General features: G+C 38.8%; 1 protein-coding gene and 4 long non-coding RNA genes across 6 annotated transcripts; 2 read left to right on the top strand and 3 right to left on the bottom strand.

The window, feature by feature from the left end:
- The first annotated feature begins 7,550 nt into the window (after positions 1–7,550).
- LOC126594560 (uncharacterized) lies at positions 7,551–8,061 on the top strand. The gene is made up of 3 exons (XR_007613329.1): positions 7,551–7,624; positions 7,883–7,927; positions 8,014–8,061. It is a non-coding gene; the product is annotated as an uncharacterized LOC126594560 (long non-coding RNA).
- Positions 8,062–14,513: 6,452 nt separating this feature from the next.
- LOC126594558 (uncharacterized) lies at positions 14,514–16,415 on the bottom strand. The gene is made up of 3 exons (XR_007613327.1): positions 15,069–16,415; positions 14,874–14,937; positions 14,514–14,777 (listed from the first exon to the last, which is right to left on the bottom strand). It is a non-coding gene; the product is annotated as an uncharacterized LOC126594558 (long non-coding RNA).
- Positions 16,416–27,138: 10,723 nt separating this feature from the next.
- On the bottom strand, positions 27,139–27,749 carry LOC126594559 (uncharacterized). Its single transcript, XR_007613328.1, has 3 exons — positions 27,636–27,749; positions 27,356–27,513; positions 27,139–27,161 (listed from the first exon to the last, which is right to left on the bottom strand). It is a non-coding gene; the product is annotated as an uncharacterized LOC126594559 (long non-coding RNA).
- A 73-nt stretch (positions 27,750–27,822) lies between these two features.
- LOC126592223 (uncharacterized) lies at positions 27,823–32,134 on the bottom strand. The gene is made up of 4 exons (XM_050257947.1): positions 32,123–32,134; positions 29,407–29,564; positions 28,790–29,063; positions 27,823–27,920 (listed from the first exon to the last, which is right to left on the bottom strand). Exons 2-4 carry the CDS (start codon positions 29,557–29,559, stop codon positions 27,823–27,825), a joined length of 525 nt encoding a protein of 174 aa, XP_050113904.1. The 5' UTR covers positions 29,560–29,564; positions 32,123–32,134.
- Positions 32,135–67,978: 35,844 nt separating this feature from the next.
- LOC126591801 (uncharacterized) lies at positions 67,979–71,855 on the top strand. 2 transcript variants are annotated; one of them, XR_007612508.1, is made up of 3 exons: positions 69,115–70,037; positions 70,482–70,545; positions 70,620–71,855. It is a non-coding gene; the product is annotated as an uncharacterized LOC126591801 (long non-coding RNA). The 2 variants fall into 2 exon arrangements; XR_007612507.1 differs by having other exon boundaries at positions 67,979–70,037; positions 70,482–71,855.
- Positions 71,856–72,089: the final 234 nt, after the last annotated feature.

Raw genomic sequence — 72,089 nt, 5'->3', positions numbered from 1 at the left:
CTCTTCTTTGCTTGCCCGTGCAAAGAACCGTTTTCTGTTGATTTCTTTGTCTTCTCCGTGCCGCACCGATGTAAGAAAAACTTAATTCTCCTTGTCTTCTTCTTGAGTGGTGCTGCCACGGGGCAGCCATCGGGGTGGTGGGGCACGTCGTTAGGTAGGGGCTAGGAGTCGGCTTGGTATGGGCCAAGGAGAAGGTGTGGCATGGGCCATTTGCTTGTGCTGCTTGGCTTGACTGAAGCCAAGGACTGGATCAGCATAGGTCGAGGAAGTGGCGTGGCATGGGCCATGGTTTGGGCTGCCACGTTTGGGCTGCTTGCCAAAAATGAGGAAACTGTTTGAGTTTGATTTCTCAGTTGTCGTAGATGAAGTAGTCAAGGATGGAGCTGCCAAGATTAGAGCTGCTGAAAATGAAGTGTTGGATGAGCGAACTGTTAGGTGCAAAGTAGTTGCTGCCCCCTAACCATTTGTTGCTTAGTTGGTCTTTAAGCATTCGATCTTTTGAGCGATATGGCCTTCTCACACTGGAGAGCTTACCCAGATGGGTGTCAGGGAATTAGTTTACCCTTTCACATTGGAGAGCAATTAGTTTACCATCTCTTATTGGAGAGCTTACCTATATGGGTGTCGGGGAATTGGTTTACCCTCTCACACTGGAGAGCAATTAGTTTATCCTCTCACACTGGAGAGCAGACCCTTTTGGGTGTCGGGGAATTGGTTTACCCTCTCGCACTGAAGAGCAATTAATTTTTCCTCTAACACTGAAGAGCTTACCCATATGGGTGTCAGGGAATTGGTTTACCCTCTCACACTGGAGAGCAATTAGCTTATCCTATCGCACTAGAGAGCTTACCTATATAGGTGTTGGGGAATTGGTTTACCCTCTCGTACTTGAGAGCAATTAGTTTATCTTCTCGCACTGGAGAGCAGACCCAGATAGTTGTTGTAGACAGCAGTTGAGCCAGGCTTCTGAATATATTCTTGAATCTTCATTGAGAATAAAGAAGTGAATCAACTTTGCTGGTAGATAGAAACTACATAACAAACTGGATAATCCTCAGATTTCAAGGCCTTATTTGTTAAGCAGCTTGAGACTTCAAACTTATTTGGAGAAGCCTTAACTAGGTTCAGAGGCTGATGGAGACTTCCCTTGCTTGTGCAGGCCATATCGTTAACCTGTCAAGATACTCGTCACACCGGCCCTCATTTGTCAGCTTCTCAAGTTATTACTTTCACTTTAGGTAGCCGTTAGTAGTGTGACTAAATCCTTGATGGAATGCGCAATACTTTGTATGATCCAGCTAGGTAAGATCGCCTTTCATAGGTGGTGGCAATTCGAACCAAGGTTCGTTCTTGAGCTTGCGGAGAATTTGGCTGATTAGAATTATGAACTTGGTGATTGTTTTGGGCATTGAATCTTCGCTGGTGGGGGAACGTTCCATGCGCTTATTTTCTGAATAATTTTTGTTAGATTGCTTAGCCTAGTCCCATAGTGTGTTTTTTCACCAAAGCATATGAAGCTGCTAAGGTCAGTTATTCTCTCATGATCAGTTTTCTGAATAAAGGGTGTTTGGTATGAAGCCTATTTCTGAATGCTGCTGTTGCTATGTCCTCGTTGCAGCCAACAATCTTGGCCTTCTCCGTTTTGAACCTCTTAACATAGTTGCGATTTGTCTCCCAAGGGGCTTTTATGATCCTAAAGAAATGGTTAGATATCATTTTGATTGAGCGGTTAGACGAATACTCTTTAGTGAAAACTAAGGAAAGTTCGTTGAAACTTTAGATCGATTGTGGCGCTAGGGTGTGAAACTAGTCTTGCGCCTCACCTTGTAGAGCTATGGCAAAAATTTGCACATAAGCGTGTTATCGTTCCTGAAGATGATTATGGTACTGCAGTAATGCTTGAGATGTTGATCTAGATATTCGTCTCCCTTGTACGGAGTGAAGTGAGGCATAGTGAACCCGCGTGATGGATCTGTCCATGAATGGGGACATGCTTATGTTGGTCATGTCTCATCAAAGCGCATTGTCAGCAGCCACGTTGCGCTAGAAATTACGTAATCGTTCAATCAAGAGCCTGTTAACTTCTTCTTGAATTTACCTCTGTTGGGGGGCAGTGGAACTTTTGGCTACCTTCTGTTATGACTTATTGGTCTAGGTTGCTCTTCCTTATGTTCGATTCATCTATGTCATGGCTACGATGTATGTGGCAAGTTCCTGGCAAGCGAGCGGGTTGTTTGCAGGCTGCCAGTTGAACTTAAGCCAAATTGAGTGACTGTTTCTCTCCATTAGCCGTGCTGCCTACTCCAATGTGAGGTGGATAATGTTCTTTGCGAGCCTAATTGTGAATGAACACTTCGCCTAGGAGGTTGTCCATGTTGATAATCGGAGTGTGGCCTTGCACGTTCCTTTGCATGCTAAGATGAAAATATACGCTATCCCGATGAGTTAGGTGGGAGCGTAAACTGCTAGAATGCTCGGATTGTGGCTGGTTGAAGGGATGCCTGCTAGGACGTTACTAGAGAGGTTCGTCATCTACCCTTGTCGGAACACCTCATCTAGGGCACATTGCATCTCGATGTGTTGGAAAAGCTGATTCACCAAGGTTGTCTACTGTGCGAGGGCGCTTGTCAATTCTATGACTTGTCGAGACAAGTATGGTTCGCCATTCGGGTTGAAAGAGCTTGGACGGTATGCGTCTCCTTGAGTAGTGGAAGTGTAATGGACTCCGGGTGAGATATTTGAATTGGGAAATGTCAAATTTACAGATAAATGAGGTGAAAATGGCCCTGGTTCAATCGTCGGTTTAGAAATATGAATTCGAGATGGTTGAACCAGTCGGGATCGCTAAGTGAGCCAGGGGAACGAGTTGGGCCGCGGAAGTGGGTCGTGCCACGTGCAAGACGCATGGGCGCGGTGCGGCGCTCGGAGTGCATTAGATTTTGGTTGAGGGAATAGTCAACTCAACTTGGGCCTGTGACGTGTCTTGAGCAGTGGTTTGGGCCTGCTTGCGCTGGGCTTGGCTCGGCTACCTTACGGTGTAGGCTGCAAATTGGGCTGCCTGCTGGGCTACTTACGCAACTGCTGCCAGTGCATGGGCCTGAGCTAGCCCACTCCCCACTGCCACGAGGGTCCCTGTGGCTACCATGGTGGTGGTGCTCCATGGTGGCAAAGTTGAGCCTTGTGGGTCGTCGTGGTGAGGCTATATCGTAATCTCCATCACTTGATCCGGATCTTTGAACGTAGGAAGTTTCATTCATTGTGGTTTCCTAATTTCTTGTCATTGTATTTTTCTTTTATGTTTATTCAAAGAATTTATAAAAAATTCTAGGAAGTAGAACGTACGAAAAATCTACAAATGAACAAGAAATTAGAAACGTTGAATGTGAGAGCCTTCTTCGAGTGTGTGAATCAAACTCTCAATGAAAGCACCAATTTGTGGATGCAAATTTCCACCTTCTTCTTCTTGGACAAAATTGCACCTACAAAACAATTAACACCTTAGGTCAAGGCCAAGATCCTCATGCACCTACGATGAATGGGGGGCTTTGGCCGAAGAACCTCCGATGCCAAAGTTAGAATTTTGAGGGAAAAGTGTTTAGAGAATTTAGAGAATTTTGCAAGAGGATTCAACTTAGGTTTTTGAAGAAAATGAGATGGTATTTATAGGGGTGTGGCAGGCTCCTTTGGCAGAGATGGGAACCGACCACTTTAGTAGTTTTTTGGATGTAATTTACAATTAATTAGCTCATTAATATAATTTAGGAGAAATAATTTGGGAGTTGCCTTGTGACGGAGATTTGATGAGGATGGATGAAATAGGTTTTGAAGTTTCGGTATGCCTCGAGGGTAATTTTGTCTTTTTACCTTGATTGAGCCATGATTGTCAGTTGCTTGAGCGTAGAAGTTTCGGTATGCCTCGAGGGTAATTTTGTCTTTTTACCCTAGAATCCACGTGTCACCTCCATATTTTTCTCAATTATTTTTTGTTCCACAGTGCTAATTAGTTCATACCCAAAAAGGAGCAGAGAACAACTGTCCTAATCAATAACTCTCCACTCTGAGAACTTGAGACCTTGGACTAATATGCATTTATGAGATTTATTTTATTTTATTTTTTTATAGAATATTTAAAGGTGGTTTTAAACTTTAGTATAATTATAAAAGTATGGGTCTTTGATTCCACATAAATTGCTGTTTATACTTGTGATTTCAAGAGGGGAGCTTTTATATGTGGAGGTAACAAGGAGGGGTGGTTTTGAGAATGTTGGGTTGTCTATTTTATCTGCAGTTCTTCATTTCACTATATTAAAAATTATTAATTTTTCAATTTTTAAAATGAAAGATAAGAGAAAATCATATGTTGCTGAGAAGAAATGGAGGGAAATGGGAGGTGTTTTCATGTTTCTACCATTACGAATAGGTTCACTTTTTTAGGGTGGGTAATTTTGTGGTTAGAAAAATATGTGTTAGAAGTGTAAATTTGGGCTTAGAAATGGGTTTTCTGTTAAAATTTCATTTTTGTGATTTTGGGGGTTTTGTTTCAAGCAATCTCATCCTTTTAATCGGACTTTTTCCAAATTTTATTGGTGGGTTTTGGGTGCTTTTGAATTTGGTGAAATTTGTGATTTTTCAGTGCTTCTATGGTGTTTTGGAATGATTGGTAGTTTGGTGTGAAATGCAACTAATTATGTGGATCTTAATTTGTAGATATCTAAGAGTGACAAATGCAACTAATTATGTGGATCTTAATTTGATGATTCATTTCCTTCACTCGGTGTGTCAGGAAATGAGTTCAACCATGGATTCATATACATTGAAGTCCACATCAGATTCGCCTGCTCTCTTTCGATCATCGTTTATTTTTAGGTAATATCCTTGCCATTGGAGTTTTGTCCCTGGTATTAATTAGGGTTTTGTTCCTGATATTATTTGGGTTTGGTGTTAGTGGGGATGGCAATGTCGCGCTAAGTTAGCCGTTCCTGGCTCACCGGAAAACCCTTGGTTGGGCTTTATCAGGAGGGAACTCATAATGTAGTAGTTATTCCTCAATGCAAAGGTCCCAGTCCTAATTACTTTATATTTGATATTTAAAAAGGAAAACTAATGAAAAGGGTTTGAATGCTTTAAGTTTTAACTATAAGGACAAAATAAAGGGTAAAGTGAATAGTAGCAGGTTTGACTTTTTAGTGTAAAAATGTGTTTTTTCGTTAAAGTGAACAGCACCGTGGGCTTTTCATTAAAACTCCCTATTTTAAATCCTTGGATTAGTGTTAAATATTATGTTTTTAGTTTAATTTTGTAATGACTCGTCCCTAAATATTTCAGTTTTCACAATTTTAATATGTGAATTTACGAAAATACCCTTCAAGGCAAAACCGTTGACTTTGATTGACCACCTTGTCGTGTGTCATGTAAGATATGTTCCCTTGGTGTATCCTCATAGTACTTGTTGCTACAAACACATGGGCATAAACGGAACGTAATTTGGAGTTATAACGAATGAGTTATTAACGAACGAAGTCGAGGGCAAAATGGTCATTTGACCATAAATTTGGAAGGCTCCAGATTTTGTTGGAGCATCAATATGATGCCATGTGTGTGGCTGTGATGAAAGGAGAAAGGAGGGAAAGGAGAGAGATGAACGGAGGAGAAAAATGAGAAATGAGGGAAATGAGAGTGATGGACGGAGGAAAGAAAGGAGGGGATGATTGCCCAATCGGGGAGAGAGAGAGAAAAAAAAAGTAGGGAACCAATGAGATAAGAAAGAAAGGAGGGGAAAAGAGGGGAAAGAGAAGAATGGGATCCCTTGACCTGGTTTCTCCTTGCGACCCGACCCGATTTTCATACATAATTTCGGTGAAATTTCATCGATTTTTGCGACGATTCGCAACCACCCACCACCTGGAAACAACTTAGCATCAATTCCTCTTCCATTTCCACCTAAATACCACTTGGTTTAACCCCATATTCGTGAAGAACAAAACCCGTCGGTTTCATGGGTGCACGGCGGTGATCCGCCGTTCCTGCAACTATTTCTATTGATTACCACCTCCAATATACTCCCCCTAACTTCAGGAACAAAGACCAAGCAGTGGTTGAGGCGTTGGAGGTCGTTTTGAGGTCGAATCGAGCACTCATTTCTAGGGAATCTGGCAATTCTTGGCATTTTCAGGCCACTTTCTGACCAAATTGGACTTCGGCCCAGGTATGAAAGTTTTTCCTCTCATTAAGATCTACTTGTCTATGAAATTTGGTAATTTTTAGAGTTTGTCAAAAAATTGGGTTTCCATTCGCCGGAAACCGCCACATGCGGCAACGCGTGGCTCTCTGGGCAGCCACCCCATGGCAGCTTATGCGGTGATTCATGGGAGGAACCTGAGGTCCCTTCTTATGTTTTTCGACGTGCTGAATCTGAATTCGCTATCCGTTTTCCCAAATTCTATTGTTTAGGTATAGTTTTACTAAATGGTCTCAAATTGTGGTGAGGTGCATCGATGGAATGTGACTCCATCCTTGGTAGCTCGAGCATTTCTCGGGCAACAAAATATCTGTGAGTGGACCCCTTCTAAACTTATATGTTTTTTTATAAAATATTAACCTATTATGCATTTCATATTTCATGATTTGAATATGTTTTATAATATGCTTTATAAAATTCTATATTTTATGGTTTATGAAATATTTATAATTTATCGAAATTACATTTTACGAACGGATTTGAATTACTGGGATTTTCATATATGAATTTCTATGGATACGGATTTACAAATATGAGATTCCATGGATTTACGGATATGACTTACCATGTTTTTATGATATGAGATTTTTGAGGTATGTTTTTGGTACTTATCTAGTGGGCTATCATAAAGCACATCCACACAACACGGGTATAGATGTCTATGGCCATAGGACACAATTGAGGATGTTTATGTATATACCTCTTCTCCGGTGTAACCTAGAGTCGTACAGCTTCACTTTCGGGTGATGGACCATGGTTTCTTCACTGGCGTAACCCAGTGTCGTACAGCTTCACCTTTAGGTGATGGACAGGTACTGCCTTTGGGCGAATGAGGAGTTGATGATATGGATGATATATCCCCAGCCTCACTAGCTCAGGGCTAGTGTCAGTGTGTGATGTTATATTTCCTCTTCTCTAGCGTAACTCGGAGTCGTACAACTTCACCTTTTAGTGATGGACCATGACTTCTTCACTAGCATAACCCAGTGTTATACAGCTTCACATTCGTGTGATGGATAGGTACTGCCTTCGGGCGACTATGATACCCCTAGAGAGTACAGTATGATGAGATTTACGGATTTGCCTTTAGGCGGCAATAACACTGTTATTGAGCATGGTTTTACATTATACATGTTTTTACAAAAGTTTTCATTGCATGCTAGAGTTTTCAAAAAACTTACTATGTAGTACTATATATATGTTTTCAAAACAGGCGGTTAGTATGTTCATAAGTAAAATGGTTTTCTTATTATTAGTATTAATATAAACTTTGGTCCGTCCACTCACCTTTTCTGTTTTTGCACCCCCTTAGGAGTTAGGATCAAGGCACATGATCCTGGCGTCAAGACTCTACAACATAGATATCCTCGAGTCTCCTCAGTATAGGTATCATTCCCTCATTCGTATCTTTTACTAGTAATTCTTCCGTATTATTTTTAGTAGGTGTTTGCTCTGAGCACGTTCGTGCTTTGGCATAGTCGTTCCAATTACTTATTCTTTATTGCATGCATGTTTAAAATGGCTTCGTCACCCTCAAGTGCCGGCTAGCACATGCCTACCTTGGTACGTGGGGATATCAGGGTTGAGGCGTGTCAAATTTGTTTTGGCAGCTCATATTTGATATTTTCTTTTCTGTTTTGGCAGCTCATCGTCCAAGTATTAACGCTGTTGTGGAGGTGCTTAAACAAGGTCCAATTTCAGCTATTAAAACTGAATGTTACCAGTTTTTTCCGGTTTTGGAGTCTTCAATATTTACTTCTTTGTATAATGTTCAGGTATTACTGAACTACGAGTTGAGCCGTATGACGAAGATGAGGGGACTGGTGATTTACTATATGTGCAGGTGATTGACGTGATTCATAATAATGCAATTGCACATGGAAAACATGTTAGTAAGTTGTAATATTTTGGAATTCAATTAATGGTGGTGTGTTCAGATGGCTGTGACAACACACAATACTTCCCATACCGCTTTTGAAAGATATAAGAATGGTTAGTAGCTGAATTCATCAAAGTTATCTGAGTTTCTAGAAAGACCTTTTACGTCGTGATACTTCATTTCATCATTGTAAATATATTCTTTAAAAGAATTAAATTAAATAATGAGAACTAACTCAAGCAAATGTTCTAGATGTAAGCTAAAAGATCAATTTAACTTTTCTTCCCTGTCGATTTTAGTGCTTTTTCTTTTCTTATTACTTTTAGGAGTTAATTTTTGAGATATATTATGACTAACAAATTTATTTTTGCCTTTGTCATCTTTTTTGCTGAAGATTTCTTATGAACCTCGCGGAATCTTCTGTTTAGATGCTCCATCATTATCAGTTTGTCTGCTATTGCAGTTAGAGAAGCATTCCATAGAAGAAGGCGGCATTACACCTTCAGTTTAGTCTCGCAAAGAACCAGTATGTCCAAAAATATATGTAACTCGATTCTTAAAAACTGTATGGCATGACAAAATAAATTTACAAATTGCTAATTTTTCTGTTTTGTAACTCCGCCGTGTAAGTTTATCTTACATTGCCGGTCCCAAGCCCGGATAAAGGAGGAGGGGGAGGGCATCAGGTAGTCGACAGCCGGCACTCCATGATCACGTCGAATCCTTATGAAAATGAATCCAGAACGAAATCGCGCTAAAGCTAGGGCGTCACCCGTAAGTGGCGCGCTGTGTGGCCTGAGCACAGTGATAAGTGAGCAAGGGTCGCTGTATCTCCATCGGCACCCGGATACAGTGTTAAATGAGCAAGGGGGCTATAGAAACTTCTTTTCGAACGACTCCACTCAAAGTTGTTTGGGAGCATATGCTCCTATCAACTTTACACGGACACACAAAAGAAGTACCTTGATCCTATTAGACGGGGAAGGGTGAAGAAGCTAGGACAGAAGGGTAGAGTTCAAGAGAGCAAAATGCATTTAGGAACGTGGAATATAGGAACCTTGACGGGAAAATCTATGGAAGTAGTAGAAGTTATGGTGAGGAGAAGGATAAATATTATGTGCCTACAAGAAACTAAGTGGGTTGGTCGTAAGGCAAAGGATCTAGAAAACTCAGGGTTTAAACTATGGTATTCGGGCACAAATAGAACGAGAAACGGTGTTGGCATCATCGTGGACAAGACCTTGACACAAGATGTTGTAGATGTCAAGAGGGTAGGAGATAGAATCATGGCAATCAAGATTGTAATAGGACAAGAACTTATCAATGTGATTAGTGCGTACGCACCTCAAGTAGGGATGGATACGAGTTCGAAGGAGAAATTTTGGGAAGACCTTGGAGACTTGGTGCAAGGAATTGCTCAGACGGAGAAGTTATTTATAGGAGGAGATTTAAATGGACACGTGGGCAGGGAGACAGGCAACTATGAAGGTTTTCATGGTGGCCATGGTTTTGGGGAGAGAAACGAGGATGGGGAAGCTATCTTGGATTTTGCAATGGCATATGATCTCTTCTTAGCCAACACCTTCTTTAAGAAGAGAGAAGAACATGTGATCACCTACAAGAGTGGGTCGTCAAAAACACAAATAGATTTTCTTCTAATGAGGAAAGGGGATCGTATAACTTGTAAGGATTGCAAAGTTATACCAGGAGAGAGCGTGACTAATCAACATCGCTTGTTGGTGATGGATGTACATATCAAAAGAGTGAGAAAAAAGAACAAGACTTGGAAGTGCCCAAGGACTAGATGGTGGAATCTAAAAGAAGAAAAACAAGCCATTTTCAAAGATAAAGTAATCACCCAGTGTGTGTGGGATAGAGAGGGGGAAGCTAACCAAATGTGGGATTCCATGGCTAGTTGTATCCGAAAAGTAGCAAAAGAGGTATTAGGAGAGTCCAAGGGCTTTGCCCCACACCAAAAGGAATCTTGGTGGTGGAATGAGGAGGTACAAGCAAAGGTGAAGGCTAAGAAGGAATGTTGTAAAGCCTTATACAAGGATAGGACTGATGAAAATGGTGAAAGGTATAGAAAAGCGAAGCAAGAGGCGAAGAAAGCTGTGAGAGAAGCTAAGTTAGCGGCTTATGACGATATGTATAAGCGACTAGATACCAAAGAAGGAGAGTTGGATATCTATAAACTAGCTAGAGCAAGGGAAAAGAAGACAAAGGACCTAAACCAAGTGAGGTGCATCAAGGATGAGGATGGAAAGGTTCTTGCTACAGAGAACGCGGTTAAAGACAGATGGAAATGTTATTTTCATAATCTTTTCAATGAAGGACATGAAAGGAGTACTTCTTTAGGGGAGTTGAGTAACTCAGAAGAGTGTAGAAACTACTCTTTTTATCGTAGAATCCGGAAGGAAGAAGTGGGTGTAGCTTTGAAGAAGATGAAGCATAGAAAAGCAGTAGGCCCAGACGATATACCAATCGAAGTGTGGAAAGTTTTGGGAGAGACAGGTATAACATGGCTCACTGACCTTTTCAATAGGATTTTGAAAACGAAGAAGATGCCGAATGAGTGGCGAATGAGCACTTTGGTGCCTATCTACAAGAATAAGGGCGATGTACAAAATTGCATGAACTATAGGGGAATTAAGCTAATGAGTCATACAATGAAGCTCTGGGAGAGAGTCATTGAGCATAGATTGAGGCAAGAGACACGGGTTTTGGACAACCAATTCGGGTTCATGCCAGGGCGCTCAACCATGGAGGCAATCTATCTCTTACGAAGATTGATGGAAAGATATAGAGATGGGAAAAAGGATTTACACATGGTCTTTATAGATTTGGAAAAAGCGTATGATAGGGTCCCAAGAGACATTCTTTGGAGGATTTTAGAGAAGAAAGGAGTACGAGTAGCATATATCCAAGCTATACAGGATATGTATGAAGGAGCAAAGACTGCCGTAAGAACTCATGAAGGACAAACCGAAAGCTTTCCCATAACTGTAGGATTACATCAAGGCTCATCCTTAAGTCCTTACCTTTTTGCGTTGGTAATGGATGAGTTAACAGGACATATTCAAGGTGATATTCCTTGGTGTATGCTTTTCGCAGACGATATAGTGTTGATAGATGAAACTCAGGAAGGGGTAAATGCAAAGCTTAACCTTTGGAGAGAAGTGTTGGAATCTAAAGGTCTTCGCCTAAGCCGATCAAAGACAGAATATATGGAGTGCAAGTTCAGTGCAAATGGAGGCCAAAACGAGTTAGGGGTGAGGATCGGAGATCAAGAAATACCAAAGAGCGACCGTTTTCGTTACCTAGGATCTATCTTGCAAAAGAACGGAGAATTAGATGGAGATCTCAACCATAGAATACAAGCTGGATGGATGAAGTGGAAGAGTGCATCCGGCGTGTTGTGTGACCGCCGTATGCCACTGAAGCTCAAGGGAAAATTTTATAGGACGGCAATAAGGCCGGCGATGCTGTATGGCACAGAATGTTGGGCGATGAAGCATCAACACGTACACAAAATGGGTGTAGCGGAGATAAGGATGCTTCGTTGGATGTGTGGGCACACGAGAAAGGATAAGATTAGGAATGAGGATATCCGGGATAAAGTAGGAGTAGCCGAAATTGAAGGAAAGATGAGAGAAAATCGGTTACGGTGGTTTGGACATGTGCAAAGAAGGCCTACTGACGCTCCGATTAGAAGATGCGACTATGGGACAGAGGTTCAGGGCCGAAGGGGCAGAGGAAGACCTAGGAAAACTTTGGAAGAGACCCTAAGAAAAGACTTAGAGTACTTGAATCTAACGGAGGACATGACACAGGACAGAACACAATGGCGTTCTAAGATTCATATAGCCGATCCCACTCAGTGACTTGGATTTTCCAAGTCTCCAACCGAGAAGTTTTCCTCACTCGGGAAATTAAGGGAACACTACCTCAACCTATATGCTCCACTCACAAAGCTTCAACATACAAGCTTCAACAAAAGAAAATTCAAAGAACTTAGCGAAGAAGGCTTTGGTGTATTTAACACAATACGTTGAACTGAAGGAAAGCTTATTTATTGATATCCCCGATAAGTTACAAATATGTACATATACTTGAGTCAAAATAAACAAACAAGAGGGAGCCTTCACAAAGGTTGCTTAGGAGAAGTCTCAGCAGTCGGTAGAGCCCCAGAAAGAGAAGGCACCGGAGGGGGATCATTCGGAGCCTCAGTACTGGACAAAACCCTAGAAGGAGGAGGCATCAGAGGCTGATCATTTGGAGCTTCATTACGCGGTACAGCCCCAGAAGACGAAGGCAATAAATGCCTTTGGAACAAACCCACAAATCTCTGATGATCAAGTAAAACCTGACCATCAGATTCCTTCATCTGGTCAAGCTTCCTCTTCATGTTTGTAGCATAGTCATGTGCGAGCCGGTGCAACTGTTTATTCTTATGCTTGAGCCCTCTAATCTCCTGTTTGAGACTCATCACTTCAGTCGCCAATGATTCAACTTGGCGGGTTCGAGCAAATAGGCGTTGGGCCATATTAGACACAGAACCTGCACACTGAACACTGAGAGCCAGAGAATCCTTAACAGACAACTCATCAGACCGTTTGGAAAGAAGTCTGTTATCTTTGGGAGTGAGAAGGTTCCTGGCCACTACCGCAGCGGTCATATCATTCTTCATCACGGAATCCCTTACGGTAAGAGGACCAGTACGGGAGACGAAGGATGGGCGCCATATGTTGTCTGGAGAAGGCGGGGCTGCCTCTTCAACAAGGTTCAAGTCAAAACGACGGTCGGAGGGGCCAGACATTTTCAAAGGTGTTGAAGAGAGAAGAGGTCGGACAAATCAAGATCTTAGAAATGCAAGAATGGAGCTTCTACTGGTGGATATTCAAGTGTGCTTTGGAACTTAATGTCAACCCCTATAAAAATCTGCACTCGACGAAGCTTCAGAAATCGAAGAGGCGCCTGCTCAGAAATCGAAGAGGCGTTTTCTTTCTCAAAAGCTGGGCTGCTCAGAGACCACGAGGGTCGATCTCAGAAATCGAAGAGGTGTTTGCTTTCTCAAAAGCTGGGCTGCTCAAAGACCACAAAGGCCGATCTCAGAAATTGAAGAGGCTTGCTTTCTCAAAAGCTGGGCTGCTCAGAGACCACGAAGGCCGATTTCAGAAATCGAAGAGGCACCTACTTTTCCAGCCTTGTCAGCACCTGTCACACGCACACTCAGCTTTGCGAAAATTATGGGCATTCTGTCGAAGATTTCTGGCGAAGTAGAAAGCACATGAATCGTACTGTTCAATCACCCACTTCCCACACGCAACAGTAGCTCGTGGGTACCACAGATAACTTTGCCAAAGTTCTCTGACAAAGTTGAGACACGTGAAGCTTGCAGCTCCCACTACATCGCTCTGACCAAGAAGGGTAAAAGAATTGCAAAAAAACAACACTAACAAAGTTTAGACACATAAATTTTGAAGGTCTAGCTACCATATTATTACCCACAAGGGTAAAGGAACAGTACCACTGCTGGATAATTGGAAAGTCCCGGTGTGTCAACCTCTGTGCTTCGTGGCAAGGTAGACTAGCAAACATGCCCAACCTATACTCACATTCGAGAAAACACTCCTAACAAGATTGCTTGCTCCAAAATCGAAGAGGCACCGCCCTCCGAATCTCGAGAGCTAGACTCCCAACATGATTACTTTCTCAAAAATCGAAGAGAGGGTAAAGGAACAGTACCACTGCTGGATAATTGGAAAGTCCCTGTGTGTCAACCTTTGTGCTTCGTGGCAAGGTAGACTAGCAAACATGCCCAACCTTTACTCACATTCGAGAAAACACTCCCAACAAGATTGCTTGCTCCAAAATCGAAGAGGCACCGCCCTCCGAATCTCGAGAGCCAGACTCCCAACATGATTACTTTCTCAAAATCGAAAAGAGGGTAAAGGAACAGTACCACTGCTGGATAATTGGAAAGTCCCTATGTGTTAACCTCTGTGCTTCGTGGCAAGGTAGACTAGTAAACATGCCCAACCTTTACTCAGATTCGAGAAAACACTCCCAACAAGATTGCTTGCTCCAAAATCGAAGACGCACGGCCCTCCGAATCTCGAGAGCCAGACTCCCAACATGATTACTTTCTCAAAAATCGAAGAGACACCGCTCTCCGAATCTCGAGAGCCAGACCCCCAGTAGGATTGCTATCTCAAAAATCGAAGAGGCATCGTTCTCCGAATCTCGAGAGCCAGACCCCCGACAGGTCTGTAATCTTCACACGCAACATCAGCTTTCCAGATACCACAAACCACTTTTTGAAAGTGCTCTGACAGAGTTAAAACATGTGAAGCTGGCAGCTCCCACTACCGTGCTATAACCAAGCAGGGCATTATTACTTGATGTTAGGGAGACTCCTATATATGTCGACTTCCATCCCTAACGGACGGGCAGACCTGCAAAAATGCTCAACCCTTTCTCTTATCTGAGATGGCACTCCCAACAAAGCCTTTCGAAATATTCAGCTTTCTTTCCCCCCGATAATACCTCTGTAAACAAGCTATACTAGAGCAAGAATATCTCATATCATCAGGGTTAAAAGCAAGAGTATCCCATATCATGCTTTTTCCCTGTCTTTTCCTTTGGCCTTATTCTTACCTGCAAGACAAGGAGAAAGAGAGCAATCAGTCAGCACTTGGAATCAAGCTTCCAGCCAGGAACTGACTGCCTGGAACCCCTTACCTGATTACTTACCTGGCATTGCTCTCGAGTACTCATCTTCAACATCTTATGCTTCCAGGGAAGATACCGCATCTGCCTGAGGAACAGATAGGGCAAGTGAGAAGGATACAAGGAAGCATGTGGAGACAAGCGTAACAGCACACGTGCCGATACATCCATTACTCTATCAAAAGCAAAAGTATCCCATATCAGCAGGGTTGAACGTACTCTAGATTTGATGGACTTGTTTTGACCCTCAAATTCTTCAGTCGGCCTTATACTCTGGAGGAAACCAGAAAACCCTCCAGCCCAGTTCAAGAATAAGCCTGTGGAAAGTTACTTCTTCAAAAGCAAAAGTATCCCATATCATCTCTCCTCATTTTTCTTCTCTTTATCCTTCATGCTGCCTGCAAGATAGGGAGAATGTGAACAATCAGCCGGAGCTCTGATTGCTTACCTTGTCCGTCACCTCTTTCAGCAGATCCCCCAGCTCGGCGACTTGGGGGACTCCTACTACATGGTTTGTATCTCGCTTGACCAAGCATGAAACTACAAGTAAGCTTCAAGTGAAATTGATACATTACCTTGTGCATCTCCACCAGTTACAGATACCACCCCTGGATGGAGGAAGAGTACTTCCAGAGAAGATGCCACATCTACCTATGAGACAGATAAGGCAAGTCAAGACGATACCACACTCCAGTACTTAGAAGTTTCGTGGCTACGAGATCATTCTCCCACAATATTTCCTAATGTCATTTGTACTAAATCATTCACTTGTACTCACTAAAGGAGAGCTTGAACCTACGTACTTGTGTAAACCCTTCACAATTAATGAGAACTCCTCTATTCCGTGGACGTAGCCAATCTGGGTGAACCACGTACATCTTGTGTTTGCTTTCCTATCTCTATCCATTTATATACTTATCCACACTAATGACCGGAGCAATCTAGCGAAGATCACAAAAAGTGACCGTTTTTGCTACCTAGGATCTATCTTGCAAGAGAACGGAGAATTAGATGGAGATCTCAACCATAGAATACAAGCTGGATTGATGAAGTGTAAGAGTGCATCCGGCGTGTTGTGTGACCGTCGTAGGCCACTGAAGCTCAAGGGAAAATTTTATAGGACGGCAATAAGGCCAGCGATGTTGTATGGCACAGAATGTTGGGCGGTGAAGCATCAACGTACACAAAATGGGTGTAGCGGAGATGAGGATGCTTCGTGGGATGTATGGGCACACGAGAAAGGATAAGATTGGGAATTAGGATATCCGAGGTAAAGTAGGAGTAGCCAAAATTGAAGGAAATATGAGAGAAAATCGGTTCCGGTGGTTTGGACATGTGCAAAGAAGGCCTACTGACGCTCCGGTTCGAAAATGTGACTACGGGACAGAGGTTCGGGGCCGAAGGAGTAGAGGAAGACCTAGGAAAACTTTGGAAGAGACCCTAAGAAAAGACTTGAGTACTTGGATCTAACGGAGGACATGACACAAATGAGCGCAATGGCGTTCTAGGATTCATATAGCCGACCCCACTTAGTGGGAAAAGGCTTTGTTGTTGTTGTTGTTGTTGTTGTTGCTAATTTTTCTGTTTTGTATAAAATCTTTGTTCACTCTACCTGAACAGGTACACATGTTAAGTTTTCTTTCATCTTATCTTTGGCACAGAAAGCACCATCAAAATTTAAACTCTATTTTTTTTTTTTTCAGGCGGCTGTTGAGGAAAGGATTGTTGTTGGTGGATGAACCCCTTAGGTAATTATCTATTGCTTATTGAACTCCCCTAATCATGAGTTTTGACTCGGAAGAAGATTTTGATGATGATAGATACTAAATTGAATTTTGGCTCAAATTGTATTGAAAATTGCAGTTCGGAGCAATTTTTTCGAGGAAGAAGGAAGAATCCTAAACATATGTTTGAATTTAGTCAATTTCCACATGCTCCATTCAATAGATGAATTCAAGCACCTAAATTGAATAGATGCTTTTAATTCTTCTCTCATCTAAACCTTAGATTTTTCTGCAATTTTATTTCTATGTTGTTTATATCATTGTTGTTTGAATATATGGTTAAACTTATTTTATTAATTAGAAAATATTTTAGCGATAGTTTGATTGGTTAAGCTAAGATGTTTTTCATAGTATCGCATGAAGCTCGATAGGAAAGTAGCTCCATTATATGTATGCCTTGCAACTCCTTTTGTCTTTTCTATTGTCTGGTTGCTGCTGTTTTCTCATTGTGTAGGAAGCTTTATGGCGTTCAACGTGCCAAATCGTTATGCTGGCACCGTTCTGTTTTCGTATTTGTTGGATTAGAATGTACTCATTGTTTTAAGTGAGTATTAATTTTGACACCTGAATGATAAATCAAAGGGCGGGGAGGGAGAGTCCGAGAAGCTCTTAGTTTGGGTGTTTTAACATGTTGATGTTGTGTGTTTTACTGTTTTATTAGATTTGCTGCTTCAAATGCAGATAATCTATTTCTGATTCGGATTTCTGATTTGAAATTTTCATCATTATTCCATTGATTTAGTAATTAAATTTATGCCTTAATTTAGCATTTTCATCATGATGAGTATTAGGAATAGAGTAGGAAAGGTTGGTGATTTTATAGAGCACAATCATTAGGCTGCTTGGGTGCTTTGTGTTTATTGATTTAGGTATACGTTAAATGGATTTGATGTGATTCTGATTCTGGAATTGGGTGTGACTCGGTGCTTGATATATTCGTGCCGGATTTTTCTCCAGCAGTGGAATCTGACAAAGATTTCAAAAACTGGGAAATCATTTTGTTCTCCACTTGGTAATTGGTGGAGATGTCAAGTTATGTGGGTGTTCACATTACGGATCAATCGCTTCAAAGCCAGTTCACGCAGGTTGAGCTGTGTAGTCTAGAATCTAAAGTTTGTATAATTTGTTCCCTAGCCAATTGATGTTAAAAGTATAGGAGGTTTATCTGAATTTTGATATCGTGTGGTATTTGTGGAAACTCCGCCTGTGTAAGTTTATCTTACATTGCCGGTCCCAAGCCCGGATAAAGGAGGAGGGGGAGGGCGTCAGGTAGTCGACAACCGGCACTCCTAGTTTACGTCGAATCCTTATGAAAATGAATCCATAACGAAATCGCGCTAAAGCTAGGGCGTCACCCGTAAGTGGCGCGCTGTGTGGCCAGAGCACAGTGATAAGTGAGCAAGGGTCGCTGTATCTCCATCGGCACCCGGATGCAGTGTTAAATGAGCAAGGGGGCCATAGAAACTTCTTTTCAAACGACTCCACTCAAAGTTGTTTGGGAGCATATGCTCCTATCAACTTTACACATGACACACAAAAGAAGTACTTTGATCCTATTAGACAGGGGAGGTTGAAGAAGCTAGGACAGAAGGGTAGAGTTCAAGAGAGTAGAATGCGTTTAGGAACGTGGAATATAGGAACCCTAACGGGAAAATCTATGGAAGTAGTGAAAGTTATGGTGAGGAGAAGGATAAATATTATGTGCCTACAAGAAACTAAGTGGGTTGATCTTAAGGCAAAGGATCTAGAAAACTCAGGGTTTAAACTCTTGTATTCGGGCACAAATAGAACGAGAAACGGTGTTGGCATCATCGTGGACAAGACCTTGACACAAGATGTTGTAGATGTCAAGAGGGTAGGAGATAGAATCATGGCAATCAAGATTGTAATATGACAAGAACTCATCAATGTGATTAGTGCGTACGCACCTCAAGTAGGGTTGGATACGAGTTCGAAGGAGATATTTTGGGAAGACCTTGGAGACTTGGTGCAAGGAATTGCTCAGACGGACAAGTTATTTATAGGAGGAGATTTAAATGGACACGTGAGCAAGGAGACAGACAACTATGGAGGTTTTCATGGTGGCCATGATTTTGGGGAGAGAAACGAGGATGGGGAAGCTATCTTGGATTTTGCAATGGCATATGATCTCTTAGTCAACACCTTCTTTAAGAAGAGAGAAGAACATGTGATCACCTACAAGGGTGGATCGTCAAAAACACAAATAGATTTTCTTCTAATGAGGAAAGGGGATCGTATAACTTGTAAGGATTGCAAAGTTATACCGGGAGAGAGCTTGGCTAATCAACATCGCTTGTTGGTGATGGATGTACATATCAAAAGAGTGAGAAAAAAGAACAAGACTTGGAAGTGCCTAAGGACTAGATGGTGGAATCTAAAAGGAGAAAAACAACCATTTTCAAAGAGAAAGTAATCACCCAGTGTGTGTGGGATAGAGAGGGGGAAGCTAGCCAAATGTGAGATTCCATGGCTAGTTGTATCCGAAAAGTAGCAAAAGAGGTATTAGGAGAGTCCAAGGGCTTTGCTCCACACCAAAAGGAATCTTGGTGGTGGAATGAGGAGGTACAAACAAAGGTGAAGGCTAAGAAGGAATGTTGTAAAGCTTTATACAAGGATAGAACCGATGAAAATGGTGAAAGGTATAGAAGAGCGAAGCAAGAGGCGAAGAAAGTTGTGAGAGAAGCTAAGTTAGTGGCTTATGACGATATGTATAAGCGACTAGATACCAAAGAATGAGAGTTGGATATCTATAAACTAGCTAGAGCAAGGGAAAAGAAGACAAATGACCTAAACCAAGTGAGGTGCATCAAGGATGAGGATGGAAAGGTTCTTGTTACAGAGAACGCGGTCAAGTACAGATGGAGAGGTTATTTTCATAATCTTTTCAATGAAGGACATGAAAGGAGTACTTCTTTAGGGGAGTTGAGTAACTCAGAAGAGTGTAGAAACTACTCCTTTTATCGTCGAATCAGGAAGGAAGAAGTGGTTGTAGCTTTGAAGAAGATGAAGCATAGAAAAGCAGTGGGCCCAGATGATATACCGATCGAAGTGTGGAAAGTCTTAGGAAAGACAGGTATAGCATAGCTCACTGACCTTTTCAATAGGATTTTGAAAATGAAGAAGATGCCGAAAGAGCACTTTAGTGCCTATCTACAAGAATAAGGGCGACGTACAAAATTGCATGAACTATAAGGGTATTAAGCTAATAAGTCATACAATGAAGCTTTGGGAGAGAGTCATTGAGCATAGATTGAGGCAAGAGACACGGGTTTCGGATAACCAATTTGGGTTCATGCCAAGGCGCTCAACCATGGAGGCAATCTATCTCTTACAAAGATTGATGGAAAGATATAGAGAGGGGAAAAAGGATTTACACATGGTCTTTATAGATTTGGAAAAAGCGTATGATAGGGTCCCAAGAGACATTCTCTGGAGGATTTTGGAGAAGAAAGGAGTACGAGTAGCATATATCCAAGCTATAAAGGATATGAATTCAAGAGCGAACACAGCCGTAAGAACTCATGAATGACAAACCGAAAGCTTCCCCATAACTGTAGGATTACATCAAGGCTCATCCTTAAGTCCTTACCTTTTTGCGTTGGTAATGGATGAGTTAACAGGACATATTCATGATGATATTCCTTGGTGTATGCTTTTCGTAGACGATATAGTGTTGATATATGAAACTCAGGAAGGGGTAAATGTGAAGCTTAACCTTTGGAGGGAAGTGCTGAAATCTAAAGGTCTTCGCCTAAGCCGATCAAAGACAGAATATATGGAGTGCAAGTTCAGTGCAAATGAAGGCCAAAATGAGTTAGGGGTGAGGATCGGAGATCAAGAAATACCAAAGAGCGACTGTTTTCGCTACCTAGGATCTATCTTGCAAAAGAACGGAGAATTAGATGGAGATCTCAACCATAGAATACAAGCTGGATGGATGAAGTGGAAGAGTGCATCCGGCGTGTATGCCATTGAAGCTCAAGGGAAAATTTTATAGGACGGCAATAAGGCCGGCGATGCTGTATGGCACAGAATGTTGGGCGGTGAAGCATCAACACGTAAACAAAATGGGTGTAGCGGAGATGAAGATGCTTCGTTGGATGTGTGGGCACACGAGAAAGGATAAGATTAGGAATGAGGATATCCGAGGTAAAGTATGAGTAGCCGAAATTGTAGGAAAGCTAAGAGAAAATTGGTTACGGTGGTTTAGACATGTACAAAGAAGGCCTACTGACGTTCCGGTTAGAAGATGCGACTACGGGATAGAGGTTCAGGGCCGAAGGGGTAGAGGAAGACCTAGGAAAACTTTGGAAGAGACTCTAAGAAAAGACTTAGAGTACTTGGATCTAACGGAGGACATGACACAGGACCAAGCACAGTGGAGTTCTAAGATTCATATAGCTAACCCCACTCAGTGACTTGGATTTTTCAAGTCTCCAACCGAGAAGTTTTCCTCACTCGAGAAATTAAGGGAACGCTACCTCAACCTACATGCTTCACTCACAAAGCTTCAACATACAAGCTTCAACAAAAGAAAAATTCAAAGAACTTAGTGAAGAAGGCTTTGGTGTATTTAACACAATACGTTGAAATGAAGCAAATCTTATTTATTGATATCTCCGATAAGTTACAAATATGTACATATACATGAGTCAAAATAAACAAACACGAAGGGGCCTTCAAAAAGGTTACTTAGGAGAAGTCTCAGCAGTCGGTAGAGCCCCTGAAAGAGAAGGCACCGGAGGGTGATCACTCGGAGTCTCAGTATTGAACAGAACCCTAGAAGGAAGAGGCATCAGAGGCTGATCATTTGAAGCTTCATTACGCGGTACAGCCCCAGAAGACTAAGGCAATAAATGCCTTTGGAACAAACCCACAAACCTCTGATGATCGAGTAAAATCTGACCATCAGATTCCTTCATCTGGTCAAGCCTTCTCTTCATGTTTGTAGCATAGTCATGTGCGAGCCTGTGTAACTGTTTATTCTCATGCTTGAGCCCTCTAATCTCCTACTTGAGACTCATCACTTCAGCAGCCAATGATTCAACTTGGCGGGTTCGAGCAAATAGGCGTTGGGCCATATTCGACATAGAACCTGCACAGTGAACACTGAGAGCCAGAGAATCCTTAACAGTTAACTCATCAGACCGTTTGGAAAGAAGTATGTTATCTTTGGGAGTGAGAATGTTCCTGGCCACCACCGCAACGGTCATATCATTCTTCATCACAGAATCCCCAATGGTAAGAGGACCAGTAGGGGATAAGAAGGATGTGCGCCATATGTTGTCTGGAGAAGGTGTGGTTGCCTCTTCACCAAGGTTCAAGTCAAAACGACGATCGGAAGGGCTAGACATTTTCAAAGGTGTTGAAGAGAAAAGAGGTCTGACAAATCAAGATCTTAGAAGTGCAAGAAGGGAGCTTCTACTGGTAGAGATTCAAGTGTGCTTTGGAACTTAATGCCAGCCTCTATAAAAATCTGGACTCGACGGAGCTTCAGAAATCGAAGAGGCGCCTGCTCAGAAATCGAAGAGGCGTTTGCTTTCTCAAAAGCTGGACTGCTCAGAGACCACGAGGGTCGATCTCAGAGATCGAAGAGGCGTTTACTTTCTCAAAAGCTGGGCTGCTAAGAGACCATGAGGGCCGATCTCAGAGATCGAAGAGGCGTTTGCTTTCTCAAAAGCTGGGCTGCTCAAAGACCACGAAGGCCGATCTCAAAAATCGAAGAGGCGCATGCTTTCTCAAAAGCTGGGCTGCTCAGAGACCACAAGGGCCGATCTCAGAAATCGAAGAGGCACATGCTTTCTCAGCCTTGTCAGCACCTGTCACATGCACACTCAGCTTTGCAGAAATTATGGGCAATCTTTCGGAGATTTCTGGTGAAGTAGAAAGCACGTAAATCTTACCGTTCAATCATCCACTTTCCACACGCAACATCAGCTCATGGGTACCACAGATAACTTTGCCAAAGATCTCTGACAAAGTTTAGACACGTGAAGTTTGCAGCTCCTACTACATCGCTATGACCAAGAAAGGTAAAAGAATAGCAAAGAAACAGCACTAACAAAGTTTAGACACATAAATTTTAAAGGTTTACCTACCATATTATTACCCACAAGGGTAAAGGAACAGCACCACTGCTGGATAATTGGAAAGTCCCTGTGTGTCAACCTCTATGCTCCATGGCAAGGTAGACTAGCAAAAATGCCCAACCTTTACTCACATTCGAGAAAACACTCCCAACAAGATTGCTTGCTCCAAAATCGAAAAGGCACCACCCTCCGAATCTCGAGAACCAGACTCCCAACAGGATTACTTTATCAAAAATTGAAGAGACATTGCTCTCCGAATTTCAAGAGCCAAACTCCCAACAGGATTGCTTTCTCAAAAATCGAAGAGGCACCGTTCTCCGAATCTCGAGAGCCAAATCCCCGACAGGATCGCTTGTTCGAAAATCGAAGAGGCATCGCTTTCTCAACTTCGAGAGCCAGATCTCCTTGGATAAAGCTTGTCTGTAATCTTCACACACAACATCAGCTTTCCAGATACCACAAACCACTTTTTCAAAGTGCTATGACAGAGTTAAAACACGTGAAGCTGGCAGCTCCCACTACAGTGCTATAACCAAGAAGGGTAAAGGAATAACATTACTACTTGTTGTTAGGGAGACTCCTATATATGTTGACCTCCATCCTCAACGGACAGGCAGACCTGCAAAAATGCTCAACCCTTCCTCATATCTGATAAGGCACTCCCAACGAAGCCTCTCGAAATACTCAGCTTTCTTTCCCCCCGATAATACCTCTGCAAACAAGCTACACCAGAGCAAGAATATCCCATATCATCAGGGTTAAAAGCAAGAGTATCCCATATCATGCTTTTTCCCTGTCTTTTCCTTTGGCCTTGTTCTTACCTGCAAGACAAGGAGAAAGAGAGCAATCAGTCAGCACTTGGAATCAAGCTTCCAGTCAGGAACTGACTGCCTGGAACCCCTTACCTGATTACTTACCTGGCATTGCTCTCGAATACTCATCTTTAACATCTTATGCTTCCAGAGAAGATACCACATCTGCCCGAGGAACAGATAGGGCAAGTGAGAAGGATACAAGGAAGCATGTGGAGTCAAGCGTAACAGAACACGTGCCGATACTTCCACTACTTTGTCACCAGCAAAAGTATCCCATATCAGCAGGGTCGAACGTACTCTAGATTTGATGGACTTGTTTTGACCCTCAAATTCATCAGTCGGCCTTATACTCTAGAGGTAACCAGAAAACCCTCCAGCCCAGTTCAAGAATAAGCTAGTGGAAAGTTACTTCTTCAAAAGCAAAAGTATCTCATATCATCTATTCTCATTTTCTTCTCTTTATCCTTCATGCTGCCTGCAAGATAAGGAAAATGAGAACAATCAGCCGGAAGTCGAAATCAAACTTCTGATCTGGGACTGATTGCTTGGAGCTCTAATTGCTTACCTTGTCTGTCACCTCTTTCAGCAAATCCCTTAGCTCGGCGACTTGGGGGACTCCTACTACATGGTTTGTATCGTGCTTGACCAAGCCTAAAACTACAAGTAAGCTTCAAGTGAAATTGATACATTACCTTGTGCATCTCCACCAGTTAAAGATACCACCCCTGGACAGTGGAAGAGTACTTCCAGAGAAGATGCCCCATCTACCTATGAGACAGATAAGGCAAGTGAAGACGATACCACACTTCGGTACTTAGAAGTTTTGTGATTACTTAGCGGCTTGGATCTTGCAAGTCCCCAACCGAGTAGCTTCCCCTCCAACCAGGAGGCCAATCACAGAGCGACACGTGTCGACATCAGAAGCCAATCATAGCACGACACGTGTCAACATCGGAAGCCAATCACAACACAACACATGTCAATGTCAGAACAAGGCTAGAAACTCTCTTCTATGAAAGGAGATCATTCTCCCAAAATATTTTCTAATGCCATTTGTACTAAATCATTCAGTTTTGTACAGAAAGTGCTCTAAAAACTAAACCAACTTCTGTACACAAAAAATTAACAAATTCTAGTATACGAAGGTGCAAAAAGTATTGTCCAGTTTTGTACAGAAAGTGGTATTTACAAACCACCAAAGATATTAGACAAAGTTTAATACAGAGTAGGAAAAGATGCAAAATATATTGTAGCAAAGGAGGAAACATCTTGTTGCAGGAGCATTATCAGTGTTGACATTGAGAAACAAACCTGTACAAAGAAAAATAATGCAAGGCATTTAGACAGTGATTAAGTTCACAGCTAAGCAGTTTTGAAGCAAAGAATTTAGCAAAATGAAACCATACTGACCTAGTTAATTTTGGAGAGACTATCTATTTTTGTAGAAGCTAGAGGTGATTTTTTTTTTTAGCAATTTGATAGGCATTTCATCAAATTATTTCGGATCAACTTCTGAAATTTCTTCCGCTTCACTGTTTTAAATGACCATGACTCATGAGCACATTTTATTGGATAAAACATAAAAAGTGTTGTCCAACTATAATTCGTATCTCTTTACTCAAATTTTGTCTTTAAAAAAAAAAAAAGATTCTTGACAAGTATATATTAAGCAGAGCAAGATAGTCAGAAGATATGAATATTTGAACACATGGAAGTAAAATAAAAGTATCATATTTTATGATAATATGGAGTTTGAATCTATACCTCTGTTGATTGCTAGTAAAAAGAGCTTTCCTCACAGACTCCCTCTTTCGTTTATGTGATTCTCCGCTTGTTTCAGGTGGTGAGGTCGAATATGATACAGTAGTGGAAGATATTGTGGCTGCTCTTGGTAAGATATGTGGAGTTATTAGTTCTATAGCTGTATCATCAGATACATTGTAAACTAGCACATCACTTGAGTTGAAACTATTTTTTCTATTTCCGAATAGCAAGTGGAAAATCTTCTTTTGTCCAATCAGTCGCAAAAACTCATTTGGCAGTTGTTGTTGGTCAATCAATCTCTGATTCATGACCAAATCTTTGCAGGGCATACTAATCAGTAGATTTTATATTATATATTTTACCCTAATCTTAGTATATTTTGGTTAATATTTTGGAAAAATTTTGATACTCCGAATTGTATTTTCAATATAGGACTTTCGACTTCCTCTGGAGCAAAATAGGACCAAATGGACGAATTTTGGGGTAATTCTAGTTTGAGGACGTTCGTGAGTCACTTAGCTTGATCATATCAAAATTTGGTATTTTTCCACCAAGCGGTTATTTTCTGGCGATAAAATAAAGAAGCAGTGTGCAGTGCTGGAAAATGACGTTTTTGGACTTAAATTGTGTTTTTGGAGCCCAAGATGACATCGGATGGGTTCGTGGCCTTCTGGAAAAGTGTTCAGAATATTCCAAACATTAAATTCAGCTATATTGGGCCAGTTTTGGAGCAACTTATGGGTCCAAAACGTGACTGTTCAGATTTTAGGCGAATTTCACCATTTAATTTAGGGTTATGTTTCCTATTTTATTTAATTATTATTATTAGTTTCCTAGTGGGAAGAAAGGACCTGTTTTTAGGGTTTGTGAGGGGGTTTAGCAAATATATTGCTTGGCCGTCTACAGTTTTAAGATGACGCTTGATTTTATGCAACTTTGGAGACAGAGAGAATTACTAGGGTTTTGGAGATTTTCTACTTGAAGGTGTTTTCAATCATTTTCTTAAGAATATTTTCTATGATTTCAATTATAAATATGTGTAACTAATTTCTTTTGCTAGGGCGAAGCCTTGAGCCTTAGCATGAATATGTGATTTTTATTTAATTGCTTATGATTGATTGCATGCATACTTTGAATTGTTAATCACCGGGATAAAAACTATCTAATTGTCTTAATGCCTGATCACCATTTGGATCTTTAGAAAAGTAATTTGATGTAATTTTGGTCGGAAGGTTCCCTGAAATTGACGCTGGCTTCTTGTGATTAATAATTGTAATTTCACTTAGGATGAATATCACGTCTTAAGGATTGCATGGTTTTTCAAAGGATTTTCATAAAGCATAATGAGTCTTTCATGTTCATATTTGATCCGAACGTCCGGACGGGTTGCATGTTAGATATACGTTCTATGTTGGAGGTTCCAAGTAAAATATGAATTAGGAAAATCTAACCTTCAAAGTGGCATGTATAGATCATAAGTAATGGGTAAAAATTCATAGGATTGCTAGGTGATGGTGGAACCCTAGTGCTTTCTTAATTTTATTCTCCAAAAACTGTTTTCTTCTCTCTCTAGCTCTAATATTGCAGATTGTTTATTTTAATTCATTAATTTCGTTTTTATTTTATTAGGTTATAAAATCAATCACTTCAATTTCTACTTTACAATAATTAAATGAAATCTGATTAGTTTCGAATTATTTAATAGTCCCTGTGGAGACGACCTTGCGAGATCCGTTTATACTACAATAACCTTGTGATTCTTGCAAGTAAAATAGGAGATTTAAGCCCGTTCACATAATTTCATTAATGCTGCCTTCAAGAATCAAATTAACTTTGTACCTATATTTAAAAACTAAATTCCATGAGTTTTTTTATGGCTTATAACTCATTGTCAACAATCAGAGCAAAGAAGTTTAAAGAACAGAGGTTACAGATTTGAAGTCATTTTTTAGTTGGAAAGAAACAGCGTGGAATTGAAAATCGTAGAAAAAGTAAAAAAAGACAGAATAACAAACTTGCATATTGAATGTTACCATGGTGTTGGAATTTGGTTGGGGTGTTTCTGATAGATGAGTTGTCCGGTCGATGGGTCCTTATGCATTTGTTTGACACAGTTAGGGCAAGCATTGTGCCACCAATCATAACGTGTGTCAAAACGTTTGACAGATGCTTTACATAGGAATGTATCATTCTATCAAATGTTTTATGACACGTGTATCATAAAAGAGTAACAACAAAATTAGTTTTTGTTCAATATATAAAAATGCAGGTAAATGTTAAAAAAAGATAGAAAAGCATAAATCGTTTGTATACCTTATACAAATCAGGATCCAAAAAGGTTAGCTCATCTATTGTTACTCTTCTTGTTGTACACAGAATTTCAGCCTCATTTGCCTACCTTCAAGAAAGAGGCAGTATTTTTACAGGACTTTACAATTTGAGAACCTGCAAGTTTAAAAAGAAATTAAGAAATTTTGAAAAATCAACATGTTTAGAGGTTTTAAAAGTGCATTGACATTGATTTATATGAGTTAACCTCCGGGATGTCTGGGTCGATGAAAAAAAAAGAGGATCCAGTACTATTCAAGACGATGTTCTCTATTGATGGCAACAAATAATAACAGAATTGTAAAAAAAAATATTAGCAAATATCATAGATGAGTAAATGTTTTTACTTGGATGGTAGATGTTTAAATGTGAGGAAAAAATTGTAATGGATACATATAAAAATGTGGTAAAATAATTTGAACATGCAATGCTAGAAACGAAATACAAACTGTAACAAACAGGTTCTAACAGTGTATAAATTAGAAATAAAAAAGAAAAAAATAAGACATCAAAATTCTGTCATAAAGAGTAGCAATCAAATATAGTAAAATTCCATAATGATAAAAGAGTGGAACAGTTTATAGCAAGAAATGAAAGAACATATCCAAATAAAGATAGAAAAAGTGGGTTTTAGTTAAATGAGCTACCTAGGTAAATCTTGACTTTTAAACTTGTAAATACAACAATAATCGGCAAAGACAACTTCTTGATCGATAAAGAACAAAAGCTTCTGCAATATCTGCCCACAATGTATCAGACAATGCTTATTTTTTGTGCACAAAACAAATGAGAAACAAACACTAGATTTTCTTCCCAGCCTAACAGAGAAAATGATATTAACAAATTGGAATTGCAACAGTTAAAGAAAAGAACAACATGATATTCTGCGCTATTCTTTGATTAATCTGTTTTGATTCCAATTGCTGGACCGCAGTTATATGGCCAATCACATATTACAATTTAAAAAGTTAGTACAAAAATAATGTCAAAACTCATTTTAGTGAAAAAACAACATAAATGTTTTTAATTGATGGACATGTAGATACACACACACTCACACACACACACACACATATATATATATATATATATATATATATATATATATGTAGAGACAAATATACACGTATTGATGTTACCTGTAAGAATATTATCTCTGTTCAAATGGGGATAGAGCAGGTTGAAATCTAGTAGGAAAAACCGATGTCGAGGGATGGGTGGAAAGACGGTAGACAATTTTTTAAACACTATTGTACCAATAAATATAACCTGGGTTTCATGCGGCACCACTTTATACTTTCCTCTGATTTTGATCGTGCAAAAATTCATGTTTTCGTAACAACTACCAGCGTCAATCTTTGAGGCTACCAGTTCACAATCGATGTCTAACGCAGATGCTTCAACTGCATTGTTCTTCGTAATTGATTACATGCCGTATTAAGAAAAAAAAAACAAAAAAAATAATAATAACATAATTAAAAAACTTATGAGCAAGTAAATAAAAAAAAACATTATATTTTGGTACAGAGAGATTGAATGAGCACAGTGGGTAAATAAACTAACTGAAAATATGTCAACTATCACAACCAAGATTTACAAAACACTTTAGACATGTTAAAAAAAATCAAACTGTTGGAAAAAAAATATATAAAAAAAATATAAATTAACAAACTAACAAATGAAAAAAAAAAAAAAAAACTTATGACATAACTATATTAAAATACTTAATTTAAATTATGGGACAATGATGGCTTACCGTTTCATCAACCAAGATACAATGTAGTGTTACGTATTTGCGAACAGTTGCAGAAATGCTAGATTTCCATATCCTACAGACACAAATCTTTATTTTGTCCGCTTTAGTGTAAGGACGCAATTCTGCAATAGGGGTAACCTTAACTGTTTCCATTGAATCTGTTAAAAGCGAAATTAATTTTATTAAGATAAGAATCAGCATAACACAAATTTGTAAACAAATATAAAAGAAATGATTGATTTCTTTCATTCCTAATTAAAGAAATGGTTAACATAATTTTAACATAACTATTACAAAACTGATAACCACTACATAAACTCGACATTTCAAAAATAAAAAGGACTCAGAAAAGAAATAAGCCAACCAAAAGTAATTAAAGAACTAAATTTGACAAAAAAAAATACAGTTCATATTAGGATAGTAAGACAAATGATCACACATTAACAGATGACAAAGAATAACTATTATGAAACACTTAACACATTATGAAAGCAGTAAAGCAACAGTTGGAAAAAGCAAACTAAAGAGGAAACCAAATGATCAATTACTAAAAGTAGAACAAAATGTGAAGCACTTGTCCCAAAAGGGAAAAGCAGGGTTAAGGAGATATAATCAATTACTTTCCCACACTGCAAATGCATAAACCAGAAAGAAAAACACTTACTAAGTTAGTTTTAGTAAGTTAAGAAAGAAATAAAAGACAACTATGTCTGTCAGGTGGCATAGGTGTAAACTGTTTTTATTTTTTTTCCTTCCATAAATATAACTTTACATTAATGTGAAGCGGAAATAAACACAAATATGAAACAATCAGGTATCCATGGTACTCAGCTAAATTTCAAAGTATTGACAACAAATTTAATATTCTATAGCCACAAATGATCACCAGACATTTAACCAACTAATTAATAAAGCATTTGATGCACGGAAAAGAACTAACTTGACAACAAGCAATAATAATGCAAATCTATAGATAAGAAAGAAATCCAAAACGTTTGAACAGAATTGTAGAACAAAGCACATCGCATTGTGATCTTGAAGTGAACCCCCACTAACAATCTAATATTGCGAACTTATTTAAGTTCAAAAATAATATAAGATGTTAAACCTGAATTAACAAACTATACAACCTATATAAAAAAATAAAAAATAAAAAGTAATTTTAATTAAGTATACAAAATTGGAAAGCAGGATTTAATATGGAAAAAAAGATTCAAAACTGGAATGCAAGTATCTGTCCCAAAGGTATATTTGTCGTTGAAAGAGAAACCTAAATTGCTCACCCATATTATTATCAAATAGGGAACGTTTGATAAAAGCAGCAAAGCAATGATTCAAAAGGGAAGACTAAAAAAGAAACCACATATTACAAAGACACAAACATTACTTACCGAAAGCGGAACAAAACGTCAAACATGTGTGCAGGCAGTAAACTGTAGAGTCAAGGAGATAATAATAATTTTCCCACACTACAAACAAACAAATTAAAAACATAAACACTTAAGAAATCATGTTTAATAAGCTGAAAAGGAGAAAAAAGACTATACTTTTCTTAGATGTCATAGTTAGAAACTGCCTTTTCAATCCAGAAACCAAACTCATCCATTAGGAATGGACAGCTAGCCTGGGCTAATTAAAAGGCTCAACGAAAAACAGAACCAAAGACTTACCCATTAATGCATAAGTAAAGGATTAACATAAAAAATAAAACAGTGAATCATAAAAAGCAAGACTGCAAGTCACAATTCTAGAAGAGGAAAACATACTGCTCACAACTCAAGTAACGATATCAATATTGTTCTACTAAATTATAAGTTATATGATGAGCATTATTTTGATTAAGATATCTCACATGTCAAAAAGTGAAGAAATTCCAACAAAGGTGACAACCACATTATATAAAGAAGAAACCTAGACCTAGTTGAACACATATAATTCGTGAAAAATCACAGGTTTCATAAGGAAGATTTTGAAATATGCATCTCAAAACAAATACCATCTAATTATGCTGCTTCACAAACAATGTTGCCGATGAACTTATGCTTCTTCCTTATGCTGGATTCAAATGATATAAACTAAGAAAACCCCATATTAAAAATCAACAGCCAAATACTAAACATACCATCTAATTCACCAATTGCATCCTCTGCATGTCTACTGTGATCCAAGTGAACAAAAGCATAACCCGGTGGTCTCTGAGCAACCCACACGTTGCGAAATTAACAATACAAAAGATTAACAACCATCCTCCATAAAAATAACACCACTTTATGAATCTGTGGCTAAATAACTACAAACATTACAAAAGGTGTTGTTCTCTTCGCCGATAAACTGTGGGATTCATCAACATTCGTCAAACTCCTACTTCAATTTTACAAAAACAACATAGAAAAAACAAAAAACAAAGTTTGACAAAGGGGCAAAGGGGCACAACAACAACAAAGTTGCAACAGATTGAGGAAGAATGTTAAATCAAACCATTGGATAACATTTTCTCATGCACCCAAAAAAACCCACAAACTCAAAACCACAAAAATCAAGTCTAAAACATCGAATCATATACTTAGATGCACAAAAGATAAACTAACAAATTCAAAACGAAATAAAAATAATTAACAATAAGTAACCACACTATCCTTCGAATTAAAAGCACATAATTTCAAAACTCTTCACCTTAAACACAGATGTCTTCACAAGGTGCAAATAAAAACCTTACATTGATTTCGTATTTTCCAAGCAACCATAGGCTGCAGAATTGCACAAAACACCGACTGAAAGCAACAACATGAAAATTTTCGACGACCTAAAGCAGGAATTTTTTAGGCAAAAAGGATTTAAGTTGTGAGAACAATCGCAAAACAAAGATGGAAATGAGAGGAAACAAAACGGGTGAAAGCGACAGTGAAGCAAAGTTGAAAATGAGAGGAAACAAAATGGAACAAAATAAAACCCAAACAAAGTACCACGCGATGACCAACACGTGGGCCTGACAAAAATGTGCTGCAACTGTAGCAAAAACAAATACAACCACAAAAAAAATGAAACGAACTCCAATTCCGTCAAAGACAACCAAACAAAGGGCACTGGTGTAATTTTACTGTACAAAAAGCTCAACTTAATGGAACAACAACATCAAAACGAAGGACATTTTCATTCGCGCATTGTCCGTGAACAGTAGCACGGTTTTGGGGTTTTAGTATAGGTATAATATTGATTTTCAAGGATTTTTTTGTCTTTGCAGGGTTTTATCTGGCTGAGCAAATGCCTTTTCCATTGCTCTATGTGTATAATTTTCTTTGAAGCAAGGCAATATAACTATGACATTCAGAAAAAATGGTTGATGAGGCAACATTGTACCATCTTATTAGTTTGTTTTAGCCAAAATGGTCCTTGAGATTTGCATAACACATCACCTTGGTCCCTAAGATTGAAAATCAATAGAAATGGTCCCTAAGATTGTCCACCATCCATTGTTTTGGTCATTTCGTTAAAAACTCCCCTATGTGTCCTGGAGTTCTTGGCCGGAAGTTTGGGCAATTTTCAAAACTTCATAACTCAATCGTTTCTTAACCAAATTCGACCCATAATATATCAAAAAGAAGATAGGAAAGTGTAGAATAAGATTATACCTATTTAGAAGCCCCATGGTTGCCAGAGATGGTCGAAAAATAGCCTAAAAGGTGACTGATCCGTGGAAAAACTGGAAAACTAGCGAGAAATTGGGTAAATTTTAAACGTTCATAAATTCTTCAATACCCAACGAAATTGAGTGATTTAAAAACGAAAATCATATTTCTCGACGACCAAGACAGCCACTTTCGAGTTGTTTTCCTGCCAAACCAAGTGAGTTAGACTTCAAGTATGGTACCATTCTCTTATTCTCATCGAGAAGTATGATTTTCGTTTTTGAATCACTCGATTTCGTTGAGTATTGAAAAAGTTATGAATGTTTAAAGTTTACCCAGTTTCCAACAAGTTTTCTAGTTTTTCTGCGGACCAGTCACCTTTCAGGCTATTTTCCAGCCATCTCCGGCAACCATTAGGCTTCCAAATAGGTATAATCTTGTTCAAAACTTTCCTATCTCCATTTTGATATATTATGGGTCGAATTTGGTTAAGAAACAATTGAGTTACGAAGCTTTGAAACTTGCCCAAACTTCAGGCCAAGAGTTTCGGGACACTTAACCGAGTTTTTAATAGAAGGACCAAAATAATGGATGGTGGACAATCTCATGGACCATTTCTATTGATTTTCAATCTCAGGGACCAAAGTGATGTGTTATGCAAATCTCAAGGACAATTTTGGATAAAAAGCCTTATTAGTTTGATTCTAATTGAATAAATTTGTATAATGTAGAGTAGAAATCTCAAACTTCTTATATGAATGATGTTTGCGTGACATAGAGAAGGGGTTGACCTTTGAATTAGGGCTTTTGCTGGATCGGCAGGTAAAATTTGAAACTTCTTCTATGAATGTTTATTTCATGCCTTCGTGTTCCTTATGTGTGCTTTTCTCTGCAACATGTCCATGAAGATTTATTGGATGAGGGAAGTATGGGTATGGGTTTTTAGGGCCGGTTTCTAGGGAGGTGGTCTGGTGTCAGTGCCTTTGCAGGGTGCGGGCATGATATGGGGGGAGAGATGAGAGGGGGTTGGTTGCAGATAGTGGGGGAGTGATTTGGGAGAGATAGGGGAGGGGGTTGGTTGCAGAGAGGGTGAAGGCGGGTGCATGATTAGAGGGATAGAAAAGAGTTGATTGGGTACACTGTTTGAGGGTAGGGTTGAGAAAATGAGTGTGTTGGCTGCAGAGAGAGGGTAGGGTTGAGGGATTGTATCTTTCCTTCTCTGTCACCCCTCTTCTTCTTCCATTACCCTTTCCTTCCTTTTGGGATTGTGTTGGGTTTTTTTTTTTGTAGCCAGCGATTCTACATGTGGTGATTTAATTTGGTTTTATTTTCAGTTTCAGGAGACCCTGGTTTTTTGTTTTTTGGGGCTTTTGTTTGCAGCCTCCGAAGGCTTTTGTGCTCACGCCCTATGATAGTAGTGGTGAGCTTCCCTTTCAAAAATTCCTTCTCCAGTATTTAGGGATTATGAAGTGATTTCTCTGCTTAACTTGGGATTGGGGTTACTTTTTTCTTATAATAAAAATCTGTGTATGCCACCTGGAACCGGAAGCTTCCTTTTCAAAGATTCCTTCTTTTCAGTATTTAGGGATTATGAAGTGATTTCTTAGCTTAATTTGGGATTGGGGTTACTTTTTTCTTATAATAAAACTATGTGTATGCCACCTGGAACAGTAATTGGGTTTTGGGGTTTGTTGCAATGAAGGATTTAGGATTTTTCCCAATATAATTATGGTGTTTAGGTTTTTGAAACTTGGGGCTTTCTCGATGTAATTATGGTGTTTAGTGTTTATTAGTATTTTTGGGGTATTTTAATCTTCTCTTTTCAATAACCCAGATGAAGTTTTTAGTTAAATTTTGCTGATTTGATTTGTGATTTTTGTTGGGTACTGAAGAGAAAACATCACAGTGCAGAGGAAAATCAAGTTTTGTTTTGCAATTTGCACCACCAAAATATGTGTGACTTATTCATCTTTGTACGCTTGTCTGGGTAAAAATATATTGTGCCTCCTTTCATTTGTTTCTCTTTCTGCAATTTTTCACCAAACAAATAGATTATATGCAACTTTTTTTTCCAACATTTTTTCTTTCTTTTAATGATCGTGAGGTTTGTAGATTGAAGGTATAAAAGTATTGCTCTTTCGTAACATATACAATTACTAAGTCGTGTTACATTTTCTCTTCTATTTTTTTCATTAATTTGCTTTTGATTCATGTTTTAACGTGTATTGAATAAATTCCAAATTAACGATTGGTTTTTGCAACCACGTGAAGAGACTGACTATTCAACTTCGCAAGTTAATTCAAGGGCCTTAATCCGTATATAAGGTTATTCCATTTCTAATGCTTATTACTTGCGCTTCTAGCTTTCACCTTATTAAGAAAATTTTACTAATTGCAATTGTTAAATGTTATTAGGGTGAGAAATGGATCATCGATTTGAAATGAGCTTTTCATGTAAGCAATTTATCCACTCATTCACCTCAAATTCTTTTTCTTCATAGATGGTTTTGGTACCTGCTCTTTCATTTTTTTTCATAGGCATAGTTTTTTAATTCTTCTGCTTCTTCATCATACTTTGAACGTCATTCCGTTTTCAGCTTTGAGTTCTAGATGACAAGCTATACACAAGAATATTTAAGTTTTTTGTCCATATTCGGAATATCCCCAATTTTGAAATTTTAGGGATTTGATTAATTTTCGTTAGTCCAACTGGGTCGTTAATTTACACAGAAGTATGGCCTATTACAGAATGGCCACAAAGGTAATGATGTGATTCAATGACAAGCTATTAGTTGATAGGCCAATCTGGAAGTGTATTTGCTTAAAAGGATATTAATCATACATAGAAATATAGATTGTATGTTTTATACCGATTGTATCTACATTATAGTATTATACACTGCAAGTCTATTTGTATAAAAGTCATTCAACTGGTGATTCAAGTAGTATATTGCTTATTTATTTTGTTTGTATATATGTTTTAACAGATAAATCTTTAGTTTAGTATATATGATTTTCTCCAGCAAATTTTTTCATGATTCTGCATCTGTACAGAAAATAGTTGAGTTTTAGTTTGTTTGCTTCATGAGATCTTTCGACATAGCAATCTTTTGTACTCATTAAATTTTTTTGTTTTAGTCTCGGGTTCGAGACTTGGGAGCAGCCTCTCCATAAATGGGGGTAAGGCTAGCCGACATTCACCTCTCCTAGACCCTGCGTAAAGCGGGAGCCTTGTGCACTGGATACGACCTAGTTCATATGATGTGCTTTTAGGATCCTGAGGTTTTAAATATAAGAAAATATTTGACTTAAAATTTTATGTATGGATATGGTTTGATCTTCACAGCTAGATGTCATAAGCAGAGGCACACACAGAGAAGGAAGAGGTAGAAAAAAACAATTCAGATCTTTTCTTTACTGTTGAGTTAGGTTGGAGAACAGGCTTTTGTGGTTTCTAGAGTTGATTTTCTCTCTTTTATGCCAGACCGACAGACTTCTTTGCTCTTTTTCTTGCTCAGTTCAAACCAGCTCTCGCCTTTTCATGTTTTTCTCAACAATTGCTCAAGACTTTCAACTCTCAAACATCTCAGGTCACATGCATGGAATAATGATGGATTTTTCTTAAGGTGATTTTATTGTTTCCTCTTTTGAAATTTGTCTCTGTTAGATTGTTGTCTTTCAATTTAAATTTTACTCTTTTCCAACTTGCGTTTCATTGAAGAAATGATAGAGATTTTTTTTTTTAAGTCATTTTATTGTTTGTTTTCCTTTGAAGGATTGTTGTGATTCGGTTGGTATTGTTGAGCTATGCCCAAGTGTCAATGGGCACTGCTCATTTTTGTGAATGTGAAGCATACCATTGGTGATGCAATATGTCTAGCCAAGATAGAGATGGTCTTTTACTTATAAAGTTAAAGATGGATATAGATGGGTTGCTTGTCCGATTTGTGTTTTTTTTTTCACCTGTGTTGGTGTTGCCCACTGCTAATTGTTGCCAAGCTGCTTCATAGGTGTTTCACGCCATTTTATCATCGGATTTGATGCTTTTTTTTCCTTTTTCTGAATTGTGTGATTGGCATCTTCTGTTTGTGCCACCTTGCCTTTTCTTTTTTGTTTATTTCTTCCTCTCTTTGGTCCAAAAAATTTATGGACTGAGGATCCTTAATCTCTTGCTCAAAGTATTAAAAGCATGAGGCGTGGCAAGTGTCTGAGGGATAGCTCGGTCTAGGCGTGAGGCGAAGCCTCACGGGACCTAAATTTTTTAATATATACATTTAGCGTACACATATATTATATTAAAAAAAAAGATTATTAACCAATAATCACCTTGAACACACATATATATTATAAATATATATATATACACACATGTATATATATATACTTATATTATATATATATATATATATATATAATAAAGGATGAAAAACACAATTGTGGAGCCAAAAATAATCACAAGACGACACATGGATCTTTGGATAAAAAAGGATAAGAATACCCTTGAGGCACATCGGGATTCCTACGCGCGAGTAGCGGAGAATCATCTTTCAACCAAGTCAAAAGTGCCCAAAATAGGTAACAATTCAAAACCTATTTCATCCAACCACATCAAATCCTTTCTAAAAGGTAATTCCCAAACACATTCCTTTTAAATTATGTTAATTGGCTAATTAATGGGTTTATTGCCTAATTAACCCATTAATTGTCAATTAAACCATCCATTATATTCAAATAACCGCAAAATACATCCAATTCAACCCTAAAGCTAGTCAAAGGCCGGCCACACCCTTTGCTCTTCACCTTTTTTATTTTTTCCACTTTATTACCCAAATTAAGTTAGTCAATTAATCACATAACCCCCCATTTATTTCTTTCATGTTTAATTAGCCAATAAATTGGCTAATTAAACCAAAAGTTTCACAAAAAAAACCACATTATGGCCGGCCACTTTCTCTGCAAAGTGGACCGGCCTAGCCCTATAGGCTCTCATTTTCGCCAAACACTCATTCCAACACTTTGGCAAAAATCCCAAAAATCTCTAAACACTCTTTCTCTCTAAATTCTAACTTTGGCATCGAAGGTTCTTCGGCCAAAGCCCCCCCCATTCATCGTGGGCGCATAAGGTTCTTGGCCTTAACCTAAGGTGTTAATTGTTTTGTAGGTGCAAAACTGTCCAAGATCAAGGAGGAAGAAATTTGCATTCACAAATTGGTGCTTTCATTAAGAGTTGAAATTCATACTCGTAGAAGACTCTCGCATAAAAAGGTTTTTTCTCTATTTTCTAGTCCATTTGAATATTTTTCATACGTTCTTATTGTTAGAATTTTTTATTTGCAAAGGTTCTTTGATAAAACGTAGAAGAAAAATATAATGGCTAGAAATTTAGAAAATTCCACAAGTGAAAATTCTAATACTCAAGAAATGGGACCGCGGCGATCCACGAGGCTAAATGTGGTCATAGGCGAAGTGGTACCACCACTACGAGGTTCCACCATGGCCCAAGCCGTGTCATCCAAGCTTGCACGGGTTCGAGCTCAAGCCTCGCATTTGTATGCATCATGCGCTGAGCAGCTTGCTCCTTACGAGTAGCCCACTCCCGTGGCCCAACCTGCTCCCACCAAGTAGCTCACTCTTGCGCCCCAGCCTGCTCTCGTGGCCCAACCTGCTCTCGCAGCCCAGCCTGTTTCCGCCAAGCAGCCCACTCTCGTGGCCCAGCCCGCTCCCGACGAGCAGCCCACTACCGTGGTCCAGCCTGCTCCCGCCGAGCATCCCACTTTCGCGGCCCAGCCTGCTCTCATGGCCCAGTCTGCTCCCGTGGCTTTCCAAGCAGCCCAAGTCAACCAAAGACTATCTCAACTATCCGGACCTACCATCGAGCCAGAGGCATTCTCACCACATTTTTTCACGAATTTGTCATTTCCCAACTCAAATCTCGCGCCTGGAGTCTACCGCCCTTCCACTACCAAATGAGGCACATTCTTTCCAAGCTCTTCCAATCCAAATGGCGAACAACACTTGTCTCGACAAGTCATAAAGTTGACGAGCACCCTTGCATAAAAAACAACCTTGGTGAATCAACTTTTGCAACACACCAGGATCCAACGTGCCCCGGACGAGGTATCCCTAAGTAAGACAAAGGCAGATGAACCTTTCCAGCAGCGTCCCGGTAAGCAGCCATTTGACCAGCCACGAGCCGAGCGTTCGGGCAATGTACACTCCTGATTGGGCCCCCGAGATAGTGAATACTCCCGTCTTAGCGCGCAGATGAGCGTGCACTCTCAACTAGGCCCACAGATGAGCATACATTCACAGTTGGGGTCACACTCCGATGGTCAACACGAGCAACCTTCTAGGAAAAGTGTTCATTCGTGGCTAAGCTCGCAAAGAGCATCATCCACCTCACATCGGAGTAGGCAGCACAATGGATGGAGAGAAGCAGTTACTCAATCCAGCTCAAGTTCAACCACCAGCCTGTGAAGAACTCGCTCGCCTGCTAGGAATGCACCATATGCACTGTATTCGTGACATAGACCAGCCAACCACATGGAAGAGCAGCCTAGACTAGCAGGTCATGGCTAGGGGAGAGCTCCGCTACCCCAACAAAGGAAAATTCAGGAAGAAATAGAGAGATTCTTGACCAAGCAATTACACAATTTCCAATGCAACAAGGTCACTGACAAGGCATTACGACGGAACATGACCAACATAAACAGATCACCCTTCACGGACGAGATCGAGCAAGCAGAGCCTTCACGCGAGTTCAGCATGCCACATTTCACATCTTTCAAAGGGGATGAAAACCTGAAAAGTCACTTAAAGCACTACCGAAACGCAATGATTCTTTATCAAAACAACGATGTCCTCATGTGCAAGATATTTGCCACCACTCTACAAAGCGAGGCACAAGATTGGTTCTACACTCTGCCGTCACAATCCATCCGGAATTTCTATGAACTTTCTTTAGTTTTCACCAAAGAATATTTATCTTATCGCTCGATCAAAAAGAAGTCCGACCATTTGTTTGACATCAAGAAGAACCCACAGGAGTCACTTCATGACTATATGAGGAGATTCAAAGCAGAGAAGGCAAGGATAGTCGGAGGCAACGACTCGATAGCTAAAACAGCCTTCCAAAAAGGCTTTCCAGTAGACCACCCGCTATTCGAAAAATTGATTATGAAAGAAGATCTAACTCTGGCATACTCTTTTGCTTTGGCAGAGAAGCATGCACTTTGGGACAAGGCGCGCCAATGCACATTCAAGGACTTGAAGAAGTACCCGACATCACCTCCCTAGAAGCAGTGGAGGACTTATTCGCATGTTTGATGGTATCTAAAGTAGCAATAAGCTCTACCATCATGCGAGAAGAGCTGAGGGCCCGATTACCTGTATTCTATAGTTACCTGTATTCTACAGTTCAAAAGCTCTCATCGATGCTATTAAAAATTCAAAAGCTAACTTTGGCGATAGTTGTTGTAACCTAAAAGCTTAAGTTTTACCTTCAAACGCACGCAGTCATCATCATAACGCATTATTTCGCCGAATTGAAACCCACGACGATAACGGCGTAGACCCTGCTAGATGCAAAGTTTTCTAACAAACGCAACAACTCAGCCCAAAAGACATACCAAAGGCAGAAGAACACACTCAGAAGAAAATTTTGTCCTCGTCGCCCCAGAAGATCCTACGTAATAGCAACATGTACTGACAGTTGAGCACTACCTCCTGATGCACGTTACACGGCCATAACCGACCCTTGCTCCATTATTCAGCTCTAGAGTGGCCTAATACCGGAAGTTAAGCATCTCCTGCTACATGTAACATGGCCCCAATTCCACGGCTCCCTACCACACTTTCAAGCCTAGCCTTGACAACGCAACAGAGCGTCCTAACGACGCCTCGAATGCAGCCGAGCACACTTTAGCCACACATGCTCCCTTAATGGAGATTTCTGGAATTTGCATGTCGAAGGCGCATCCAACTACAAAGGCTCGTGAGCAGCCATGGTTCTTGCCACCCCAGACGGTTCAATGCTTAAGCAGGCAATCATTTTAAGCTTCAAAGCATCTAACAACGAAGCAGAGTACGAAGCCTCACTAGCAGGCCTTCGAATGACAAAAAAATTGGTGGGGAAAAAGCTTTCAATTTATTCTGATTCCCAACTAATCACCAGCCAGACTACTAGGGGCAAAGGCATGATGATCGTGGCAACCGACTATTTCACCAAATAGGTAGAAGCAAAGCCCATGATGATCACGATTCCAACGGACATAGTGTGCTTCATATGAAGGAGCATCATTTGCCAATTTGGCATCCCTTAATCCATCGTCACTGACAACGGTCCGCAATTCATGGGCAGAGATTTGGCGAAGTTCTTCCAAAAGTATGGCATCAAACAACACATGTCCATGCCAATATATCCGCAAGGCAATGAGCAAGCCGAAGCAGCCAACAAAATGATCTTCGACTGCCTCAAGAAATCCCTCACCAACAAGAAGGGAAAATGGCCAGACGAACTCCCCGGATGTCTATGGGCATATCGCACCACCAAAAGACGAGCCACCAGTGAGACTCATTTCTTTTTGGCATTTGGTTCAGAAGCGATCATTCCTCCCAATGTTATCATGCCAAGTATCAGCACTCAACTGTCAAAGCATTGAGTAGAACAGTAAGGAGATGGCCAAACTTAGATCTGGCAGAAGAGAAGCGCGAGCAGACCATCACCTGCATCGCAGCCTACCGGCAGCAGTTTCTCACCAGCTACAACAAAAGGGCCAGGATCCGGCAATTCCAACCTAGAGATCTAGTCCCAAGAAAAGCCTTCATCATTGCTCACGAAGAAGGCTCTAAAAAGACAGATCCCATATTGGAAGGTCCGTACAAGATCAACAGAGTAGGCAACAAAAGTAATTACACCATCGCCATTATGAAACGACAAAAAGATCGAAAAGCAGTGGAACGCCTACAATCTGAGGAAGTATCATGTCTGACCTCTTGCTACATCAAAGCTCAAAGATTCAGGCAGCTCGACGGGCACTGCCTCATAAGCTAAGGAATATCCAATTATTATGCAGTTTATACCTTACAGCTAAGTTCTTGTTCGTTTCACTCGTTTTTCAATAAGGAATTCAGAAGTAATCATAATTTGGCTCGGCTACATGCTTACAACAACTGATCACTTTTACACTTCAAAAGAAGACCGCGCCCTTCTTAGGGACTCATCACAAGAATTACGCCCCATGAAGGACCAACCATGCTCTCCAGTGCGAGAGGGTAAACCAATTCCCCGACACCTATATGGGCCAGCTCTCCAAGACGGGAGGATAAACTCTACACTCTGAATATCTAGACGTGGATGAGCCTGGCTGCCCTAGTATAACTAGATGCATGATGTCTTGCGCCGGGTTTCTTAAAAGTAGCCACAATGTCTTTTTCAAGACTTAGCTAACTAAATGATTTTGGGTCTCTTGGCCTAATCCGTGGGGAACCGGGCTCTAGAGACAGAGGGGGCACATTATGCAGTATGCCCTATAGACGGCTGCCCTGGAACCCTAAAGCTGCTACCGAGTGCACTAAGGTAGCCTAGGGATTCCGGAAGACTGCATACGGCTTGCCCTTCTAGCAGTAAAACCGCGCTAAACTTATACAAGCACACATTCTTGTGAAAGGTTAAACAAGCTAGCGCGTATATACGAAGTTTTATCCACTGCCGACATGTTACGCAGTCGATAAGCCTCACTTCTGCCAAGTGTGAAACAACCTACACCAAGTCTTAGTGTTGTGATACTTGCTACGCAACCTATGGAATTGGAGAAAATCAAGGTTAACAGCCTAGTGGTTACGCGGACTTGTCTGCTTCTGTAAGTAAGGCATCCAGCTGCCAACCTAATGGCTAACAACTTTGCAAAGTTCTACACCAACACCTACGGCTGCATAGGCTACGCCAGTTGTCTGCTTATAAAAAAAGTAGCATGCCTGCCACTAGTCTATCAAGTCTAAAGGTTAGGGCATGAACAAAAGAAGTGAAGGTGAAGAAAAGTGAAGAAAAACATGTTTATAAACAACTAGCAAAGGCCGAAGGAGTTCAAGCAATATAAGAGTTACAAGGAAAAACAAAAAAAAAATCCTAAAGGCTACTTAAAATACTACACTACAGCAGCTTGGACATCCCATGACTACTCGGTCGCCACACCTTCAGCAGCCATAACGCTTTTAGCAGTGGCATCATCCAGCGCTTCACCCCCCGCTGCCCCAGCCTAGGCACTAACGTCTCCAACTACATCACCAATGGAAGTTTCAAAAGTAAAAGAAGCAAATGTTCCGAAGAAATAGAGAAGGTCTCGAAACTTCAAACCCATCTTTCTCACCCTTCAGCTGCTCATTCTTCTCAAGCAGACTAACATAGATGCGCTGCAGCTCATCCACTCCCTTCAAAGTAACAAGCTCATAATCTAACCTTTTGATCTCCTCGGCTGAGGAATAAGCTTCAGCTACCATAATCTTCGCCACCTCCTTAACAGCCTTGCTATATATGCATCATAGCAAGCAGAGTAGTCCTTCTATATTGGGTCGTATGTTTCGCAAATGAACTTGGGCAAACAACTTTTCTACCATTATCAACAAACTTGGCATAAGAGTCCATGATTTCAAGCAGAACTAGTTTTAAAAGCACACAGATCTGAACAGCCTCCCCAGAAGCAGGCTTAGTGGATTTCTCACAACTGCCCACGTGAGCAGTATCTTCCTTCCTAGCAGGCGAATCAGTCTCAGCAGCAAAGGGTGTGGGCCTTGGCGTCACTTTAACAGCAGAGTCCACATTACCACTCTTCATAATAACAAGTCTCTCCAAATGTGAACCAGACTTGGCTCCCAACAAACATCCTAGTACAGACTTCGACACTGGGGGCATGATAAAACCTTTACGCTGAGCAATCTTATCAACAATTGTATTAGCCATTCTCAACATGGAAAGCGCCACATGCTCAGATCTAGCAGCCTCATTTTTCTTCCTATTGGAAGAAGTCATGCCAATCACAGGCCTCTCGACAGCAGACAGATCATTATGAGCATCAATGGAAAAGTCTTCAGTTTTCTCTTAACCAGCATCTCTTAAGCAGGCGGGGAAGATCTATTATTTCCACCTTCATTCATAGTAAGCTCTATGATAGTGATCAGACGAGCCAATGCATCCGCCTTGATCATCTTTACCTTATCTTTTGGGGGCAGCCTACCTTTCTCCCGACGAAGAGAACTAAGCAGCCAATGTCATTCACAGTACTTAGCAGAGGAGATCAACCCGGCATTCTAGCAGGCATGAGGCCTGCATGCCCAGCATTCCAGCAACCCATGAGGCCCACGACCTCCTCATTTCTTTCAGTCGCCAGCCTAGCCCGAGTAAGGTCCAAGAGCCCAAAGGACATGAGCTATGTGGCTCACCTAGCACTGCGCCCTAGCGCCACAATCCGGAGCCCTGATCGCACAAGTTGCCTTTGGCTTTAGCCAAGCCAAACAACCCAAGCAGTGGCCCCTGCCACGACCCCTCCTCTGCCTATGCAGAGCCGACTCCTGGCCCCTACCAGCCGACATGCCGCACCACCCCAACGGCTGCCCCGCGACAAGAGAAAATGAATTTTTCTTACATTGGTGCGGCACGGAGAAGATGAAGAAAGCAACGAAAGATGGTCCTTTGCACGGGAAAGATGTAGAAGATTGCTAGAGGAGGGGGAACAAATATCCTCTAAGCTTTCTCGCTTGTTGGGTAGAAAAAATCGCTCTCCAAAGTTGATTTAATAACCCACTTAAGGTGGACTTAAATAGGCTTTGAGAGAAATTTATTTCCCTTCCCTAGAACGATATAATTTCCTATTAAAGAGAGAATCAACATTAAAAAAGGAAACAATCCTACATTTCCGGAAGCAAGAAGATCTCTACACCTGCTGCTCTTTCCTGCGAGCAGTCCAACAGGTGTGGGGGCATTTGTGGAGTCAAAAATAATCACAAGACGACACATGGATCTTTGGATAATAAAGGACAAGAATACCCTTGAGGCACATCGGGATTCCTACGCGCAAGTAGAGAAGAATCATCTTTCAACCAAGTCAAAAGTGCCCAAAATAGGTAACAATTCAAAAACTATTTCATCCAACCACATCAAATCCTTTCTACAAGGTAATTCCCAAAAACATTCCTTTTAAATTATGTTAATTGCCTAATTAATGGGTTTATTGCCTAATTAACCCATTAATTGTCAATTAAACCATCCATTATATCCAAATAACCACAAAATACATCCAATTCAACCCGTAAGCTAGTCAAAGGCCAGCCACACCCTTTGCTCTTCACCTTTTTTATTTTTTCCACTTTATTACCCAAATTAAGTTAGTCAATTAATCCCATAACCCCCCATTTATTTCTTTCATGTTTAATTAGCCAATAAATTGGCTAATTAAACCAAAAGTTTCACACAAAAAAACCACATTATGGCCGGCCACTTTCTCTCCAAAGTGGACCGGCCTAGCCCTATAAATAGGCTCTCATTTTCGCCAAACACCCATTCCAACACTTTGGCAAAAATCCCAAAATTCTCTAAACATTCTTTCTCTCTAAATTCTAACTTTGGCATCGGAGGTTCTTCGGCTAAAGCCCCGCCCCCCCCAATTCATCGTGGGCGCGTGAGGCTCTTGGCCTTAACCTAAGGTGTTAATTATTTTGTAGGTGTAAAATTGTCCAAGATCAAGGAGGAAGAAATTTGCATCCACAACAATGAGCACACATATAACAATGCACACAGACAGTACACACATCCATTATATAAAAAAATAAAAATCAGAAAAAAAAAAGGTAGAGTGTGACAATGCACGCTTGGACGCCTTCCGCCCACTCCCTCAAAACAGAGGTGGCAACCCTCAAGCCCAGCCTCAAAGGCTGCTTAGGCGCGCCCTGAGGCGAGCCTTTTAAAACATTGCTCTTGCTTCGCAATAAATTTTATGTTTAGATTTTTACAACGATTAAGTCGATTTAAGTTCTGTGGGCCAATGTTTACACAATATGTTGTGTTTGTTTCTAGATTTTGTTTGTTTGGCTACCGTATCGGTTTTTGTCTTTTTTTGGTTAAATGGTTAGGTTCATTCCTGCACGAGAGAGGTGTGTGTTTTTGTCATCAAACTGGTAGAGAGGGGTCTTAATCAAATATTTTGCTGATGATGGAAAACCTTACAGCTCTTATCGAGACGGAAAAACAGCTGAAAGAAGAGAAGCGTCTCATAGAAAATGAGATTGCAGCACTGAAGCTGAAGGAGCAAGCAGAGCAAGGACTGAGCTGCCGACGAGGAACCGGATCAGCAGAGCACTTCCTCCGACTATAACACCAACAACAACAACAGCTGCAGCAGCTAGTGTTATTTTGTTTGCATCTATGGAACCATACATTTACTTCGTTCCACGCTTTTTTAGTAGTTGTTTTTTTTTATTTTTTCCAAGCCTAATAATCATAGCAAAGCTTTTTCAAAAAAAAAATTTTAATGTATTACGAAATGGATAATGGCATAAAAAATATATATATGTTGCGGGTCTCTTGACACACTATAATAGGTTTTCTTTTTGGCAAGTTTGTGTTTCTTATTCGCATTCATGATTATGTAATCATTTACATTTGCTTTTACATGATATCTCATAAATTGGATGTGAATATATTTATTGTATTTTAACTTTTTTTAGCCAAGCAAATGATTCGATTGATAACTTGAAGTTGATTTCTTTTATTTATGTCTATGTATTAAAGGGGCAACGAGGGTGGGGGTTGAAGCCGAATGCATGCATGGGACAGATTCCAAGGTTATTCAGTAAGTCATTGATTAAGTCAGATTAAGTCATTGATTAAGTCAGATTAAACTGCCTTCATTTCCTTTTGTGTCCATGGTCTAATTTTATTTGGATGATTTAATTCTATGTGATGATTTCTTCTGGGTTTTTTCCGTTTTGTATTTTAAATATGTTTAAGGTTGAAGGATTCAGCGATGGAATTTTGGATGCCCAAGAGAAGAAGCCTGGTATTATTTCTTCTTTATTTTCTTGTAATTTTGCTTCTTTCTTTTTGTTGTCAAATGTTTCAAAATTTCAACTCACATGTTCGTGTGCATTATTGATGTGTGTATTTTACCATTACTAGGCCATCATTATGTCATTTCAGTAATTGTCTCTTTATTTTTTTTTCGTATTATTTCTCACAAAACCTAATCATCATAGCAAAGCTTTTCCAAACAATTTTTTTTAATGCATTGCAAAATGAATGATGCAATAAAGAAATACGATGTGAGTATCTTTGCACGCTATAATAGTTTTCTTTTTGGCAAGTTTGTGTTTCTCATTCACATTCATGATTCCATTATCATTGACATTTGCTTCTGCATGATTTCTCATAAATTGGATATCATTATATTTATTGTATTTTAATTTTTTTAGCCAAGCAAATGATTTCATTGAACAACAGATGCATCAATTACATGCTACAAGTGTACGATGGCGAAGGCATTACAGTGCCTTCAAATGATTGCTTTCTTTTTTCTTTTCTTTTTTTTATTGTTTTTGACATATTAGATTAGATTTTAGATTTTATTATTGTTTATTTGATGAAGTTCTTGATTAAGTGCAATTACACGTGCGTTATTGTTTAAGACTAGCAACTGTAAAAGTATAGTGTGGCAGATTCTCTTATTTACGTATGAATTTGAACGGTTTATTGTATCATATAGGAAAGAAGAAAAGGGAATATGAGATGATATTGAAGAAAGCCTTGCAAAGCGTCTGCCTGCTTAATTCAGATGCCACAACTTCAGTTATTGTTTAGGTGAGGTGTTATGTTTGTATGAAAATCTGAGTCTCAAATATTTTAAGCGTTGTGTCGGCAACTTGAGATGGTTGTAAAGTAGTGCATGTAGCATTGATGCCCTTTACTTTACTTGCGTATTTGTTTCGTTCGAACTAAACTTGCAGTGTACATATTTATGCCAAAGATAAGTCAAGACTTTTGGAGCTTGATATTCTTTGTTAGAATTTCTGTTACAAAACTAGGGAAGGATCTTGTCCATTTATGCTTATGCTTCTATGTAGTAAGATTGGGGTGGTAAAATTTTCTAGGGTGTTTTCTGGGTTGTTTTTAAACTGCATTCATTTCTTGCAAGACTGCATTAAAAAGCATTTTTTCAGTCGCACATTATGGCAGCACTTCATTTTGATTTGTAAACAAACTATATGCTTTATTTTTGTCTTGGGTTATAGTATAACCTTTGACGATTGAATTTGTAAGATGGTTTAGCAATTTTTCACAAGCTTGCTATTCCTGCCAAATGCTTAATTACTGTCTTCTACTTTTTTTTGTTTTCCTTTTTCTATGTTTTTCCCGCATGGAGTGGGTTGATTACTTGAAACTATGAGTATAATATTAATGACACAATACGATCTGCAAATGAATATTTATCATACCATGCATATCCATGTATAGCAAGCAAAGTATCACTTCATTGGTTCTTAGGTATTGTACCGTCATTTTAGTTACTTTGTGTAGAAACTATTCATGCATGTTCCGACTAATACATTTAATTCCCGCAGCGAAGCGCGGACACATTTTCTAGTTACTTTAGTCTAAAGTAGGATTCTCAATTGCACTGTTCAACTGAATAGTTTTTGGGTCCGAATTTCAGTTTAATTACGGCCATGCTATTGCTATAAAGAACGGGCTTTGTGGGTTTGCACATTTTAGTTTTTTTATGAAATTGGTTCGAATGATGGGAATGCCCGTCCAGGGTTAACATTGCACGGTTAGGGGTAAAATTTGGGTGGGCATTGTTGTTTGCTTGGGTTTGGGACAAGTTAGGGTTGCATTCGGTGGGATCGACAACTCAATGTGGGATTTGGTGAGGGTAAGGCATGCTGCTTGCAGAGAGAAGGAGAAAGAGAGGGAAGGAGGGAGAAGGAGAGAGAGAGAGAGAGAGGGATTCAGTGAAGGGAAGGCATGCGGCTTGCAGAAAGGAAGAAGGGAGGGAGGGAGGAGAAGATGAAAATCAACTGCAGCAAGTTCATGGACAAGGTCGTAGCAATGAAGACCCCTCGGCAGCAGATTCAAGTCAATCTGGGTAAAGTCATAGCCTTCAACCCCATCAAAGCTTCCCTTTCATCCCCTTCTCCAGGTTATTTTTTTATTATTCAATTTCTCTCTATTTTTGGTGGTATTTTTTGCTCAGAAGAATCACATTTCTGATGACTTGTGGGAGAGAATGATTAGTTGGAGGTTTAAGCTTTTGATAAGATAGAAATTGAAACATTAATTTGTGTTTGTGTGTTTATCTCTATATATACAATTATACATATGTGTAATCATTTGCTGCTCTACTTATTCATCATATTTTTTATTTGGGTTTCTGAAGTTCTGGGACGGAGTTCGTCGCGGCCAAAGTTGATGCCTTACTTAAATTCCAAACTCTCCAAAGCTGCTTTCTTTATATATCATTAGAGTAGTGCTGAAATTTTGAGAAGGTATATATCACAGCCCGTCCCGAATTATTTTTATCGATAGCGTGAATTGACGAAATTGTCCTTAAGCGTTTGGTGATGGTGTGTGTAAATGGGCTAAGATTTTGGGATTTGGACCAATTCGTTAAGCCCCTAATATTTTGGGACCAAATAAAACTAAAGGACTTAATGATGCGAAAATTAACTTAACACATAAATTAAACCCTCTTGTTGACAATTGTAGTATGGATACGTAGGGATCGTTCTTAAACCGGGGATTATGAGGGATTGCTAAAACACTATAAACTGACTCCAATATATAAAAAGAGGCTAAAAACACTTAACCAGACTCAAAGAACTCAAAACAAACTCAAAAGACTCAAAACAAGTTAAAAACGCTCAAAACTGCCTAAAAACAATAATTAGGCAATTTCTGACTCTAACACACATTTTGGACGAATTTTGGTTTTATATTGATTCAAAACACTTAAAAACACAAACTAAATAGATTCTAACTAATTAGACACTCTAAAGTAAAGGGGGATTTGGTTTTGGACAAAAATAAAGTAAAATAAAGCAAGAACTAGAACTAGACAGATTGGCGTGAAATTGATTGAATTAGATGGATGATGGGCTAGCTAGAGGGTTCTTCTCCACACATGACACACTTGCATTCAAATTGATTTCCAATTGCTTCTTTCAATAAACCATGAAACTCAATACTCCACGTTCACTGTGACAGCACTTTTTTAACCTTCAAGTTCTCCTTAAGTTAATGAATTGGATGGGAAAGCACATACAACAATTCAAAACATTCCCTAAAAGTCCCCTACGTGAAAAGCACAATAAAGGTACAATCAAAGATCATTAAGCTTCATGAAAACTATAAGTATTGACGAGGCATTCGTAACTATGATGAGCAAAATACTCTTGCCAAGAATTCACTTAACGCGATCGTTTATAAGCGACCTCCACTACTTGTAAATATAAGTTTGTAATTATTAGGTGAAACTCCCTTATATTCATGAAAACTAAGTATGCACTCTTAATAAACATACAAGAATAAGTTATCAATCAAACGGTTAAGCAAATTGAATTCACAACTTATGAAATAACAACTGAAGGTAATCAATTCAATATGCAAGTATAATCACGGTTTTGAATAGCCCCCTAGCCAAGAAGGGCTTAGTTCCTCATAATCGCAAAACAAAGATAAACAAATTTATACATTGGAAACAAAAGAAAAGAAAACACCTAAAATGCTCCAATGATCCAAATTGGACAGCAAGCACATCCAGGGATTCTCCTTCTTCTTCTTTGCTGCTACACAAGGTGTGGTTGATGGTTTGAAGGGTTGTTTGTATGGAGGAATGGATGAGAACAGGTATGGTGGTATTTTGGATGGATAAAGGATGCGGCTAGGGTGTATGGAAGTGGGTGATGATGAATGGTCTTGATTCCCACAGCAAGGATGATTATTTAAGGCCTTTAGGGTAATTAAGGCTAGGAAATAGTTTAGGTAACTGGAATTAATTCAAAACTTAAAGGGAAATAGGAATTAAAGTCAAAATCCTAAGGAAAAGGTAAGGGAGGTGCGGCTGGGTTTAGGAAAGAAAGGGAAAGGTTTTTAATTGAAAAGGGAATGTGATTTATGGCAGAAAATAGGAAAGGGATGGCTCTCTTGCATGGCAAGGAAGAGGAAAGGGAGACAACCCACGGCAAGGCCTTGTATGGTTCAAGGATACTTTGGTTTGCGTCCTAAAATGCATAGGAAACCTTCAATGTTGCTGGAACTTAGAGACATTTAGGATTAGGAAAGGTCAAACCAAAATAGGAAACCTTGGCTTAACTTTCCTACTTCAAATAGGAATCCTCATTCTTCTAGGAATCCATCTTCAATTAGGAATCCTTCTTCAATTAGAAATCCTAGCATCTTTAGGTCTTCAATTTCGTCCATCTCTCTTGCTCCAAGCATATGATATTCCTTTCATGCCCAAAATTGCTCCAAAAAGCTCCAAAATGCACTTATTTGCCTCTTTAATCCTTTAGACCTACAAACACACGAAAATGGCTTAAAGTACTAATTTAACTAAGAAATAACAACATAATTGCATAAGAACAAGCTAACTAAGTCGCATAAATATGCTCCTATCAAATCCCCCCACACTTAGCTTTTGCTAGTTCTCGAGCAAAACAAAACAAAACAAAAGAAACAAAACATACAATCTAAACCTTCCGACATTTGCCTCAGGGATTTTCAATGAAACATGACATGTCAAAGATCACCACTCACATAGATTTAAGCAATCCTTACCCTCGAGCATACTTAATCATAGTCACCATTCACTAGCTCACATTTAATCAATTAAAACAACATTTTGAATGTAGTAACATGCCTTAGAGAATTCCCTCAATTCCTTACTAGATATGCACTCAATTTTCACTTAGATTTTCTAACTACACACCCTACACTAGGTGTATATGTGAGAAGATTAATGTAAACATGAAAACTAGTACTCACATATGTTTTTCAACAAAGAAACAATTTCTGGAATTATTAATGCATGTATATATATGATCTCATGAATAGAATGCTACTACTTAGAAGCGAGAACCAGTGATATCATATGCTCATATCAATTCCAAACTCCACATATTGAAACACACAACACTCAAGATGAAAGTCAAGGGTGGTAACGGGGTTAAAGGTGTTGGTTAACAAAGAAAGGTAAGGGAAAACGAACGTTCTTAAAGCAATAGTGAGCAAAGTAATGAGTTAGGCACTTAGAATTCACTTTAGAATGCAGAAATCTACTTTTAAACACAAGGGAAGATTCATGCAAAACCTTAGGGTCAAATTCAAACTTGTGCACCCTTTCTTCAACAACCAACACATGTGAGTTTGTTCTCACTTATTTAGAATTCTTTTTCTTTCTTTTCAACACACTTTTTCTTTTCTTTTTCTTTTTCTTTTTCTACAAAATTTTTTTCTTTCTTTCTTTTTATTGTCGTGCCCTATGGCACACAAAACACACACTTAGAAACATTCTTCCCCCACACTTGTTTTCTACAATAATGTCTCTCAAAAGGAATTCCTTATAAGTTATGCTCCACTATACTTCAAGATCAAGGTATGAATGGTCCTATTCTAGGCTAGGTAGAGATGATGTGGTTAACAAAGAAAATAGGCTAAACAAGGCTCAAAGGGATTTAAACCTACAAATCAAATGACAAAGGTGGTTTCGGCTATTTGGCTATGGTGGTGACTACTAAACAACTTCATCTTGAATATGTGTTATGCAAATCAATGTCATGCTTTGAATGAAACGGGCATGAGTTCTAGTATGCAGATCTATAATGATGAACGCATTCTAAGTAGCAACCAAGTAAAGAATAATGAGATCATGCAACGACTTAGAAAACAAGAATGCACAGATTAATAACTCTCCAAATAAACATTTAGGCTCAAGTCTCTCATGGATGTAGCGTTTGTTTGAGTTCCTTCCTTCAAGCATGTTACAAAAATTGATTTTATCCTTTGTGATTACATGTGAATTCATAAACTATAATTACAACCAAGCATAAACCAAAGAGCATATCAAACTTCCATCCATGTTTATAACTTTCTTTAACAGTCATGCACTTAAAAACCAAATCCTCATCATTGTGTTGGAAGGTACCCTAAGACACAAACAAACACACAAAAACAACTCTTTGTGGCTTTTTCAAAACAATTTTTCAAATGTTTATCAAATTTTCGGATTTTTACTTCAAAACACATCAAAACAGCTCAAAATGTACTAAAAACACTTAAAAACAGTGAGAAACAACATTGTAAGTGATAGGTGAATAAAACCCACGAAATTGCATAAAAACACTTGTTTACCCCCCACACTTAAATCAAAAATTGTCCTCAATGTTTCAAATATAAACTCACACAAAAACAAACAAACAAACAACAAACTAAACATGGAAAAATAAAACAGCAAGGGGGAAGAGTTTAGAAACGCAAATTTGGGTTTGGAATGAAAGTTCCATCTTATCCTTGTTGAATGCATGGGTTGCCTCCTAAGAAGCGCTTGCTTTAACGTATTGCAGCCGGACGAAGAATTCCATTCACTCCCCATTGGAGCCCACGGCCTGAAGAGTCTCCTCCACAACATGCTCAACAAAGCTCTCATAGTATGGCTTCAAACGATGCCCATTCACCTTGAATTCTTGCCCAGTTTTCAAGCTTTTGATTTGGACTGCACCATGAACAAAAACATTAGTAATAAAAATGGACAAACCCACTTGGAACGTAACTTACCAGGGAATAAATGAAGATGGGAGTTGAATAACAACACTTTCTGCCCTATTGAGAAAGTTTTGCCTCGAATCATCTTGTCATGGAATGTCGTGGTCTTCTCTTTGTAAATTCGAGCATTCTCATAAGCTTCATGCCTAATTTCTTCAAGTTCACTCAATTGAAGCTTCTGATGAATTCCAGCTTGGTCCACATTCAAATTGAAGGTCTTGATAGCCCAATGTGTCTTGTGCTCTAATTCCACAGGAAGATGGCATGGTTTACCATAAATGAGCCGAAAAAGAGACATACCAATGAGTGTTTTGTAAGCTGTACGATACGCCCATAGTGCATCATCCAAACGCAAGCTTCAATCTTTTCTATTTGGCCCAATGGTCTTTTCCAAAATCTATTTGATTTCTCTATTGGAAACCTCGGCTTGGCCATTGGTTTGGGGGTGATAAGGCGTGGAAACTTTATGCGTCACATTATATTTCTTAAACAGCGCCTCAATAGTACGATTGCAAAAATGAGACCCCCCATCACTTATGAGCACCCTAGGCATCCCAAATCTGGAAAAGATGTTAGATTTCACAAAATCTGCAACAACTTTAGAATCGTTAGTTCAGGTGGCTTTTGCTTCCACCCACTTCGAAACATAATCAACCGCAAGTAATATGTAAGTGAAACCAAAAGATGAAGGAAAAGGACCCATAAAATCGATACCCCAAACATCAAAAATTTCAACAAGAAGTATGGGAACCTGCGGCATTTGGTCCCTTTGGCCTATATTTCCTGTCCTTTGGCAACGATCACATGTTAAGCAAAAGGTTCTAGCATATTTAAACAAAGTAGGCCAATAAAATCCACACTCAAGAACCTTAAAAGTTGTTCTTTGGGTGCCAAAATGACCCCCACATGCATAGGTGTGACAGAAACTTAAAATGGAATGAAATTCGGATTCATGCACACACCTACGTAGAATCTGATCTAGGCAATATTTCCACAAGTATGGGTCATCCCAAACATAAAATCTAGCATCCTTTTTAAGTTTATCACGTTGGAACTTGTTAAGAGTGGTGGGAACTTGTTTAGACACCAAATAATTGACCAAATCAGCATACCAAGGCTCACTTACCTTAATGGACAGTAGTTGCTCATTTGGAAATGTTTCTGGAATGGGAATGGACTCCTCTTCATGCACCAATCTACTTAGGTGATCAGCCACCACATTGTCACTCCCTTTCTTGTCCTTAATTTCAATATCGAACTCTTGAAGTAGGAGCATCCAACGAATGAGTCTTGGTTTAGCTTCCTTCTTTGTGAACAAGTATTTCAAGGCTGCATGATTAGTGAAAATAATGACTTTAGTGCCAATTAAATAAGATCTAAACTTATCTAATGCAAGTACAACAGCCAAGAGTTCTTTTTCAATTGTGGAATAATTCAATTGAGCATCATTTAAGGTACGGAAAGCATAATAAATAACATGTGGCTGCTTGTTTTTCCTTTGTCCTAAAACAACTCCAATTGCATAATCCGATGCATCACATATGAGCTTAAAGGGAATGCTCCAATCTGGTGAAGTGATAATGGGTGCCGAAGTGAGCAAGGTCTTGAGATGTTTGAATGCTTCCTCACACGCCACATTGAAGTTGAAGGGTACATCTTTTTGGAGGAGACGGCAAAGAGGTTGTGCAAGCTTTGAAAAATCCTTGATAAATCGTCTATAGAAACCTGCATGTCCAAAAAAAGAACGAACCTCTCTAACCAAATTTGGAGAAGGTAAGTGACGTACAAGATCTACTTTTGATTTATCCACCTCAATTCCACATTCAGAGATTATATGGCCCAAAACTATACCTTGTTTAACCATGAAATGACATTTCTCCCAATTTAACACAAGGTTAGTTTCAATACATCTTTTCAAGATTAAAGTCAAATTGGCCAAACAATCATCAAATGAATCACCAAATACACTAAAGTCATCCATAAAGACTTCAATGATCTTTTCAACATAATCAGAGAAAATACTTACCATGCATCTTTGGAATGTGGCAAGTCCATTGCATAAACCAAATGGCATGCGACGGTAAGCAAATGTTCCAAAGTGACAAGTGAAAATGGCCTTTTCTTGATCGTTCGGGGCTATGACAATTTGATTGTAACCAGAATATCCATCAAGAAAACAATAAAATGAATGACCTGCTAACCTTTCGAGCATTTGATCAATGAATGGCAGTGGGAAATGGTCATTCCTTATTGTGGCATTGAGTTTCCTATAGTCTATGCAAACTCTCTAACCGGTTAGGATACGGGTGGGTACAAGTTCGTTCTCTTCATGGTTCACTACCGTGATGCCAAACTTCTTTAGAATGACTTGAATTGGTGAGACCCAATGGCTATCCGAGATTGGATAGATCACTTCACAATCAAGTAGCTTGATAATCTCCTTTTTCACAACTTCCATCATCGGAGGGTTAAGATGGCGTTGAGCCTCTCTAGTTGGATTGGCCCCCTCCTCAAGAAATATGCGATGCATGCAAGTGGTAAGGCTTATCCCCTTGATGTCGGCCAAGGTCCAACATATGGCAGATTTGAACTCTTTCAAGACACACACTAACTTCTCTTCTTCTTCTGCCGTGGGGGAGAAAGAGACAATGACGGGTAAGGTCTCTTGTTCCCCCAAGAAAACGTACTTCAAATGGCTTGGTAATGGTTTAAGCTCAAGGGTAGGTGTCTAAATTACTGAAGGAAGCATTTTATTAGTCGAAACGGGAATTTACTCGAAGTTAAGAGGCTTACCATCATGCTTTGGCAATGATTCAAGGGCAGCAACCATCTCAATGAATTCCTCATAAGGGGGCACGGCATGGAATTCTTCATATGGGCCGTGGGTTAGCATAGGTTTTACCCCTTTGTTGTTGAGTTTCATTCCACGTGTAATGACCGTTTCAAATGCATCATCATTCAATTCTTCAAGATATCCCTGCGCCAAAGAATCAATTATATAAATAGAAAAACAAGAATGATCATCACTAGGATATCTCATGGTTTCAGAAATATTGAAATCAATAACTTCCCCATCAAATTCCATTGTCAATGTTCCTTTAAACACATCGATCTTGGTGCGGGCAGTTTTCATGAATGGCCTTCCAAGGAGGATTGGCAACGTAGGAGAACGGTCCGAGTTTTCCATGTCAAGTACGTAGAAATCTGCAGGAAAAATTAATTGATTGACCTGCACCAAAACATCTTCCAAAACTCCTTTTGGATAGACGTTAGATCTATTAGCCAATTGAATAATCACACCATCATTTTTAACTCTCTTAGGTTTATAGATGCATAAACTGAGTAAGGCATGACATTAATAGATGCACCTAAGTTTAGCATAGCATTTTCAAAACGATTATTGCCAATAATACAAGGAATTGTAAAACTACCCGGCATTTAGGGGGCAATTTACGTTGTAAGATGGCTGAGACATTTTCACTTACCTTTACAACCTCCTTGTTCGAAATTCTCTTCCTAGTTGTGCAAAGTTCTTTCAAAAAATTGGCATACCTTGGCACTTGCTTGATTGTATCAATGAGTGGAATGTTGACTTGAACTTTCCTAAATGTCTCTAGAATGTCATTTTCAGCTTCCTCTTTCTTCATTTGCATGAACCTGCGAGGAAAAGGTACATTCAAAGGAATAACGTTAGTAGGAATTGAATTGGACACGTTCTTACCTTTATTAGACAAATTGGATGAGTTAGGAACACTTGGGGCTTGCGGCAAAGGTGGTTCCACCCTTGTCGTGGGTTGGGTGACTTCCTCCTCTTCCATTTGCAATCTTTCATCTTCCTTGTAACCTGATTTTGATTGTTGTGAACCTGCCCCGACTTCCTTGCCACTTCTTAAAATGATTGCTTTGGCCATTTCAAAACCTCTATTTGGATTTGCAATGGTGGAACTAGGAAGTTTTCCTTGGTCTTGAAACTGCCCTACAAACTCAGCAATCTGCCCAATTTGCTTCTCTAATTAATCCACCTTTTTGTCTTGGTTTTGCATTGCTTTGGTTTGATTTTCTTGCCCCTGAGACAAATTGGTGAGTAACTTAATAAGTGTATCATTATCCAAAGAAGTACCTGAAGTATTTTGGGGCAGATTGTTGTGGAACTTGTGTGGGTGCGTATGGCTTTGTGTAGAAGCCCGAGGGTTGCTGCCTAAAGCCTCCTTGTTGTTGGGTTTGTTGGGGCTCCCTCCACTTGAAATTTAGATGGTCTCTCCTACCTGGATTATATGTGTTAGAGTATGGATCATTCCTTGGTTGGTTTTGGCCTTGAAATCCAATAGCATTAGCGCTTTCCCATCCACCATTCTCAATTAATTAAGGGCACTTTTCAGAAGCATATCCTTGGATAGAACACACGCCACACACACTTGGTCCTTGTATCCTCATCCCTTCGGCCATCTGAGATACAATGGAAGTAAGATTAACTAATTGAGATTGAATATCGGATGTGGAACTTACCTCATTTACTTATGGTCGTGGGGTATCCCTTTGCCCAATGTCTTCGTATTGTTGTGCATTCAATGCACGGTTTGCAATTAGTGTCTTGGCAGCCATGGGTGTTTTGTCCACCAAAGCTCTTCCCGCTGAGGCATCTAGCATTTGGCATTCAATTGGTAGAAGCCATTCATAGAAATATTGAAGAAGAAACTCCTCCTTCATTTGGTGCTGTGGACATGAAGCAACAAGAGTTTTAAAACGTTCATAATAAGTTGGAAATGATTCACCTTGGTTTTGCTGAATGCCACTAATCCTTTTGCGTAGAAGAATGGCTCAAGAAGTTGGGAAAAACTTCTCCAAAAATGCCCGTTTCATACTCTCCCATGATGTGATAGTTCTGGGAGCTAGTTCATACAACCAATCTTTAGCCTTGTCCAAGAGAGAAAAGGGAAAAGCCTTCATCTTCAAAATACTCCCATCAATATTCCCGGGAGTCATACTCGAACAAACGACTTCAAACTCCTTCAAGTGTTTATTAGGATCTTCCATGGACAACCCATGGAACTTAGGAATATGGTGCAATAGGCTAGACTTTAATTCGAACTCGTCAATCTTATCTTAGGCAGCCCTTGGATATTGGATGCATAAGGGCATGGCATTGTCCAATCCTGGAGGGGAAAGCTCCTTGATTGTTCGATTGTCAGCTCCTATATCTTGGACTTCTTCAAAAATCCATGTCGTGGCCTCCTCTTGCTCTTCTACCTCTTCTTCTTCATGCACGGGGTCAGGGCTAGGTGGATTGGATTCTTGTTGAGTTATCTTCCTTCTCAAAGTCCGCTCAAAATCGTCGTCAAAGTCTAAGATGTGCTCACGAACCGGATGAGAACTCCGAGTCATAAACTAGTACCTAAAACAAGAAAACAAACAAGGTCAGTAACTAACATAAAAACACACGAAAATAAACAAAAAGAAATAACAAGGGATTAGCAAAGTTGCTAATCCCCGGCAACGGTGCCAAAATTTGATGCGAAAGTTAACTTAACACACAAATTAAACCCTCTTGTTGACAATTGTAGTATGCATAAGTAAGGATCGTTCTTAAACCGGGGATTAGGAGGGATTGCTAAAACACTCTAAATTGACTCAAATATATAAAAAAAATAAAAAAAAGGCTAAAAACAATTAACTAGACTCAAAGAACTCAAAACAAACTCAAAAGACTCAAAACAAGCTCAAAACGCTCAAAACTGCCTAAAAACAATAATTAGGCAGTTTCGGACTCTAACACACTTTTTGGACGAATTCTAGTTTTATATTGATTCAAAACACTTAAAAACACAAACTAAACAGATTCTAACTAATTAGACTCTCTAAAGTAAAGGGGGATTTGGTTTTGGACGAAAATAAAGTAAAATAAAGCAAGAACTAGAACTAGACAGATTTGCACGAAATTGATTGAATTAGATGGATGATGGGCTAGCTAGAGGGTTCTTCTCCACACATGACACACTTGCATTCAAATTGATTTCCAATTGCTTCTTTCAATAAACCATGAAACTCAATAATCCAAGTTAACTGTGACAACACTTTTTTAACCTTCAAGTTCTCCTTAAGTTAATGAATTGGATGGGAAAGCACATACAACAATTCAAAACATTCTCTAAAAGTCCTCTACATGAAAAGCACAATAAAGGTACAATCAAAGATCATTAAGCTTCATGAAAACTATAAGTATTGACGAGGCATTCATAACTATGATGAGCATGATACTCTTGCCAAGAATTCACTTAACGCGATCGTTTATAAGCGACCTCCACTACTTGTAAATATAAGTTTGTAACTATTAGGTGAGACTCTCTTATATTTTAGCTTCAAATACTTGCATGAAAACTAAGTGTGCACTCTTAATAAACATACAAGAATAAGTTATCAATCAAACGGTTAAGCAAATTGAATTCACAACTTATGAAATAACAACTGAAGGTAATCAATTCAATATGCAAGTATAATCATGGTTTTGAATAGCCCCCTAGCCAAGAAGGGCTTAGTTACTCATAATCGTAAAACAAAGATAAACAAATTTATACATTGGAAACAAAAGAAAAGAAAACACCTAAAACGCTGTAATGATCCAATTGGATAGCAAGCACATCCAGGGATTCTCCTTCTTCTTCTTTGCTGCGGCACAAGGTGTGGTTGATGGTTTGAAGGGTTGTTTGTATGGAGGAATGGATGGGAACAGGTATGGTGGTGTTTTGGATGGATAAAGGATACGGCTAGGGTGTATAGAAGTGGGTGATGATGAATGGTCCTGATTCCCATGGCAAGGATGATTATTTAAGGCCTTTAGGGTAATTAAGGCTAGGAAATAGTTTAGGTAACTGGAATTAATTCAAAACTTAAAGGGAAATAGGAATTAAAGTCAAAATCCTAAGGAAAAGGTAAGGGAGGTGCGGCTGGGTTTAGGAAAGAAAAGGAAAGGCTTTTAATTGAAAAGGGAATATGATTTATGGCAAAAAATAGGAAAGGGATGGCTCTCTTGCACGGCAAGGAAGAGGAAAGGGAGACAACCCACGGCAAGGCCTTATACGGTGCAAGGATACTTTGGTTTGTGTCCTAAAATGCATAGGAGACCTTCAATGTTGCTGGAACTTAGGGACATTTAGGATTAGGAAAGGTCAAACAAAAATAGGAAACCTTGGCTTAATTTTCCTACTTCAAATAGGAATCCTCATTCTTCTAGAAATCCATCTTCAATTAGGAATCCTTCTTCAATTAGGAATCCTAGCATCTTTAGGTCTTCAATTTCATCCATCTCTCTTGCTCCAAGCATATGATATTCCTTCCATGCCCAAAATTGCTCCAAAATGCTCCAAAATGCACTTCTTTGCTTCTTTAATCTTTTAGACTTACAAACACACGAAAATGGCTTAAAGTACTAATTTAACTAAGAAATAACAACATAATTGCATAAGAACAAGCTAACTAAGTCACATAAATATGCTCCTATCACTTAAGGTTTTGTGCTGGTTGGTGACCTAACTAGGACCCCACACACACACCACACGTGCATACTCAGACCTCTCTCTTTCCTTCATTTTGAATTTTCTGCAAAATCTGTACATTGTACGGACAAACCTTGGATCAAGCATTTTAGGCACGAATCGAAGGTTTGAAGGGTGGTTTTGAACTCCTAGCAAGCCCAGGAATCCAACCATACCCTTGGTTGAACTCAAAACCTTTGAAAACCAAAGAACAAAGGACCCCATATTTGATGTATTGTTCATGCACACGTAAATGTGGAGTTTTTGGAAGATTCTAAGGTTATAGGAAGCTTTAGATCACTCCCCCGAAGCTCGGAGAAAAAAAAAAAGAAGTGTTTTGGACGTTGGGAAGTCGAGATCGACGAGTTTCAAGTTTGGCCGGACTATCGAGACTTCTCCGACGAGATTTCATGAATTTCAAAGCTTGAAAGTGGTAAGTTTGTGTTGTACTCACTCTAAGCTTCTTTTTGAGACAAATTTCATGGATTTTGGTGCAAAAATGAGTGAGAAATAAGGTTTTTTCGAATTTCCAGTTTCCGGCAACGGGGACCGGCGATTCACTAGAGAAGAAAGGAGAATATTCCGTCGATATTGACGGAATATTCCTAACGGCAGCTAACAGCGTCAGGTTAGTTTTAACGGAATATTCTAATTTTTAGCGGAATATTCCCTAACGGCGGTTAAGGATTCCGTCAGGGTGGGCCGCGCGTGGGGACGCGTCTGGCCATGCCTTGGCCGGAGCGTGGGACGTCGGAAAAATTTTCTAAAAATATGGGGATGTTCCTGAGGTTGAGTAGGTCTCAGTGGTACATTCAAATACCCCATTTGAGCATTGTATGAGAAGTTATTATCTAGTTTTGGTTATGTGCTTTAAATAACATTTATTCAGTTATTTCGTATATAGGTGAGACCTATCCTGAGGACAAGCGCCATCAATCGAAGCTCAGGGGCTATGACCCTTCGACATATCAGTGAGTGGGCTTTTGGTTTTCAGTATATACTTATATACTTGATATTTTCCCAGAAAATGCGTTTAAATGAAAGTATGCCTTGAGATGCCATGCATATAAATTTATATTCTGTATATGAGTTGATACATGATGCATAATATATAATTGTGGTGTTGTGGATGCTCAGGTAAGCCCAGGTAAGCCCAGGTAAGTTTATGAATTGTGAATGTGAATAACGGTTGTGATTAATTGAGAAACATTGAGCTCATAAACCTGCACCTAGGGTGATTGTGATTTAACCAGAGATATGACACAGGCCTGTCTATAATGTCACATCCCACACCATATGCTCATATTTGATCCAATTTAGGTGCACAGTCTTGTCGTACAGACCATCATAAGTAGTTCCGACTCGTAGGTGACTAGCGATTTATCGCCCAACTATTATGAGAGCGTAGTATTAAGCATAATTATATTACACCCAATCTTATCGTACAGACATTTTCATTGGTTCCGACTTGTGTGCAGTGTAGTGCCGTATAGGTCATTGTAGTGACTCCGGCTAGATTAATTAATGAGCTATGAATTCAGCCGTACAGACTTCTACAGGGGTTTCGGCTAATATGTTAATTTCCATGAATGTATTCTCACCTGAGTTACTTATTCTGTTTATATCTTGGCATGACATACTTATGAATATGGTTATGTGAAGCATGATTTGAATTGAGATAATTTTATATATATATATATATATATATATATATATATATATATATATATATATATATTTATGCATATGTTATATTCTAATTCTAGGAAAATTATACATGTTTTACGGCGAGAGGTTAGAACTTTTGAGAAATAAAATGGTTTTGTAAAACATTTGTTTTTGCCCACTCACGTTTTTTGTTTTGCGCCCCTCCAGGTTTTAGGTAAGCTTGTTGTTGGTGGCATTGAGGATTTCGGCAGTTCTGACATAATAAAATATTTGTAGGACATCTTCTGGTACTGTATAACTAGTAATTGTCCTACAGGACTGTTGGAAATGTGCCCTAAAACCAATCATATGATGATACTTTACGGACATTTCACATGTTAAACTAATATAGTTTAATATCAAGGGCAAAGATTATTGTTTTAAGCCGTCTCATATAAATGTTTTATGCTTAAACGATAAGTCCAAGGAATATGTGATTGGGAGAATGCGATCTAAAGAAGTTAGATTCATGAGACCATTCTCTTTCGTATACATATCCTAAACGTTCCTGATCATAGGATTGCCAATTGGGCATTGACGGTCCGTTAAGATCAGTATGTGCTATGTCTTCTCTTAGTGAGAGTGACTGGTCTCGAGTCATTGGTGTGACTGACACCAAGACAAGTACGTAGGTGCTCAATAAGGAATGAGTTCACTGAACACGATCAACGAAGAGTTCTCATACTCATGTCACATGAGAACTCATGGTTGGGATAATGCAAAGTAGTCCTTTGACCTGAGGCATCATAGTTGTCTTGTGGTTAGGTCCTTGATCTTTGATTATGTCAAAGTCACTCCATTCACGGGTGTCCACGGCATAGTTGGGGTTAAGCCACTTAGCCATGGAGGTAAATGAATGCGCAACAAGAGATCTCTAACCTTCAAACCGTTTGAGGGAGAATACTCTATGATATGATTAAGAATCTCTGGCCAGAGTATGAATGAGATTTAGGAAGTCGTTCCAAATAACATTCAAGGTAATCATATAAGTAAAAGAATCACATTGGATAGTAGACATGAATAAACTATCAAACCAAACAATGTGGTCAAGAGTATTGTATTAGAGAAAGACCGTATTGCATTGTAATCCTAAACTGAATAGGTTATCCACCTCTTCTGATTAGCTTGGGTAGCCATGACATACTACTAGGTGTCACTCATGGTTTGTGGTAGCCCTAAAGGCGAGTAATCACTAAAGGGAGAATTAAAAGTAAGTTTCAATTCACAATCGATCGTTAAGAGTAACAATCGCCCACTGCCTCGCTAAAAGGAACCTAATGGATCGTACACCGTGTAAGGTAGAGATTGAAGAAACAACGGAGATGAGTAAGGATAATTAAATGGTTTAATTATTTATGGCTAGGATTAATTAATATGTTAATTAATCAAACAAATAAGTTCGTTAAAGATCTCGGGATAGTTTTGGACCTCAAGGCCCAATGGGCTTCGAATGTCAAAGCCCATTGACTTAAGTTGTATGACAACTTAATGAATAAAGATTCACAAAGGCCCAAAAGCCCAAATCCCTTATATGGCCGGCCATATGATGAAAGAAAGGATTTTGGTTCTTTAGGTCACTTAAATGAAGGGACTATATAAAGAACTTTATAGCCAAAATTCATTCAAGGTTTTTGGGGAAAGGATGAGAACACAAGCTCTCTTTTCTCTCTAAAGAGGCCGGCCACCCTAGAGGAAAATAGCTAGCAATCTTACTTCCTCTAGGTCACTCATTTCTTCTTAAAATCTTACCTTGGTGTGGAGACTTAGAGGTTCTCAACTTTGAGAACTTGGAGAAACCAATTCTTCCATCCAAATCCATGGAGCTAAGAAGCAAGGAATGAAGGCCCTATCTCTTGGGTGATTATCCTTTGCTTATGCAAAGAGGAATCAACAAAAGGTATAAATTTCTCAACTCACTTTGTTCTTGAGTTGAGTCTTGGTTCACCAATCTACTAGGCTTTGAATTTCATGGGTAATGTTTTGTTTTGAGTGCATATAAGCATGATTCCGCCTTTTAATTGTTAATTGCATGCTATAGATATTGCTCAAATGAACATGTTTTTCACAAAATATCCTTCAAGGACTGCACTAGACTTTCTATGCTCTGATTAGGAGCATTTACACTTGTATCTTACTCCTAACACTTCTTGCTTATTAGTGCACATTAGTAGCTTTTGGTTTTTATTTATTCGTACATCTCTTATCTTTATTGTTCTGCACTGTGCACATGGCTACATCACCTTCACGTGACGGCCAGCATGCCTCGATCTCGATCAGGGTGTGTCAGTATATTTAGAAACAATTATTGAGTTTTACCAATAATTTTGCTCAAATTTTTTTTCTTGATTTTCTTATGAAATTTAGGTTTTTGAGTAATGGGTTAGGAATTAATTCTTAATCAATGATAGGTATTGAAGTTGAGTTGCAAATAGTGTTGAAAGTATTAGATGATCTTAGTTGCATGAGATTATTGTGTTTCGAATCCACCAAATTCATGTCAAATATAGTGATGATTCTTTGTGTACCTAAATATCTTTAATGGAGGATGAAATTGGTTTTTGGTATTACAATTAATTCGTGTTTCTTTTTATTGAATTGTATAACAATTGATGAAATTTGAAATAATTGATGAAATCACTATGACGAATTGCGATACATGCTCGGAAATTGCATAATTTATAAAACTTAAAAGAAGATGGTGATAGTTTGCAGTGAAATCGAATTGATGTACTTTTGAACTTTCCTTTTTCATTTACCAATCGTAATCGAATTGATGTAATATTGATCTTTCATATTATGAATTGATTCTGTATAGCCTTTCGTAGTGATCAAATATGATGGTAATGTTTATACCAAGTACGACCGATGTTTGCCAAGACACATCAAATTGTCTTGACAAAGACGCATCTCGGCAATGTTGAAATTTTGATTTTTTTGAATTACGACTAAAAGAAAAACCTTCAACTATTTTCATCATGTAATTTATGTTTTTGCAGTTTGTTTAGGAGCAAGGTCGGTTGTCGAAGCACAGTTTTTTTACTAACACAAACAGAGTCTTCACACCAAATGAATGGGAATCAGTAAACCGTCAGATTGTGTTTTATGGGTTTTCATATTTGAATTAGTTCTATTATGTTTGCAATGTGAGTTCCTGGAATGGTTTGGTTCTTCTTGGACCCTGCAATGAAAGAAGGTTATTGAAAATCTTTTAGTAAGTTTGGGGCGTTCGTATTTACTGAAATTTGTTGCAAGAAATTGGGGGATGAATTTGGTTTCAGGGGAATGTTATCTTTTTTTATTCTTATACTGCACAGAAAAAGAAAAAAAAAAAAACAAGGCATTGGGTGCAAATATGTGTTTTTTTATCATTTATTTCTGTAGTATGAAACTCAATTGTGTTTTTGTTGCTGCAGTCGCGTTACACTTACTCTTGGTCTACCACCAGCATTGGTCTTTAATTCACCATTAAATGCGGAACCCTGCCATATGGTTAGAGAGGCTTAGAGGTGAATGGTTTTTGCTTTGAACAAGTTTTTTGGAAACAATATTGTATGAATTTTTTATATTCTGACAAGCCAGTGAAGTCAAGTTTTAATGATTTTGATGCATATTTGGTTTATGCATATTTTATTAGTGATTTTGATGCCACCAATCTTATCTCAATGGATCACTTTTGACATTTAATTCAGTTTCTTTTGGTAATTGTACTTAATTAATAGAATTTTAGATGTTTTCATTCTCGGTTCATTTACTTATTGAATGTATTAATCTTCTGCAGATTACGACTTACATTTTGTTGTTCATCTGGTTTTGTTTTTCCTATTTGTAACACACCCTGATCAGTGGCTACTGGCTACCAAGCTTACTTGAAAGGGTTTGGCATTTTAATTAGCCTGAATCTACTTTGAAAATTACGTTTTATATACCAGTATTCCCAATATATTGCAATTTATTTCATTTCTGTTATTTTTTTAGGCAACTGAGCACCTATGTACAAAGTCGATTGCTCAATTGCTAGAATATACCAGGCCACTTGAAACTATGCAGGTAAATGCATAGCTGAATGCCTTTTTACAGCATATTCTCAGCTTTTTAATTTATTTTCAAACTGGTCTTTAATTTTTTCAATTAGACTCATGAAGTTTGATTACACACTTCATTTTCAATTGTACAAATTAGGCTCATAAAGTTGTTCAAAGATTTCCAAGAGCTTGATTCACCCAATTTATACATTTCATGTAAAACTTCTTTCAAAAATCTAAAACATTTTTTGGTGTAAATAACTTTAACCATCTATGCCAATCTTTTCTCCCTTCTTTTGATTTTTTGTTGCATTGTTTGGGTGGTGAATTGCATGGAAAATGGGGGAAGAGAGGGGTAAAATTTATTTAATTTGAGCAAAATGTAGCATTTAAGCTTGGTTGGTTAGTGAGGATTAGAGTCAATAAGGAATCCTCTGTCTTTATCTAAAATGTGAATTCATTGAATGATGGATGATGTAGTGTAAGAGAAATTTAGAAAGTAAGAAAACGACGGAAGATGAAAATTGAGAAAGTAAAGAAAAGACGGAAGATGAAGCTACAAATATACGACAAATAATAATGATAGATAAATTCATCTATGTCGGTTTATTAAACTTGGTCAAGCAGACCTTTTGTTTTGATTGGGATTTAGTTTGGTACTTTCATTCTAATTTCCATAGTTTATAACAATTAACCAACTAAAAGTGCTTTCTTTTAATTGTTGTCAATTATATTTGGCCAATTGACAATCCTACGAGATTTAGTTAGGCACACATCAAATCTGTGTATTGTACATGTACCTAAAATATAATGCTAGATATCTTTTAATAGTTGGCTCATATTCTATAAAAAGATTTAAAGTACTCTCTCTCTGCATGAAAACTATGTATCCATTTCATCATGTATTTTTTAGTAAAACTATGTTTTTGTAATTTTTTTGACTGAGGAGGAGAAACAGAGGCTAAAGTACCTTCAATTTGTTCAAGAAGCTTCAACTTATGCCGCAATTTGCTTCCTAGACCTCTACGGTTAGTTTCCATACAATATGTTGTGTGTTTCATTGTTGCAAGTTTGTGATTTTACTTGCTACTTGATTATAAAAATGTAAAACAAAATCCGTCCATGATTACAAATTTGTATTCGAGTTTAGACGTTTTTCCAATGTAAGGCATATGTTGCACAGGCATGTGAATTAGGGGTGGGTTCGGTTCAAATCGGTTCGGTTTTTGCCAAAACCAAAACCAAACCGAAATTTCAGTTCGGTTCGGTTTGGTTCATTTTTTTTCGGTTCGGTTTTTTCCGGTTTGGTTTCGGTTTTTTTTTTTTTTCAAAAAATGAAAAACTTTGAAATTTTAAGTTTTAACAGCTCCAACACAATTATAACATAAGCATTCTAACTATAATCAAAGACAATGAAAATAAACATTTAAAGTTGAACTAAAATCATCAATCAAGTCTTCCAAAGTCCAAACGAACAATCTCACAACACAAAAATCGTACAAATGACTTAGAAAAAGTTAAATTGTATGATGTTGTTCAAAGATCAGGGTTGTTTGCTTGTAATTGTATGTTGACAACTTGATTAGTAAAAGTAATGCGGGGTAGATTTATTTAGTGTGTGTTGGATTCTTTTCCATCACAAATTACGCAAGTAATCTACCCGAAATAAATGTTTATGGATTCTGTTACATGTTATATGAGAGTAGATTTGAAAAAGAAAGCTGGGGCAGAAGTAGACAGTGCTATGGAAATGGATGTAGGTACTTCATGAGGAGGTTTGGTTCCGGAACCATATATGGGGGAGAAATAATAGGTTAGGGTTTAGAGTTTTTATAGGCCTTTTTTAATATTTTGAGCTTAAAGTTTGGCAACATATTGGGTTTAGCACATTTTAACTTACAAATTTGGTTTAGGAAATAATACCCAAAACAAATAATTAAATAAAAAAATTAATGTAATTAATTTGGTTCGGTTCGGTTTGGTTCGGTTTCTATATCACTAAAACTGAACCGAACTAAAAGAATTCAGTTCGGTTCGGTTTGGTTTTTTCAATTCGGTTCGGTTTTTTCATTTGGTTCGGTTTTTTCGGTTTCGGTTCAATTCGGTTTTTGGTTTTTTCGGTTTTCTGTTTTTTGAACCCACCCCTAATGTGAATGGTACAAATTAATTGTTTCTGGTTTTGGAGAGTAAGCTTTTGAGTTTTACAATTCTTGCAAGAGGATTGCGAGTCAAGTGAACAAATTTAGTGTTTGGGGGATAAAGTTTTGTTCTCTTTAATACATAATATAACAAAGGCCTAGAAATTTTCCTTGAAGGAATATGCAAATGTGTTTTCCGCATCTTGGCTTGCAGTTTATGTGAAGAGGCATTAATGTGTGTTTTTGCTTTGATAAAATGTGTGATATTTGTATTGGCGCATTTAAGGGTGTGGTTCCCTTCCTACCGCTTTTTTAGTGCATATTTCTGTGCAAATTATTCATGCATATTGCAACTAATACATTCAATTTATGCAGCGAAGTGCGGGCAGATTTTTTAGTCTATTTTAAAGTTGAGTAGGGATTTGACTGTAGCTAAATGATTGGTCATCAATTTTGCTTTATTTACACACTGCCATCATATCTCTGGCTGGGTTGAAGGGTTATTATCAAAAATTGGGAGGGCAATTTTGTCCGTTGGGTTTGGGGTAAGGCTTGGGCTGCTGTGTTTGGGGTTAGGGGTGTTGTCGGTGTCACAGACAGGTTTGCAGGGTTTGGGGTGGGTGTAGGATTTCAGGGAGAAAAATGGGGAGGAATTCTGGGAGAAAAGGGGGATTGAGCGGTCGATTTGGGGAGAAAGAGAGGAGAGCGTGATTTGGGGATTAGGTGAAAACAAAGCAGCTTCGAATCACTCAAATCAAAACTGACTTTGTCCGCAACCTCTGCTTGCTTGCTCCCTTTCTCAGTCGGTGAGTTCTCTCTCGCCCTCAAATTCAGTTCTCTAATTTTTCAATGAAAGTAAAACCAGACGGTGCGAAGCACGGCAAACGCAAAGGCTGTGAAGAATTAGACGACGACGACTTTCTCTCCTTCCTCAAAATCCAGGAGACTGGCCTTTGTTCTTTTCCTTTCAATTCCCAATTTCCCAGCAGCATAGGGTTTATTCCCGCGCTTTTTCTTAACTATTTTTTTTTCAAATTTTCAACAATTCGTTACCAAAATTTGATGGTATGGTTATGGACTCTATCACCCACTTTCTGTTTCTCAAAATTGTTAACAGTTTTTTTATGTAATTTTTGCTTTTTGTTGTGGAATTTTGAAGGACCCTGAGTTATTTGTCTGTATTGAATCTTGTTACTTCGAAACCTTTCTTTTAGTTATAAATAAGAAGTGTGCTTATGTTTTTGTCACAGATCCTGACGAAAACTATAGATCTGTGTGCATCTGCATCTTCAGAGAATTCTAACTGTTGTTCTGGTGAGAAAATAATCTCAAAACTTATGATGTGTAGTGCACTTGGCTGATAATTCATTTTGATTATGTATATGCAGAATTAGTAGCTGAGAAAATAGAATGGGGAAGTATACAAATGGATTTGATTTGATTCTTGGAGCTGACATATATATCCACAATTGTTCATTTTTATCATGGTTAAGCAGCATGACTATATTATTTGCTACTAACTGAGAGAGTGCACCTGCAATTCAAGCCTTTAACGCGTTCTTTATTTTATTTTTTTATGTTGAAAATCATGTTTTCGTACCCTATGTTTCCACCTTTAATTAAGGAAGTGGTGAGGTGTTAGATCGTCAATTGTTGTGTTATCTGATTCAGTGTTTGGGTGATGCCTAAATCAGTTGTGGCTCTTGCTGATTGTTCACATGTTCTCAAGCATAAATCAATAAATCTTAGAAAAAAGCATTTTCTTTGGTACCTGTACATGGTTGAACTTTTTTTTCATAACTTTTTCAGGCGATTCTTTTCTATGATTTCAGAAATTGAGGATCCATTTGAAAGACAGTAGTACCGATAGCAATTAGGGTTTAGGTACTTTTAGTCATAATCCCTGCCTTATGTTCTCCTAATTCATCATTCCAGCGTTGTTTTCTATCTTAATTCTTGCACCAGTTGTTACCCTTGACAAAATCACGTAAAATTCATATGCTTTGGTATGGTTCAAAATGATATCATGTGAAGAAGTTTCATCATTGCTTTGATATCGTGACTTTCAATGTGCTTAAGAGCTTATGTGCAGTTGCATTTTTCTCTGGGCCCTGCAGTTGATATCATGACTTTCAATGTACAAATTTATTGGTTTTAAATTTTTAATTGTGGAAATGGATTAATTTAGCACATAAAGATTGAAAACCTGTGTGTTTATGCTTGCAAGCTTGGTTTTTGAGAGGTTTTTGTTCTGGGAATTTATTTTGTGTTTATGGTTCATGTATTATTAAGGTTTTTGTTTAGTTTTATATTGGGTTGCGGATGCTTTCGGAAGTACAAGAATTTGTGCTTTTGTGGATACGAAGAATTTGTGCGTACTGAACTTGATGAGTTGCTGGCAGGTAGCAACCCTGTAATTCATCGGAGTTTAGAGCGAGTTAATTGAACATTTTAACTCAAACCCATAGAAATCTGTGAACTCCGCATTAGAATCTAGTGACCTCATCACTTGAACACTTATATATATATGTATGTTATTGTAAATATGTTAGTCATTGTAAATGTGGTTGTAAATAGATTTTCACATGTATGTAAATAGTGTTGCTTATCGTAGGTGTTTGGTACTTTCTGCATGTTTTATAGTTTTAAAATCCACAGCATCACTTGGGCACCATTGCTAGTATTGACTAATATACATAATAAAGTTTGAAAGTTCTAATGTTGTTGAATTTGTTTGCTTTTCTTATTGGAAAGGGATAATAGGAAGAATTAAATATAAAGTTGACCATTGAATTTGTAGCACCTATGACATGCCCAGATCCCGAGGTCTGAGGGACATCGGAATGGTCATGTGCTGG

The sequence above is a fragment of the Malus sylvestris genome, chromosome 12 (assembly GCF_916048215.2).
Source record: "Malus sylvestris chromosome 12, drMalSylv7.2, whole genome shotgun sequence".
Lineage (NCBI taxonomy): Eukaryota > Viridiplantae > Streptophyta > Magnoliopsida > Rosales > Rosaceae > Malus > Malus sylvestris.
This window is presented reverse-complemented; position numbering and strand designations above follow the sequence as displayed.

What these genes read in the sequence shown, in the direction of transcription:
- LOC126592223 (XM_050257947.1), bottom strand. Translation starts at nt 29,559, where the DNA reads ATGGAAACAGTTAAGGTTACCCCTATTGCAGAATTGCGTCCTTACACT. An exon ending in GTATCTTGGTTGATGAAACG is followed by an intron (nt 29,064 to 29,406) that starts GTAAGCCATCAT and finishes TCAATTACGAAG; the next exon opens with AACAATGCAGTTGAAGCATC. An exon ending in CAGAGATAATATTCTTACAG is followed by an intron (nt 27,921 to 28,789) that starts GTAACATCAATA and finishes TGCCATCAATAG; the next exon opens with AGAACATCGTCTTGAATAGT.